At 39.5% G+C, this 71,841-nt stretch overlaps 4 protein-coding genes across 5 annotated transcripts; 3 read left to right on the forward strand and 1 right to left on the reverse strand.

Moving 5' to 3' along the window:
- Positions 1–1,317: 1,317 nt before the first annotated feature.
- On the reverse strand, positions 1,318–43,207 carry tnn (tenascin N). Of its 2 annotated transcripts, XM_033983131.2 has the most exons (19): positions 43,186–43,207; positions 32,861–33,049; positions 24,908–25,108; positions 24,642–24,836; positions 23,738–24,112; positions 19,589–19,722; positions 19,392–19,521; positions 18,388–18,570; positions 17,831–17,920; positions 10,302–10,565; positions 9,196–9,456; positions 8,122–8,385; positions 6,452–6,582; positions 5,985–6,123; positions 5,763–5,914; positions 4,900–4,996; positions 4,638–4,802; positions 3,999–4,162; positions 1,318–2,298 (listed from the first exon to the last, which is right to left on the reverse strand). In XM_033983131.2, exons 1-19 carry the CDS (start codon positions 43,190–43,192, stop codon positions 2,209–2,211), a joined length of 3,231 nt encoding a protein of 1,076 aa, XP_033839022.2. In that variant the 5' UTR covers positions 43,193–43,207; the 3' UTR covers positions 1,318–2,208. The 2 variants fall into 2 exon arrangements, with proteins under 2 accessions (XP_033839022.2, XP_055084550.1); XM_055228575.1 differs by lacking the exons at positions 8,122–8,385; positions 9,196–9,456; positions 10,302–10,565 and having other exon boundaries at positions 1,409–2,298.
- A 6,277-nt stretch (positions 43,208–49,484) lies between these two features.
- Positions 49,485–51,159, forward strand: mrps14 (mitochondrial ribosomal protein S14). The gene is made up of 3 exons (XM_033981833.2): positions 49,485–49,589; positions 50,190–50,354; positions 50,780–51,159. Exons 1-3 carry the CDS (start codon positions 49,521–49,523, stop codon positions 50,960–50,962), a joined length of 417 nt encoding a protein of 138 aa, XP_033837724.1. The 5' UTR covers positions 49,485–49,520; the 3' UTR covers positions 50,963–51,159.
- Positions 51,160–51,937: 778 nt separating this feature from the next.
- cacybp (calcyclin binding protein) lies at positions 51,938–55,179 on the forward strand. Its single transcript, XM_033981832.2, has 6 exons — positions 51,938–52,043; positions 53,310–53,520; positions 53,605–53,701; positions 54,070–54,169; positions 54,272–54,366; positions 54,452–55,179. The coding sequence occupies exons 1-6, from the start codon at positions 52,026–52,028 to the stop codon at positions 54,618–54,620; spliced, it is 690 nt and encodes a 229-aa protein (XP_033837723.1). The 5' UTR covers positions 51,938–52,025; the 3' UTR covers positions 54,621–55,179.
- Positions 55,180–56,114: 935 nt separating this feature from the next.
- On the forward strand, positions 56,115–62,491 carry plk3 (polo-like kinase 3 (Drosophila)). Its single transcript, XM_033981831.2, has 15 exons — positions 56,115–56,451; positions 57,316–57,423; positions 57,498–57,614; positions 57,804–57,933; positions 58,054–58,141; positions 58,430–58,525; positions 58,610–58,808; positions 58,936–59,062; positions 59,200–59,315; positions 59,738–59,858; positions 59,942–60,025; positions 60,122–60,284; positions 60,360–60,489; positions 60,571–60,681; positions 60,777–62,491. The coding sequence occupies exons 1-15, from the start codon at positions 56,236–56,238 to the stop codon at positions 60,972–60,974; spliced, it is 2,004 nt and encodes a 667-aa protein (XP_033837722.1). The 5' UTR covers positions 56,115–56,235; the 3' UTR covers positions 60,975–62,491.
- Positions 62,492–71,841: the final 9,350 nt, after the last annotated feature.

A 71,841-nucleotide genomic window follows, 5' to 3' on the forward strand; every position in this document is an offset into this window, starting at 1 on the left:
AGTTACCATATAACCGACGATAAGTTGCACTTTTCTCATATTTTTGCTGGATGCAATTTATAATTTATTTACGTGAAATATGTTTTTTTCTTCATTATTATGCATATTTTGGCTGGTGCGACTTATGCTCCAGAAAATACTGTAAATAACTCTACTAAATATTTTTCCACAAAACAAAGAGTGCCTACTTTGAGGATTTGAATATACAATACATAAAAAACAGTTATTTAATTGCTTTCTTTGCTACATAATTCCATATATCTTGCTTCATATATTTGGTTTCTTCCGTATGAATCTAGTAGATGTAGAAAGTAGTGAGCGAGTGTGTCCAAACTGTCTGGTAGAGTATGTCGAGGTGATTCCATGACAGCAACCACACGGCTGTTAACAAGGCTCAAAACTTGTCTAAATGTCTGTGAGAAAGTTATGAGATGGAGATAATAGGCTAATAAAAAACTGCCAGAAAAATGTGCTCCTCGTGCGTCAATTGTCCCTGTGTTTTGGATGGAAGCTCCAGCGTTAATGAAATGAGCAAAGGGATTCTGTTTTAGAACTCACTGCAACTTCCTGTAATTTTGCACTTCTTCTTGACTTTTTTCCCAACAAACTGCCTCTTGACTCATGTAAAAATGTGAGGTACTATCCCACCAAACCAAGGAATAATTAGAAAAACATGATTAGCTGTCATATGCAGTTAAAAAAAAATTAGGTTTGATGTGACCTGGTATTTTAAATGAACGCTACAGAATTATAGACGTTGTTTGAAATTAGACATTGGGCTGCTATATTTGTGATACACAGTGGTGGAAGAAATACTCAGTTATGTATCTTAAGTAAAAGTACAGATACTGGAGCAAAAAATAAATAAATAAGTAAAAGTAAAAGCATCACACTTAAAGTATTTAAGTGTAAAAAGTAAAAGTATTTTGTGCAAATGTGGAGGACTAATCAAGCTTCAAATGTGGTGATTTTGATAAAGATTTGTGCTGAATTTTGTTCAGCAAAAACAACTTTATCAAGTTTTTTTCTGTTTTTCTTTGTATATTTTTGTTTGCTCAAACTATGAACATGCTAAAAATAAACCCTCAGCCTTTTCAGTAACTCTCAAACAAAAATAAAAAAATACATTTACTTTTCAGTCCTAGTGAAAAATGTAGTTAAGTAGAAATATAGCTGCTTTCAAATGTCGTGAAGTAAAGTACAGATACCTAAAAGTACAGTACTTTACTACCTGTATTTCGTTATATTCCACCACTGGTTATACTATGTGCCATTGATAAACTGCATAAATAATCACACACACACATTTACACTTTTCACATTTCTGTAATAATGACAATACTATACAAAGAAGAGAAACTGACTACTTCATAAAACTACACAAATAATATACATTAGTGTGTTGATGACCAGGAACAAACAAAACCATATGAAAAGACAGTTTTGTTCTCAATGTTTAGCTGCTGGTTTAAACTGCACTGAAACAGGAGTAGATGATAATTATGGTAAATCTATGAGAAACCCAATTAGCTGTGCCAAGAGGGAAGATTGTTTTGCTGATTTTAGGAAATTGTAAAGAGCAGTGAGGGTGAATGTTTTCTGGCTTGGATCTAGAAAACTTTCCAGGGTGTAGCTGCAGCATCTTGGCAGAGCTCTGAGATTTACTTTTAGTTATGTGATGAGATCAAGTAACACAATCTGCAAAGCCCACCTGCAGAAGTACAAGGCTTATTTTTGTAAACATGTTAACCAGGGCTGACATAAAAGCAGTTTTTGGAGTTTTGTTCATTTAAGAAGGCAACAAAACAGACAACAAACGAGTGGTATAATTTTCAACTAAGCTAAATAATGAATAAAACATGAGGAGAGTAGAAATACTACACCGAATGTTTTGTTCTTGGTAAAAAATAATCTTGTACCGTTTAAAAACATGCAACATCTTTTTCAGTAACAAAATAGTGGCTCTTATTTTTATACAGTTAATAAGTTATAGTTGTTTGCATTTTGGTGTCTTTCAAAGAACTGTAAATATCCATCGCGTGTTGTGTGTGGCTGTGTAAGGTTATTCTGAACTCCTTCATTCTCACATCTGAATAAAAATAACTCTTGTTAATGCTTATGGGTGCAGACTGCTGGGTAGTTTGCAGAGGTGTTTGTTCTGAGCCTCCTCCGCAGTTGTGCTCCTGTTCTTCTTTAGTGACCTCCTCTTCAGCTGGCCAGGGCTCCCAAGGGTCGGATCTTCATCTCGGTGAAGTCCAGGGACTCCAGGTGGCCTTTCCACGGCTCCCAGTTCACTCCCTGTCAGAGGAAAGAGAAATTATATACAGTAATCAGGGCCATATGCATGTTGTCCTTGGGCTGTATAATCGATTGAATTTTAATCAAAATTGAGATTCAGTCATCTTTAATCGCCTGAGATATGCCTGGATCTTTTTAATCAAGACGTCCACAACCAATTCTGTCAGTAAAAGCATGTTGTGTGCAGCAGAGTTCAGAGGGGAAAAAAGACTAAAATAAATATGTAAATCCAATTCATTTTTATTTTGTTTTATTATAACAAATGCAAATGAAGAGGCAAAGGCAAAACATATACAAGTATGCTAATATTTTTTGCTATATCACATACCCGCATTCATTTTTTAGTCTTGCCTTTTATGCTAATCTGAACAGAACTGTAGCCCAAAAATAACTCTTACAATAAAATTTAATCTTGTCTTACAGCAACGGAGAAAAGGTTATGGAAACATATTCACTCCATATGCACTGACTATGGTTGTCTGTATGTTTTTGCTTTTTTTTCCTTTTATATGAAGCACTTTGTTGAGCTGAAGTTGTTTTTAAATGTGCTGTATAAATAAAATTGAGTGGTTGCAGATTTTTTTTAATGATATTTATGCATAACATTTCTGTCTTTCTGCATGACATGCTGGAGTATAATTGGCCACAAACCTATGTAAACAAAATCCTCTAAATAAGACCAAAATAAAGCCCAGCACAGAAAAGCATTACTCCTTTGAAATAACACAACTTTGCTCTGTGAGATAAAACATGCATGTTTTATAGCTGCAGTGAAAAATCTCTTCTATTATTTTCACTGATGGATTCAGACCATTTCCCCTTTATCCAAGAACACAAAACAAGCTCAGTGCCATCAGAGAGGAGTCCCTGAGAATGGAGACCTGGAACTAGCATATTTTATCAAAGTGAAGCCAGGTTTAATAGCTAGATTAAATGGTATGGATTCATGTTTATAAAAAGCATTAGTAAGTGATAAATCAAAGGTTTTTAAGGATAGTGGGTTTTTCTACTGCATCATGTGTCTATTGTGTCACATGTCGCTGATGGTTGTGACAGCAAAATAGATATTAATAATAACAATGCATAGGTTTTGTATTCGAGAGACAAAACTCTTTACATTGCACTATTAATTTACTCCTCAGTCACATGTGGTTATAAGTTACTTCTGTAGTCAGAGCTCCAGTGGGATTCGAACCTCACCATCATCCCTATCGCCACTATTTCGACTATTTGAAATGGCCAAAACCTTCTTGCCAAAGCCTGATCTCAAAAGCTAAGCAGGGCCAGGCCTGGTTAGTACTTGGATGTGATTACACTGGGAATTGTAGGTGCCACAGTGGGGCGCTAGTGGCAAAAATGGTCATCGTGTCCTTAGGCAAGACACTTCACCCACATTGCCTTGTATGAAAGTGGGGTGTGCGTAAGTGGTGGTAATGGTTGGAGGGACTGATGGCACAGATTGGCAGCCCCGCTTCCGTCAGTCTCAGGGCAGCTGTGGCCACAATAGTAGTTTACCACCACTGGATATGGAGTGAATGAATAATGCATGAAACTGTCTTAATAGCGCTTTTCCAGATGCTTTACAAAGACTATTATTATTATTATTATTATTACATATTAGAGATCAATGTGTGACTTCTTGCTCTTCTTACTGCAAATAAAAACGTCCATGATCCTTGTGTGTTTTGGGGTTTACTCACCGTGCTGTGCCTGTTGTCTCCCCACTTGCCGTTAAGGTTGGCCAGGTGACAGTTCTTGTACCACCAGGCGCCGCGGTGAGTCAGCGCGCAGTTGCCCAGGGCGATGTCATTGTCATTGTCCACGGTGGTCCAGGGCCGGCCTTGGTGGTAGGTCATTGCATCACCTGCGCATCATCCACAACAACATGCCATAATCATTACGACGGCAACATACCAATCTGACTCCTGTTCACCTGTTTCTTCATGCCTCCGCCTGCTCCTCCCTGATGGATGGAATTTATGAAACGTCTAAAAGTAGCTGCGTACATACTGTCTCAGCGCACTGTGGCACTGTATGGGTCTGACTTCAAAGGCACTTGTACAGATAGCATCCCTATATGCTCTGCCTGTAACTCAGGGAATATGGGTTTCTAATTCAAAAACTCTACCCAGTGAGACAGTATATTTGCTATCTCAGCAGCACCCCGTAATTGAACCCCCCCTATATCCCCGGCTTGTCTGTTATATTGCTGCCCTTGTCCTCTTTTCACTACTTCTATTCCACTAGCAGACAGAACACTGAGCAGAGTGGTGCGTGTTTGCCAGCTTCACAGTGGTGTTCTTCTTGTACCGTGAAAGATTCAAGGAGAAAAAACCCACCTGCTGTCCCTCTATATTTGCCGATGGTAAGTTTGAACTTCTGCTTGACTGGCGCAATCTTAAAGTTGTCGTAAACAGCATAGACCCTCTCTGAGCCGTAGCCTAAGTCGAACCTTATCTCGTACTGAGTGGGAGTGTTGGTGAGATCGTATATCTTCTCCAAACCTAGAGGGATGAAAAAAAGATGTTATATGACTAACCACATTTGCATGAATTCACTGTTTGCAGAAAAGAAATAACCCAACAACAAAAGCACGCTCACCGAGCCAGAACTCCTCGGTCATGTTGCCAAAGCCAGCTATGTACTGTTTCCAGCGCTTCATAAAGTCCAACTTGCCAATAGTACGCCTCTGCAGCACCTGAAAGCAGCCACAAGAGCGATGATTGACAGGTGCCGCACAGATACACTCATGTACAAGCTCGCTCAGGGATCAGGTCAGTTGTTAGTATTTCATTATATAAGATTCTAAAATAACTACACAAACAATGGTTACATAATATCTGTTGAAGACATTTACATAGATGATAAATATATTTAATTATTTATGATACTTGATACTATAATATAAATACTAAAATACATTAATGTTTGTTGCAAAAACACACTCATCACTATTATTTAATTCAGTACTGAAAAAAATCTATCTATTTATCTTATTCCCCATCAAATCTGCTTTTTAAACATCTCAGGTAATATATATACAGAAACTTTTGAGAACATCAGGGAAACCTAGTGCCTCATTTGTGAACAATGCTTTTATTTGTATAAGCGACAGTGGCTCAGTTGGTAGAGCGTTTGTCCGCTGCTCCGAAAGTTGGTGATTTTAATCCCACTAACAACATCATTAGTTGAGCGCTCAGATCCACTGACCCACACGTTGGCGGTGCGATTCCACCTCCCACAGATGAATGCTGTAGTTATGTCCTTGGGCAAGACACTTCACCCACCTCTCCCCTAGTGTGTGCGTAGACTGGTGTATGAATGTGTGTGTGACTGGGTGACTGGGTTCCTTTATGTAAAATGCTTTGAGTGACTTAAGGGTGGAAAAGCGCTGAATAAAAATGTGACCATGTATGCGCTGTATGTATGTATGATGTGTATTGTTTATATTGTAAAGTACGTACCAACCAGCCCCCTCCGTCAGTGTCCATGTCGCAGTACACCTCTATGGGTTTGGACTGGTCATTGTTGATGTAAATGGTGTAGATGCCACTCTTCAGGATCCCATTCTTCATGATCTGGGTGCAATCCATCGGGAACGGATACATGAGCCCAACTAGGAAGACAAAAATGAACATTAATAATTAAATTAAAGAAGCCACTTTATGTTTAACTTTTACACTGACCTGTTTTGAAGACAGTTTCCACTACTTTGCTTCTCTTGGTGCCTTTGTAAGCAATGATGGTCACAATGTATTTCTTGCCCATTTCCAGAGCAGACAAAGCAAGTTTTTTATGTCTGGCTCCGAGCTTCTTTTCAACAGTCTGAAAAAATGCAGAAAACACAAAATTATCCTCCATAGTGCAACAAAATGGATAATCAAGGGTACATTTTATATAGCTGAAGGTATATTTTTTTCATCCATTGTTAATTATTGTCAGAGCTTTGTACAATTTTTTTGTGTGTGTTTACATTTGCGTCCCAATGTTATGATCAGCCACAAGAGGTCAGCGTTTCACAGTGCATACATTGGAGAGACCTCAGCATGTTAAAAAGAAAAGTGCACACAGCATCCTGTAGGTCCTGTGGCCATGAGCGCTTAATCTATGTATGTATGTATGTATACTGTATTCATAAAATCCTTATTAGTACCTCCATCTTGCCCTCTTCGTCCCTGTACGTGAGGATGTAGCCCTGTATTTCAGCCAGAGGAGGGACCCAGGTCACTGTGGCCGTGTCCATCGTCACATCTACTGCCTTTAAGTCTTTGGGGGCATCAATATCTGTCACATAAATTTAGTATAACAATGTAATCAAAATAATGCAATATTTTGATAAGAAAGCACTTTGGGTAAAAAAACCCCAAACAAACATCCTTTTCTTCACTCACTTTCTAATTGCTTTCTGGATTTCTGGACCGATGCTTTTAACTGATCTTATAAAAGGCATCGTTTTATAGATAGTATCATTAGGATGACAGTGGCCTCACAAAGTCTAAGACATTTTCTCAAATTTATGTTCAGTTATTTTAATGGTGTCTTTTTTTTCTTTGCTAATGTCAAAAGATATGGGGAAATATATATTTTTAAAAATCCAACACAGCAGTACAACAGGCACTTTCATTGAAGACTGGCTCACCACATATTCACATTCACAGTGCTACAGTCTCTACTTTTTGAGGGGTTAAAACAAACAGTTGGTAAACCCTGTATAAACCACCCATGATCCAACACTGTTTTTGATGCATCAGTCTATCGAAGAAATGCTTCTGGACAATTGATTGCACCTTCAATCTTTACACCTTTTTGCACCCAGTAAATTAGACAGCTTTGTTAAAAGTACCAGTGAAGTTGCAGCACCACTGCACACGTTTATGGATCCCATATGAAAGACTTTAACACAGTGCCCAGTCACACCTTTGCACTGAGGGCTCATGAGTTACAACTGGACAAGTTTATCCTGCAGCACTGTGGCCATTAGCTGCTTTATGGACACACAACTATGTTCCAGATCACCAAGCTCACACAAAGACTCCACAGTTGTTTCTCAGGCGCCATGTTCTGCTCTGCTATTTTTACCCCTCCATGAGTTACAACCACCCCTGTAACCTGGATGTTTCCTGGGTCATATATACCGCTCCTGTTGGTCCTAAGTCTATACCATAGACTGTATAAAGAAGTGGACTAAGTCAGTGTGACGTCACTCATAGCATTCGGCTCCAATCAAATGAAATTCATTAAGTCTAGAGATGAATTTGGAGCCAAGTTCCATATTTGAAATTCTGATATGGAGTATCACAGCAACCAAAGAACTAATCCGGAACAAGGCTGTTGAAAGTAACGCCCCTTCCTGCCCGCACCACTGGTTTAGAAGCGAGTGAGTGCTTAGCAACGCTGTTGAACCTGTCACTAATGCTAGCAGGAGTAACAACAGCAGGAGTAACCTTGGAGAAAGAACAAAATGACGAGCCTGACAGCAGTAATTACAGAGGCGACAGTTTTCCAATGTAAAGTGAACTGGAACCGATGGAGTCGATGCAGCCGCAAGTTCGCCCATGCTCACTTCCTATTTGGATCACGGTGGCTAGCAGGTTATGTCCATTTATATATACAGTCTATGGTCTATATGCACTTTGCAGTAAAATGCACTCAAAATCAATTAAATCACAAAAAAGGCAGGCTTGGAGTAAGCCATAAAGAGTACTACATAAAATCAGCATACTTTTTAACCTTCTGATACCTCTTTTATTAACCTTTGGTCAGACTATTTTAAATATCCATGAATGTTTGTGTTTGAAGCTTGCAGTATAAAAAACTATTGACCTGTCTCGGCCTGTGTGGAGATCTTCCTGCTGGCTTTACTCCCCCTGACGGCCCACACGTGCACAGTGTACAGGACTCCAGGCCTCAGAGCACTCAGCTTGTGAGAGCTTTGGTCAGCCTTGAGAGGGATTTCCTCACTAGCACCCTCAGAGGAGCTGTGGGTTAGCATGTAGCCATCTATCTCTGCTTGGACCTGATCCCAAGACACGGTGAAGCTGGACTCAGTGATGTCTCGAGCTACAAGGTTAGCTGGAGCATCCAGGTCTAAATGAAGAGGTTAGTAGAGGTTAATCACTACAAACTACAGGTGTTTCAATCTGGAAAAGAAGAGAAAAATCAAACAGTGTGGCATGCTTTTAAAGAGCTGCACCCAGTACAAAAGATAGCTGTCAAAGCAACTATAGTCTCAAGTGTGTTCACATCTGCTGGTTAAAAGACCCAGAATCTTATCTTACATGATTTCTTTAAACAGATTATTATTATTATTATTATTATTATTATTATTATTATTATTATTATTATTATTATTATTATTATTATTATTATTATTATTATTATTATTATTATTATTATTATTATTATTATTGTAACACAAATGCTAGTTAGGTCCACTTTAGACAACTATGTGAATAAAGTATGAACAGAAGTTCTAATTCAGTTTGACCAAGTTTCACTATTTTAGTTGTCATTAAAGGGCATTAAGCACAGCAAGTGTGAACTCAACTCCTCTCTTAACGGCTCTTATGAAAACAGCAGTCAAACAGGGCTCTGTGTCTATGTTGTGGTTGGTCTATGTTACATTTGTCTTACCATGTATAATACATTTGCCATATGAAGTCAGATTACATTAACTTATACTTCAGACTATACTACTTCAAAAATTGGTTCTCTATGTTGCTGGGACAGCCCAGGATGTTAATTGGAAGAAATTATTGGACGCTGTTTCCAGAAAACATCATGGTACCACATTTGAATTATGCAGCAAAGGGCATTTATCCTGACACTGAAACGTTACACAGTCCTAGTGTTGTTTTAGGCATGTAATAATAATGAGAGAATTGCAGAGTTGTGCACCTGTCTCGGCCTGTGTGGAGGTCTTCCTGCTGGCTTTACTCCCCCTGACGGCCCACACGTGCACAGTGTACAGCACTCCAGGCCTCAGAGCACTCAGCTTGTGAGAGCTTTGGTCAGCCTTGAGAGGGATTTCCTCACTAGTGCCCTCAGAGGAGCTGTAGGTTAAAATGTAGCCATCGATTTCAGCCTGAGGCGGGACCCAACTAACGACAAAGCTGGACTCAGTGGTGTCTTGAATGGAGAGGTTGGGAGCATCTAGGTCTGCATAGGGTATTTGTTAATACAAACATAGCAAGCATCATACTTGGAGCTTACATTTAGAGTAATGTGCATGTGATGTATGAGGGCCCTATAGATTAAACCAGAGGTGAAGTGTTTTTTATGGTAGTATTCCTGTTAATCTAAAACGGAATATCACAACATCAAGGATAAAGATGTAATAATCTGCATTCCAAGACTTATCTGATAACTGCATCATTGTGCTCCTGCTGCTTGACGAATGAGTGGGCTCAGTGAACGTAACACGTCTGTTAGTCTCATCAAAACCTCTCAGGAGGAACATGTGTTAAAAGTAAATACTGGTGTTTCTTTCTATGGAAGTGAGTGATTTAAAAGCTCCTTAGTTAAACTCAGGTGAACAGAGGCTAGTCTGGTCTCACTACGGTTCACCTCAGTCCCTATAGAAGTGGACAGCTGCAGCTTCCAGCCTTCACAACACATTACCAGACAGAAGAAAAGGCCAAGAAAAACTCCACATTTTGTTGACTGGGCAAAATGTCTGTTTTCAGGCTTTTTAAAGACATTTAGCCTACAGCTACACTAAAGTGCCACTGAATGAGCAGACTAATTATCCTAAAACATGCACTTGAGAAAGGGTGTAACTTTGCTCCAGGGCATTTGAAAAAACATGCTTTGTTCTAAATGTCAAAATGTGTTTCAATCAAAAAAAAAAAAGACAAAAAGAGTATAGAGCCTAAGTACGAATTGCATGAAAAAAGAGATGCTTGAAAAAGTGAAGTTGAGCTGTGCAACTGTCAGATTAGTCCAGGTGCTCAGTAAAATGGTCCAATTATGAGCTGTGGCTGGCCAGCCTTTTACGAGTTTACCTGTCTCCATCTGTGTGGATGTCTTCTGGCTGACCTTATCCCCTCTGAAGGCCCAGATAGAGACGGTGTGCAGGACTCCAGGCTTCAGAGCGATCAGCCTGTATGAGGTGTCGTCACGGCCCAGGGCGTACTCCGGACTGGTGCCCTCGCTGGTTTCATAGCTCAAGATGTAGCCCTCCACCTCCGCTTTCACCCGCTCCCATGTGACTGTGGCCGAGTCCTCCGTCACCTCTGTGGTCACCAGGCCAACAGGGGCATCCAGGTCTGAGGGAGGGCCAGGAACAAAGAAATGTGGCAAAAAAGAGTTTCCTTTGTCTTAAAATAAACTGCCTCAACTGATGGAGCCAAAAAATAAATATGTAAAAAGTATAACATTTGGCTCAATGTAAAAGATAAATTAAAAAGAAAAAAGTAGAAACAGCAAATGAACTTTAGCCAAAATGTGCCAATATAATAAAGGTGCACTATGTGATTTTTCTGGTGGATGATGTGCCACCTGCTTGTCTCCATGGTTATTCTTCCTGTGTTATTGCTTTGCCTGGAACAGTATAGTATTAAACTGTAACCTTGCACGGCAAGATGAATTCTAGTGATATTTGAGTTCACAAAAATCCATTTTGAAAGACTCCGTCTGTAAGGTCAATCGTGTGGGCAGACCAATCACAGAGAAGCATTGAGGTCTGTACGAAAGCCAGAGGCCAAGTGCCCAAGAGAATCAAAACAAATATAACACAGACAGACGTACTTCAGCCTATTTTAGCATCAATACAGACTATTGTGTTTGTGAAAAATGTGCAGAAGGTAAGAGGCTTTGTGCATTTGTGGACACGAAAAATGTCTGTGCTTTTCTCTCAACTGGATGCAACAAAAACTAGATTTTTCAGCTTGTTCACGGACCAATCAGATTCAAATCAATGTCATGATGTTCCACGTTTTCCGATTGCTTTCAGTGAGAGCCATCCCAGATTGATAAATATGCAGAACAGAGTGACACACATGTCAATCTGGCAGGTTAATTAAACTGATGTATTTCCTTATAAAAAAGTAGGAGAAACTACTTGTCCAAGTTACGGGTCAGGTATGTGGAGACACAAGCTCACTCACAGCAGTGAGTAATAAAAACACCCATAACTGGATAACTGCAATATAAGTAAGGTTAATGTCATATTGTGAAACATTCAAAGCAAAAAAAATAATATATCCATTAGGATGAATAGTGGCAAACCCAGCACCAGAAAAGTTACATAGTGCACCTTTACTGTCTCTAGCACAAAAGCACTCCAAAAGGCAGAAGTTGACCCAAAAGCTGGTGATAATCCGACAGAAGCAAAGAGGAAGTGGAGACAACTGCAAAAGCAATCATCATTGTGAGCATCCCAGGAGGCAGGTCAGTCTCATGTCACTGTGCACACGGCATCGTGCACACGGCATCGTGCACACGGCATCGTGCACACTGATGGGAGCAGCCACGCAACTCCAAACCCTAAAACTTAATGTCTCTGTCCTTCAGCGTCTCCTTCCTGTTTGAGCCCCATCTTCAGTTCATAAGGAGCCCTAAATAACATTCTGAATTTATACTAGTACATTTCAGTGTATAAACAAATTCCAAAATATTTCAACACTGCATGTTGTAAATCACATGCAATAAATGATATTTTTATAATACCAGATGTTAGAAATATTACAATTCAAAGGTGCATTTTTGAGATACATTCCTTCCATCAAAATGGAAATATGATATTTTGATAATGTGAATTTGTAAAAAAAAAGTTTCAATACTGTTTAGGCCATTAATACTCATTTGAACATTTGACTGTTGAAGTTTGGATCATAGCTCGAAACTATAACAGAAAAGTCAAATATATTGTGACAATGCTGCAATGATTTGTTCTTATAGACATGTTATGGTCCTTCTTTCTTCACATTTTTGCCTTAAATTGACATGTACAGGAAGATTGAGTTCTCTCAGATAAACACCACCAGCACTGTAGCAACAGGCTAGAGGGCCGATGCAGTTGGAAAATAGCTTATCCATTACAGGTGGCATGTTCAGCCCTGGGTTTGACCACAAGGCTCATAGTGTGACAGGCCGTCTTTCATCATTCATACTCTCATGGCCTCAGTGCCTGGCTGAGCGACTAACCCAGGAGGAAGCCAATGAAAACTACAGTAGGTGTCAAAACAGGGGCATTCTGGTGGACTATTAGTCAGCTCTACAAGGTGTCATGGCCTCTGCATCTGGAGGTTGCAATTGGTGCCAAATTCGAGTTTTGAAGGACAGGAAATCATTTTTCATTCACTGGATGACAATAGATGACAAAATCATCAATATCAATTGTGTTAATCTAAAAGTTACACTGTTGAACCATCAGGAGTCTACAGAGATTAGCACACACTTGGCTCTCAAAAATGAGTTTGGGAATGTACTCTTTAAAACTGTGTTAGAAGTACTAAATGAAAATGAAAGTCATTTGTCTTGGTATGTTTATCTCCCTGTGGCTAACTGTCCATATTCAACGTCTCAAATAGACAACAAAAAAAATCCATACTCTTAAATCCAAAATGTATTTTTTATACAGATTGATATCAGTCTGGTTCCCTCATCCTCTGTTGCATCCATAACCCGGTCAAATGTGATCACGCAGTCACATTCATTTTTTTTCCCAGTGACACATGTGAAATGAAGGAGCTCAATCGTCACCTACGATTTACAAATAAAATGTATCTCACCTCAGATTAACAGAGTTTGGTGGTTTGCCCATTGATTCTGCAGAAATCCAGAATGTTTTTCAGCCTCCTGTGATATTTTTGTCCTCGATTTGTCCTCCTGTCAATCACGCCTATTTAAAAACCTGGGAGATTCACTGGTGATCAGACTCACATCTTCGTAAAGTATTGAAGAGGTGTGTATTCTGGATCCTAAGCAACCAGACACCCACAACTAATAAAAGACAAATAGCCTAGTATTAAGAAAGGAATGAAGGATAGAGAAAAACATAGTCATAGAATGTAGCACATATGAACTTCATTAGCATATTGACAAAACCTGTATAATCCATGTGTGTACCTCCAATGACACTGACACATCTGACACAGTTTGTATGTTTAAGTCGGGCCACTATAGATTCACGGTTACACATCACCTCTCACATTCCCATTCGTCACTGTTCTAGCATACACCCTTTAAAGCAGAGTGTGATGGACAGAGCTCAGAGCACAGTTCTGTCCCAGAGGACCAGGAGGTGCTACAGTATATCCTGAAAACATGATTCCTCCGACCTGCAGCCATGACATCTGCTACTGTTTAAAGACCTGTGGGCGACTGTGCTGAATGAAAAGCAACTGTCGAATGGGCTTTTATCACAGCCAGAATATTGAATGGCTAGACGTTGGAGATATTTCTTTTCTTTTGAAAAAAAAACATGTATAGACATTTATACACTCACCTAAAGGATTATTAGGAACACCTGTTCAATTTCTCCTTAATGCAATTATCTAATCAACCAATCACATGGCAGTTGCTTCAATGCATTTAGTGGTGTGGTCCTGGTGAAGACAATCTCCTGAACTCCAAACTGAATGTCAGAATGGGAAAGAAAGGTGATTTAAGCAATTTTGAGTGTGGCATGGTTGTTGGTGCCAGGCGGGCCAGTCTGAGTATTTCACAATCTGCTCAGTTACTGGGATTTTCACGCACAACCATTTCTAGGGTTTACAAAGAATGGTGTGAAAAGGGAAAAACATCCAGTATGCGGCAGTCCTGTGGGCGAAAATGCCTTGTTGATGCTAGAGGTCAGAGGAGAATGGGTCGAGTGATTCAAACTGATAGAAGAGCAACGTTGACTGAAATAACCACTCGTTACAACCGAGGAATGCAGCAAAGCATTTGTGAAGCCACAACACGCACAACCTTGAGGCGGATGGGCTACAACAGCAGAAGACCCCACCGGGTACCACTCATCTCCACTACAAATAGGAAAAAGAGGCTACAATTTGCACAAGCTCACCAAAATTGGACAGTTGAAGACTGGAAAAATGTTGCCTGGTCTGATGAGTCTCGATTTCTGTTGAGACATTCAAATGGTAGAGTCAGAATTTGGCGTAAACAGAATGAGAACATGGATCCATCATGCCTTGTTACCACTGTGCAGGCTGGTGGTGGTGGTGTAATGGTGTGGGGGATGTTTTCTTGGCACACTTTAGGTCCCTTAGTGCCAATTGGGCATCGTTTAAATGCCACAGGCTACCTGAACATTGTTTCTGATCATGTCCATCCCTTCATGACCACCATGTACCCATCCTCTGATGGCTACTTCCAGCAGGATAATGCACCATGTCATAAAGCTCGAATCATTTCAAATTGGTTTCTTGAACATGACAATGAGTTCACTGTACTACAATGGCCCCCACAGTCACCAGATCTCAACCCGATAGAGCATCTTTGGGATGTGGTGGAACGGGAGCTTCGTGCCCTGGATGTGCATCCCACAAATCTCCATCAACTGCAAGATGCTCCTATCAATATGGGCCAACATTTCTAAAGAATGCTTTCAGCACCTTTTTGAATCAATGCCACGTAGAATTAAGGCAGTTCTGAAGGCGAAAGGGGGTCAAACACCGTATTAGTATGGTGTTCCTAATAATCCTTCAGGTGAGTGTAGTTATCAGCTGGATTTTAGAATTATTCCAAAATGTTGATATTATTGCTTGCACACTTCAATAATACAGCACAAAGACTTAGCTATTACCTTGTTGGATCGTCACATGAACAAAACAATCCTGCGTGTATAGTGATTTTGCATATTTGTAAGGCACGCTACGAACAGTTTAAGCCAGATGCCCTTTCTGCTCATTCTTGAAATTAAACATATTTTGATAGATTTATTGTAATAGATTCTTTTTTCGGACCACGGTTTTATTTGTTTTCATATATGACCATTTTGACTGCTCACTGGTGGTCTTCTTCAGTGTATTGTTTAGATGTGTCTGGTCAGCTGATTTAAACAGGTTTTGGCACTGACTTTCTAATGGTGAAGGCAGGACAAAAGCGCCATCTGCAGTCCAACTTCTTCAGGACAGTATCCCAGATGTATGAGACTAAAAAGCCACCCTCATCCTGGCTTATAGTCTCTTTTACGCTCACACACCTAGAATACTGACAGCTGATTTAAAAAGGTTTTGGCGCTGTATTTCTACCAGTGAAGGCAGAACGACAGCGCCATTTGCAGTCCGACTTCTTCAGGACAGCATCCCAGGTGTGTGACAGCAAAAAAGCCCCCTTGTCCCGGTTTATAGTCCCTTTTTACTCTCACACACCTGGGATACTGTCCTGAAGATGCTGGGACTGCAGATAGTGCTGTCATCCTGCCTGCACCAAAACCAAATTTAAATCAACTGACCGGGCACATCACAACATCACGTAAGCGCTCTGAGGAAGTGAGGAAGCGAAACTGCCAGGTATGACAATAAACTAAACCTTAGTCTGAAAAAAGAATCTATTAAAATAAATTAACAGAAGGCCAGATAAACCTCAGTGGAATATTCTGATAAAGTTGAAATTACAAAGCAAATGACAAAAAAAAATTCATATGACAGTGTACTCTGTTAGTCCCAAATCCCCAAAAAGGAGAGAGTTAGAGTTGTATCAGATGTACAAAGCTCTGCCAAAACAATAGTCCACACTGCACCATGAGTCAGTTGATTAGTTATTAGGGAAACTGAGGAAAAATGAGAAGTAAGTGTGAAGCAAAAACCCAGCAACAAATACTAGTAAATTTATAAAAGCATCCTATAGCTCCCTTGGGTGGTCTAATCCCTGCCTGAGTATTACACAGCCGTCCTGAGGCGAGCAGCTTGTTCGTTGGAGATAATAGGTGAGTGCTCCTTTCTCTCGCGGTGGTGCCAGTCATCGTAAGAACAGCGCTGCCCTCGGTGTCAAACCAAGCTCACAAGTATCCTCTTCAATCACCTCTAAGCCGCCTCACACAACACCTAAAATGGAGGATTGTGGCCAGTGGAGTGGGGACAAGTCACTGTCTGTCTGGGCTAGATTAGCTGCCACACAGGAGAGATTAGCAATGACGTGAGCTTCAGAGGACCTGATTGACATTAAGAGATGAGAGGCAGGTGCGGCTTGAAAATACTTTGCTAGTACAGGTAAAGCATAAGTGATTGTCATTATATGTAGATTTAGAATAAGCTCCAGATATTTCTCACAGGACCATTTTGCCCAGAACTATAGAACTCCAGTATAAGATCCAGAGTTGGGTGTATTAGATATATAAATATTTCAATTTCTTTCATATAAGGAAATACTTTTTTTTTTTTTTTAATGAGGAACACATCTGCATTGCCATTTTCATATTTCATATACACTGCCTGGCCAAAAAAAGTCACCACCTGGATTTAACTAAGCAAATAGGTACGAGCCTCCTCCAGTTGGTCGAGGTTCAGCAACAGTCTGTGTTCAAAGAATGAGGTCAGCTGACACCTGAATATACTGAATGACCAGGTTATTCCATCAATGGATTTTTTCTTCCCTGATGGCACGGGCATATTCCAAGATGACAATGCCAGTATTCATCAAATTGTGACAGAGTGGTTCAGGAGCATGAGACATCATTTTCACACATGGATTGTCCACCACAGAGTAAAGACCTTAACCCCATTGAGAATCTTTGGGATGTGCTGGAGAAGGCTTTGTGCAGCGGTCAGACTCGACCATCATTAATGCAACATCTTGGTGGAAAATGAATGCAACACTGGATTGAAATAAATTTTGTGACATTGCAGAAGCGAAATCGAAACAATGCCACAGCGAAACTACAAGCTTTAGTAAATGCTCACACAAAAGACTATAGCCTATAAATTACTTCCAGTTGTTCAGAATCTCTTGCTAAATGCACAACAGAGCCTTAATTGGTTTCCAAAAAGTAAGCCCCAGCACATGACGACTTGTGGTGATCTGAAGAGGTCATTAGAAGAAAGAACAGAGCTGAACTGAGAAGAACAATCTTAAGGAACAAAAATCTGATCTGCCGTTGTACGCTATTTGTCAAACTAATGTTAAGAGCAGCTGTGAAAGTTATCAGCAAATACCTTCTGGCCTCCCAAAGCAGGGTAAGACCAAAAACCAACACCACCAGACAAGAATCCACCCCAGACCTCAGGCAAGTCATCAGGGAGCATCAGGTCGCCATTACACTATACATATTATGTTCCCACTTACCACAACCATCCACTCAGCAATATCGGGCTCTGAATTCCTATCTTCAATCATTCAACCATAATTGTATAGCGTTTATCGAGAAACTATGACGTGATCGACTGGGGAGAAGGTAAAACCAGGTACAGTTTGTGTTTTCCATATTAACCTGTGGCCTGAAGAATTATAGAGGGTTTAATAGAGGATAAAAGCATTACAGATTACTTATGCTATTTCTTGGATGACTTTTTAGATGCTTTTTATTCATTCAAAGCGTCATGCGATAAAGGTATATATGTATACAGTATATTCTGGGTATACTGACCTGTAACCCCAGTTGTTGTAGAGGCTTTTCCCTCATTGGCTTCTTTCACAGCGCTCACGGAAATAAAATACTCAGTTCCTGGATAAAGACCTGGAGAGTAAAATAAGTAGATAAATGATAGAAAATCATCATAAATCAGAAAATAGTCTGTACTGTTGTAGAATTGTAGTAACCTGAGAGCTAAAAAGAAGGCTGGGGGTCTAATGCAGAAGTTTATTTACACACAGTACAGGACCCAGCACCGGGAAACATTAATTGCAATAGTGTCCATTCCAGTATAGTCCTGTCCTGTCTGGTCTCAGTCTAGTCTCCATCTGGCTATACTTTATATATGTATATTATAGGATTACATATGAATTCAGTATAGATGAAGATGTAGCATAAATTCAAACAGTATTTCCTGACCTGTGCCTTCCTGTACCAAGCCATTATAGATCTCCCATTCATCATTCTGCAACTTTCCTCCTCCTCTGCAGGACCATCAGCCAACTCAGCCTCTCCATCTTCTCTTCTCACCTTCACCAGTGCCCTTGTTTGCCTCGTAGATTTTCACTCACCCACAATGGTGTGTTTGGTGCGGGCTTCCTGACTGCGCTGCACGTCCTGCTCCTCCTTCTTCCCTGACGGGTTTGTGTGCGTAACCCTGAAGGAATCCACTGGGGCCAAGGGGTTCTGCCAGTCCACTTCTATCGTGACATCGGTCTGACCAACAACTTGCAGGTCATCAATGGCGGAAACTTCTACAAGAAAGAAAGGAAAACAAGGAACAAATTTCCAAGTGTTAACATCAGTTTCTTTATCTAAAAGAAGCACTGAGCAGAGGTGAAGCGGCTCTTTGAAGGTTACAACTATGCAAGATGGGGCCCTCATGCTGTGTGTGCCAGATGACAGTTTCTTCTGGCGGTAAAAGAATGTTCCACTGAAACACCATTGCCTGTCTTCATGTATTTTGGTTGTTTGTGTTAGTATATCGTGCCCTGCATTTTAGAATCTTTTAATCTAGTTACCTAACATCTGCCTTTCACCACATCTAAGGCCAGGACTGCACTTAATTAACAACATTTTAAAGCCATTTCCTTGTAATTTAACCAGTATGCTATAAAACGTAATGATGTACTGAACTCAAGTTTGTTCTTTACATCTACTCCCACTTTACTTACATCACTGGAACTCTTTGTAACTATAGACTTTAACTTGTTCTACTATTCTATTCATTTAAGAGGGGGGAATAATTGTCAAATCTGAATGTAAATGTCAAGGAAAGATAGAGGTTTTGTGTTTTATCCACTGTGTATACCCCTCGGGAGAACCTTTCATGCATAAATCTCACTTAGACATCACAGCATAACCTTATTGTTATCTAAGAAACTGCTTTTCGAACGTGTTAAAGCTTGCTATATACATCCCACCCACTGAGTTCATGGTAACTGAACCAAAGTACTGCTATTCAGTTCTTAGTCATAAAGTATTGTTAAGTTTAAGTGCAAACTTAACTTGCTCCATTAACACCATATTTGGCCATATATTCCTTTAGGCATGAATATTACAACTCTATACAAACCAGTTGTGGCTGTTATCTTGTCTGGTTCACTCTGGATTTCTCTGATGACAGCATAGACCTGGACTATGTAGGTGACCCCAGGAGTTAGACCTGTGATGAGGTACGAGTTCTCAGTGTTGGGAACTTGAACCTACAAAAAGACACAGTGGGTTAGAAAAATAAAACTCTAGCTGAATTAAATACAAATATGAACTTGCCTTTTGGAGAGCCCCCTCGTCGTCTTTGGGGTGGTGTGTCAGGATGTAGTGTTCTGCTCCTTTAACGTGTTCCCATTCCACCAGCAGAGACACATCAGTCACCGTGACCAGACGTAAACCTTGTGGAGTCATCACTGACAAGACACAACACAAACAACAGGTTATGTAATAGTCATCTGAAACTGAATTCTCTAGTCCATATTTAAGAAATGTGTGAATTGAACTTAGTGTAACTCAACTCAGTTCATTCATTTTCATCCCACATCTAACACCTATTTTATATTATATTGAGGTAATGAGACTTTTTGGGTTCAGGAAATGTATATGAATAGCTTTCTTTTATATCTCTTTGTTATAATAAAATGGTAAAATGTGAGAAAGAATCAGAATGAATAGACAAAAGAAGCATTAACTCCTGAACTAATTTTGTGTTTCAAGTCGTCAAGTTCAAGTTTTATATATGTGTAATCCCCCAGTTGATCAGGTATGATCCATAGCAAAAAATTCTATTCTGTCAACTGGACTAAAGTTTAGTGTGAAGGAGGGTCTCTGCTCATCCAAGTGGCTTCTTCAGTTCTGGTCAGATTACTAGTCGACACTGGCTTATATCTACACTGAAACTAACACCGTTTCTGTTTGTTAGCTATATATATTGAGCTTTACTTAGTGTAAACTGTGCCTGAGTCATATTTTGCATAATAGTTCAGGCCCCTAGGTGTGAGAGCTCCCATTAGGGGACTGAACAATTATGCAAAATATGACTCAGACACAGTCCACCAGCAATCTGACCAGAACTGAAAAAGCCACTTGGATGAGCAGTAAAACATCTTCAAACATTTGTACAGCTGACCGAATAGAATTTTTCTTTTGCTGTACAGTTTTATACTATTTTTTATTTCTTTTTCATCTGCTTTTGACATAACCGGCACTTACTGTAAAAGAGAGACATTTACAGTTTGCCATTATAGTTTAAGTTTGATTCGATAAGTGACAGAAATTGCTGCTTGGATGGTAGTAAAAACAATTTGGTGTAAGAAAAACAGTGTATTAGACCGTGTAATATTCACTCCAGTAGCAATCTAAACAGAAAAAAGCTGTTCTGCGGTCACCTTTTCGACATTAACAGTAACAACTTCTAACTGAGAAGATGGAAAAACATAGCTAGGGTATATAGTCTAACTGGTGTAGAGTAACGCAACATCAGCCAGACCAGCTCACAAACAACCAGAGCACTTTGTGGCCATGATGAGATGCCGCTGCTAGATTTAAGGTTAAGCACGGGTTTCCAGGGAACACGAGTAACACACATTATAGAGGAGGACCTGGGAAGGTATTCACATCAGCTCTAAATGTTATATCCACAAGGTCCAACCAGGAAGCCCACTGTTTTTTTCTCTCTCGGAGCAACTCGGGCAGTTTTCCATCCACCAAACGCTAATATCCCCCTGATGCTACTGCAGACACGAGCATCAACAAGCTCTTCTCGTCAGGCGTCTCAGTGAGGAGTGGTGGTGAATAAATTAATACATAAAAAGGACTGAGTCTCTAAATGGAAATAACTGTTTGGGGAAGAAACGCTAAATAAATAGTTGTTAAGAGGAAATGAAAATTATAATAATTATTCCGGTAATGTGAATTTGAAATTAGAGGAGGAAAATCCAGTGAGGTAATCCTGAACGACAAGGTAAAAGATACATAAATAAATGTATTTTTTAATAAGAAAGTGTAAAGGTCCTATACTGTGCAAAATTGACTCTGGTGAACTTTAAGCCATGGTATAATGCCATGTTATAATGCAGTTAAATATGAAACTTAATCAAGCTATTTACATATTTTTAGTTTCATATATTTTTAACTGAACCCAGCCTAGCCTTAGGTTTAAACCAACTTAAAGGATATATTGTACTATATGAGTATTTAACATAAAAGGTCATGTGTGAGGCTAGAATAATACCCACAAATCCTCTACATCTGCCTCATGTTAATATTCCATGTCCAAAGCTACTGTGACCACTTTTAATGACCAACCTGTGTTTGATCAGCTTCTTTTTCAATATGAGCCACGTTTCCTTTATGACTTTGGTATTTTCAGTAGGGTTTCTTGGCCCACATGCCATCTGCCTTTAATGTCAGGACTTATTAAGTACGCTGGAATACCGAATATCAAAACACATACATTTTTTTCCTCGCATTGTCACCTGCGGAGAGGATTGACGTCTATCATAAAATAAATATGTCGGTGAATGTTTTGCTTCGCTACTCATCTCTACCAGCTGCTTATTACAGTTATTATTATTACAAGCTAAAATCAACACAATGTATGTTTTTTATATCCTCCTACCTTCTCTTGTCCTCCCCTTGACACGTTGCCTATATTGACATTGGCAAGAGTTCAGTAGCACCTACACACTGAGCAATTTGAAGCCACGAGTGGTTTCATAAGCAACCTACAAAGCTCCAAACCTACATAATATAACTTTTAATACAAAATCTTTTGGATGTCCTTGGTTGAATATGAACTTTGACCTTAGGAAAATGTTGAATGTTGAGCTAAAGTTGAGCATACACAACTGTCGCAATCTCTCAGTGAACTGAGCCAAATAAAGTGCAGTGCCTGGCAGCTGCTCCTCACCTTTCTGCTTGTCTGACCCCAAATTGCTGGAAAATGTGATTTTTGCAGCGCTCCCGGTGCAGGTACAGTTATAGATGCACAGTGAAAGCACTGTTTAAAAGCAATGGATGTGTCTTCGATGTGACATACAGAGGTCTTGGAGATGATTTGTCCAAAAGCCTGGTTATGTCTTAGTAAGGTATATAGGGTCGTAAGGCTATCTGCTCAAAGGGCAGTTACATCAAAGCTAAACCCAGTTACAGAAAAGATGAAGCACTCAAGCCATTATTTTGAAGGCTTGGACCTGTGTTTACCTTTCCTTACACGCTCACAGAAAACTTTTGACTTCATACAGACTTTTCAACAGATGACATTTATAACTTTGAGCACTTTTGGGTGCTTTTTCAAAGTTAATGTTTTCATGGATTTATAAGGGATAAATAATTTACAAAGAGATTATGTTGATCCCAAAAAAAAGTAGTATTGTAATGATCTGATATTTTGTGTTTAGTTCAGAGTTGACACCTTTTGTTGTTCTTGTATCTGCTTTTGTATGTGACACTATCCTATGCCGAAAGGTTGTATTCGTCTGTTACTGGTCTGTTTTGGAGACTGGCTCGAAACTGCTGTTGTTTTGTTCTTGTTTTGTCATAGGTTATGACCTAGAGTAGCCTTTGAGTTTTGAAAATAAACAACCAGAAGAAATATGGCGTGTTTCCTTACACCAGAACACTAAAATATTATTCTGGCATTAAAACATATAGACAAAGTTTATATTTTTGTTACACATTGAAAGGGAGTTCATTTGCAGTAACAACTGGTGACATAAAATCAAACTACTTCACTAAAAGCTAATTTAATAATAACTTCAGTAGCCAATATAAATGTCATCTTGGAACTACAAAGATGACAGTGTAAGTGGCCATTTTAGAGAGTGGTCGTCCTGACAATACCAAGCTGTTACAACCCCCGTGTGAGCTCTAAATGTTGGACTGCAAAAAGTGAACTGCAGGTCATCGGATACCAGAGGCATCAAGGTGACTGGGCCATCTGGGAAGGTACTGCATTTACAGGACCCAAAGCTTGTTTTAAAAGGACCGTTTTTAAGTAGAATTAAGTGAATAACTCTACTTAGTTGCTGTTCACAGAGGCAACTGTATTAAAAAGGCTTCAAGTCATAGCACTAAGTCCCGTGAGAAGAACAAAGCACAGTGCAAATAGGAGCAAGATTTGTTCAGGTAAAATTATATTGTTTTTCTTATAACAACAAACTGCCATATGCAATATACAATACAGCAGACTGTACCAAGGATTTTTCTGCCACCTTTTATTAAGTCCCTTGAATCATATCATCAATATAAGGCGTACTCTTTTGGGAACCCACTTTGTGTTTGGAATTGATAAAAGTTTAAACTCCTAACCTTTTGAATTATTTCTCAACAGTGATTCATACATACAAGATGTGGACAATACAATAAGATCAACACCTTTCAATCCAATTTTGTTATAATTTTATAATATGAACAACAACAACTTACCAAGAGAGCAGTCATCCCCAAAGAAGCCTTCATCACAGACGCACTTCCCATCCACACACTTGCCGTTGCCGATGCAGTCGTTGGGGCACCTCTGGACGCTGCAGTCTTCTCCAGTGAAGTGGGGGAAGCACACGCACTTGCCGTCCACACACTGGCCCTTATCGTTACAGTTGTCGGGGCAGGCGGCCTGGCTACAGTCATGGCCGGTGTAGCCCTGGAGACAAACGCACTTTCCATCCACGCAGCGCCCGTTGTCGTTACAGTCGTCAGGGCAGGTGGAGACGGAGCAGTCGGGCCCCTCCCAGCCTGGGTCACACTGGCAGCTGCAGGACTCGTGCTGGTATGTCCCGTGCCCGCTGCAGCTTGTGTCCACACCTTGAGGACCAGCGCAGTAAAGAAGAGATTATTGGTAAGGTGTAAGGTCAATGTTTAAAGGGTAGAGGGTGTACCTAAAAATTTAACTAAATTCTAAACTTCCATAACAGCTAAAATTAAATAGCCTGATTTTTATTCTTTTTCCTATTCAGTGGTTAGTAAAGTCCTAGCCAGCTGAATTATCATTTGGTACAATATCCTTAAGTCACCCTGTTTTACCAGTTAAGTCTACGAACTCTATCGCAGCAGCAAAAGCACCAGTCACTTCATTCTCTCCATTTCTCTTTTACCAGACCAGTGTCTAAGTCTTGCTGCCAGTGGGGGCGAGAGATTTTAATTGCACTTTACTCTTTTTTCATCTGTGTTAAGTCTCTCCTATAGTTTTTGGTTTTAGACATTTCAATTTTGTTTTTAAGAATCGCTTGTAATTGTTGAAGTTTTGAGGATAACATAGGATCGGTAACTTTGCTAAAGGGTCGTAATAACATCCAAAAAATAATAGTTTGAAAGCATTTATAAGCCACTGCACCTGTAGCTTTTCCACAGCAGCCCTGATCACACTGGGTCTTGAGATAGTTGACCTCCTCTTCCAGCCCGTTGACCCTGTACAGCAGTGATTTGAAGCTCTCAGACTCCTCGCAGTCGCACTTGGGTGTCTGCAGCTTGATGTTATGTCTAAAGATTATATCATTCTCTCCAGTTGTTGTTGTCCCTGATTGAAGATCTACAACACAATGCCAAGGTATTAGTGTAATGCTACTTTTCACAATGTGTCTTTATATGCCTCTTAATGACCTGTTTTATCGTCTGTGGAGAGGGGCTCGAGTTTACAAGAGGACCCTGTGGCTGGGATGTCAATTTTATAGACATGGCTGAAAGTGACTCCTTGCTCTGGAGCAGGGGCCCCTGAGTGCTCATCCCCAAAACCACATCCTGACAGGGTGCAGAGCAGGATCAACCAACACCGGGCCCTCCACAAGAGTCTGGTGGTCATGGCTAAAGGACACAACAAAGAGGTTATAATATAGACAATAAAAGACAATACACAGTTAACTTTATGAATGAAAACTGCTCAGTGTAACACAGTTTGACCTTGAGCACTACTCACATATAGTCAGTACAATTTAACACAAACTGCCTTACTCTTCTTAACTATCTGCCTTTCATGGCTAATGAAAAATGCTCTGTAGGAACAGGTGATCCCTTACAAGAGTCTAGATTTTTATCATCTCAGATTGGCACTATGGAGGTCAACAGTGACCACCCACCCCCAGTTCTGAAACTACATTTTTCATTCATTTTTCCCATAGACTTTCTGGAAAAAAATAAAAATAAATAAAGTTTGAAAGCTTGCTCAGATTTAATGAGCTGTGTGATATCCAATGGCCACAAGAACTATAATTTTATTTAAAATCTGTTTTTGAAACATCTGTTCATAAACCACTAGGTTATTAAACCATTTTGCTGAATCTTGGTTTTAAATTTGCTTTTTGGGCTTAAAGCGACCACAGTATAAATATTAGTTACCACGCAGCTGGTTAGACTCCGTAATGCCTTGACTCTTAAATGAACGGAAAATTTACTTCCGGAACCGGAGCAGGCGGTCACTACTGAGCCATAGAAAGAAATTTCTCGAACTGTAGCATAGTGTAGGAAAAAAACCCACACTACCAAGAGAGTTTCCACTGTAATGTTGTGTCCTTATGCAAGACTCGTGGTCAGTGTTGTGCAGATTGGGAGCCATGTGACTGTTGATCAGCCCCAAGGCAGCTGTGACCACAGCAGGACCTTACCACCACCAAGTGTGGAGAGATGATGAACAAGGGCCCTGTGAAGTTTGGCAAATACGAAGTGCATCCTTTGGGTTTAAAACAGGTTAAAGATTAAGTGCTATCCATATTGGTGGAGATGCTTATGTGGTAGAGACTGGTGCCAAAACATCACCAAGGTGTGGGCAGAAGTGAGTCATAGAACATCGTCTTAACATCGTGGCTTATAATTAGCACAGCAACCAGGGGATAATGATGTCATGTGAACTTTTACTTCAGCCACAGCTTTCCTTGAAACCAAATGACATACTCAAACCACACTGTTTCTAACTTCTAAGCACATTTCCTCTTAAATGCTGTCTTCTACCGTAAAAAGTTTAAACAGAAGCCAGCAGAACCAGCTTCTAGTGAGCAGCTCCTGTGTGGTCTATGGGAAGACAAAGGGTCTAACAGAGCGGAGTGTGGACGGCCTGCTGTGATGCTTGACAACTGGAAACTCCACAGCTATAAAACATATGTACAATAAATGCGCACGCAGCAAAACGTACAACAAAAGTGGACTAGAGCTGTAAGAGAAGACAGCTGAGAATGGCTCCACACAGGAATTTATTAGCATATAGTAAAGGCGTCCATGTGTGAATCTACATTACAACCTGCTGTTTCGGAACAAAGTATATTACAAGCAATGCTAATGATGTTTAAATTCTTGACTAAAAGATTCCATTCACTGATTTTGTTCATACAAAGATTTATATCAAAGCAAAAATCAGGCATCTTTTGATTCTGAATGAAATATCACTGCGTTTGTGGTGCATTACTCCCAACCATAAACTATATTAAGACGTGAACTAAGGGAGTGACATCACCCAGAGCATTCAGCTCCAGCCAGATGAAGTTAGCAGTTACAGAAGCAAATCTGGAGCCGAGTTTGATGTTTTGGAAGTATCATAGCAACCAAAGAGCCAATCAGAAGCGAGGCTGTTGAAGATAATGTGTTACTCCCAACACTGCTCAGCAAGTTCTGCCTTTTGGAAAAAAAATCACCAAACAGCTAGACCACTGCAGAATGAAGCAATTGTGTTGGAACTAAGCTAACAGCTAACAATGGTGACATTTAAATTGTGTAACTGTATACATTATTAATGTGAAATAATCTGAATGAGTCTGGTAAATATATATTTACTTTAAAAACATTGAGGAGCTTCACTTATTATCACATGATGAAGCAGGGAATTATATATAAGGAAACTAAGAGAAACTAAGCACAATGTACATATTTTTGCTGAGGGAAAACATTATAACATGGTTAAAAGCTAAAGATGAGCCAGTAAATCATAATATATGGTGCTTTCACAATCACCACATCAAAATGGGCACTAAACCAGGACTAAACCAAGACTAAACCAGGACTAAACCAGGACTAAATCAGGTCTAAACCAGGTCTAAACCAGGTCTAAACCAGGTCTAAACCAGGACAACAGCAGCCTCAAATCCAATGCACTCATGAGGACTCAAACCGTGTGAGTGAGCATGAATACACCCACAGAATACCTTTATTTGGGCCCTATCTTCAAGGTGATAGATTTAACTAACCCTGAAGTGACACTTTATGACAAAACAAAATAGCAAAAGAAAAATTCCATTCAGTCAACTGGACAAAAGAGACATTTTGCAGCTTCTTCTCTCTAAAACTTTTGTCCAGTTGACAGAATAGAATTTTTTTTGGCTATGGATTATACCTGGACGACTGAGGGATTACACAGACGACAAAACTAAATGAAATACAGGCATACTATTACTCCCCAAAGTGCATCAAAAAGTGAAGAAGATGGAGATCGCAGGACAACATGAAATACAAACCAGACACCAAAAACCCAACAGACGCAGAGCAGTAATCAGAACATTAACATATCAACAGGTAGCCTCTAAATCTGCCAATCCTTCAGGCACCATAACAATAATATTATCAAAATAACAGGGGTTGGAAAACTGCTTTTCTAGAATGTAGATGAAAGATTTGCTGCCAGTTGGGTGAATAACTTGTGTTTATAAATGATTGCGTCTGATGGTGTAAAATTACACGATTTAAATAGTTGAAACCCAGAAATGCATGACATTGCCTGCAGATGACTGGTCTTTGAGGTTAGCAAACCCTTAACAAGAAGTCCAAGCTCTGAGATCACTAGCAACAATTTAATTTAATGCAATGAGAGCTACTGTGCTTAATATATGGTTTTATGAGTGGCCAAAAGTTATGATTCAGAGATGACGTAAAACATAAAAAATGAACATACGTGTCTTGTTGGACTGAAGAAAGATGGAGTCTGGTATATGGGTGACAGATGACATGAATGCCCCATTAACAGTGGTGAATGGTGCCCACCACTAGCACACAGAGATGCTTAACAAGCATGTTTATAGCACTCTGTCAAGGATTTTATTCAACACTTGCTGTTTTGAGAAGCAATTCCGTATTTCTCTTGGAGGAGGTCGGCCATGAGTTTCCAGGCATATCGGGAATGCTGCTGCTACCGTCCCAGCATGGGATAGGCCAGACAGATGGTGGGATTAATGGACAGAGGAAATGGGCTATGGAGGGGAACGTGAAGTGCAGCACAGCGGGAAAATGTATGGATAATAACATGTGAGGAGACCAGGATGTATGGAAAGATGAATAGTGTACAAGTGAACAAGGGAGGAATAACTCTTTAAGCACTCTCACAAAGTTATTACATCTTTAGATTAATGTAGCAGATAGGCCCAAACTATTATATACTCTAATGTGTGAGTGTAGATAACAAAGTCAGCATCATGTTAGCCTCAGTGTCAAAATAAGACCCCTAATTTTCCCCTTTATATAAATGTGCAACACTGATTAAACAAAATGGAGTAATAATAGATTGTAAAATGATTATGGTACTTTATGTGATGTGTCTGCCTATACATTTACCTAATTTATATCATATTTAGGGGTTTCTTTTGATAGTTATTATGTTATTTAGTAGCCTTTATCATAGAGAGGGGGGATTTTAGTTCTGTGGGGTATTATCTGCTAGCACATAACATATTTAGATCACAACGTTAACTTTTATTGTTTTGAAAAATGCTATATTTCCCAAAAACAATGTATTGATATGTTTTATAAGTTTCATTTTCCCTTTGCTCCTCACGTTAAGTCACTCCCCCTTCACAGCGGCATCACAACCCAATCAGTGTGCACCCCGCTGATAAAAGTACCGCACATCACACCAGGATTGTCAAGTGGTTGTGTACAGTTTTGTGTCATGCTTTTGTATATTTATGGAGAAATGTTTTGTGGGAGAATGGGTGATGTAAGCTTGTGGGTAGAGCATTAGACAGAATTTTACAGCTAACCATGAGAAGGGTTTGAATAAGGCCCGGGAGAGATCACTAGATTACTCAAACATGCATGGATGACATCTAAAACCTCTTCGGACATGTTTTTGATGATGGAACACCATTAAAAAAAAGTACATTCACAATTCAAACCATTGTAAAACCGGACACTTATTCTTGTTGGCAGATAATTCACATTTATTTTGGAGTCTACTCTGAACTGACCAAGGTATAAAGCAGGAAAACCCATCACTTCAGGATCCCCACATCCAGATATTATTTCAACATCCTATGACACGTAAGTAGAATCCAGTATGTCTATAAACACAGTTAAAAATTCCTTCTCAACAATAAGTGCTGTGTGTCGGGGCCCAGCTACGTCAATGGGCCTGTGAAATGTTTGTAGACAACCTGTAATGACTGTATTATATGTTTTAAAGGGGCAGGGGACACATTGTACCCATGTGTCCCAGCATCGCCTTTAAGGAACACTTGCTTCTTGTTTATGGGAGGAATGTAGCCACAATTAATGGGAGTTATATAGTCAGACAGCTTTCACTAGACAGCTGTGGCGGATGCATATAACTCCTTATGAAGAAGTGAACAGAAATGGCTGTGTACATAGTTGAAAGTAGCACACATAGGCAGAAGAGTTTGTCAGACAGCGTGCATCTCTCCTCTTGTCTCCAGAGAGCTATTAGGCTTCAAACAAAAGGCCGGCTGTTTTCTGCAAGTTTCAACTCAAGGCAAATCTCCGTGGACCACAGCAACAAAGTGGAAGACAGGAAGGGAAGTCAGTAAAGAAAACAAAGATGAGATATAGGAAGGCGGGTTTATGCATGGACGCAGTAGTAAATTTGCATCTCACTTGACCCTTGTTTTGCTGATGGAGAGAGCAAAGTCAGCTAACGTGAGTGGTTTGCCATGTTTTACCAGATTTGAAGGCTGGATAATAGTTTAGACATGTTTTTCTGTTTTGTTCTTCTCAGCAATTCTTAAATATCAGATTTGCACCAATTAAGCAAAACAAGAATGTATAATAGTCTGCGCTGTCATTGTAATTAGAGTTAGTTTAAAACATTGACCTCACTGCACCTTTTCACACCAAGTACTACCTCTCAAAATACATGGCTTTTCAGGTAGTTAGTGAACCAAAATTTGTCTAAATCTGAGCAAACCCAGGTGTAAACTAAGGGATAAAGTAGTGATGAACCCAGAAAAATGTTTGACCAAATAAGGACAAAAGCAGGACCAGGCCAGATTATAAGATGAGAGCTAAGAAAACATGGATTCAGCTGCTTCTGTAAAACACAAAACTGAAACTAAGTTCAGGATTACACTGGAATGGAAGGGATTTTATTATTTTTATGTTATTATTTTATCTCTGGCCATCTCAATTAGTCCATTACTACCACAATACCCCACTACTGGTTTCCTGTGGCATCATTTGAAGAAACATTTTGGCCTAAAGAAAACTGAATGAAAGAATGCAAAAGAACATGAGTCTGAAACACATCCAAAAAGTTGAAATCTTAATAAATCAATAGGCTCTTGTCATAGCGTAAGATTATAAGGGGCCTAGAGTGCAAGATCAAGAGGGAGATAGTTCGAGATAAGGCAGTGTCCACCTGACCAGAACTGAAAAAGCATCTTCACTCCTACAACGATTTACAGATTTAAACTTCATCTTTTGCTATGGATCAGACCTGGACAACTGAGGGATTACACAGACACAGCATTAATATACATATTTATTTAGCATCTAACCTATACCCAAAACTTCTCTGCCAACTTTTCAAATCACTAAATTCAAGTCACATTTCAAAAAGATTTACAGTTTTTAGGTTGTTTTTTTTTTAAATATCAGGTTCGTAAGGTTTCCATCATCTTAGTAGTCACGTTATGCAACCACAGCCACCCACCCACTCTCTCTCTCTCTGTCCCTCTCTCTCTGTCCCTTTTTCTGTCTGTCTTTCCCTCTCTCTCTCTCACCCTTCCTGTGCATGTGTGTGTGCTGTTTGGCATGGCAGTGGGCCCACATCTGCAGCTCATTTCACCGGGGCTTCTGTGGAGTCCCCTGGCCAGTACAGTAGCATTAAAGGTAAATCTAGTGGATCAGCGCTATGTGTGAATACCTGTCACCCCACAAGGCTTTCTATCAATATTTATGCGCAAATATTACACGCTAGGGTCAAAACGGTATAAAAGTCTTTCTCGGGATGCATCAATCCTAGTAGGGCGTATCAGACAGAAAAAAAAATGCTGACTTGGATATCAATTCTAGGTAAAAAGATTATTTATTGAGCGATATTATGTCATTCCTAAGGATAAATAAACAGTTACATAACACATTTGGATCTATTTTCGGGTACGCTAATTGTGCTTTAAGAACAAAAATGCTACTATATCAGTCTCCACACTGATATTAGTTTATACTGGACAAAAACACATACTTAAAGCTGAGGTATTGGAATTAGAACTGAAAAAAAAACTGGCTTGCTCAAGTCATTACTGGCATGGCATCTCATCTTTGATTTGTGGCAATAAAAGAACTGCACTTTCGCTTTCTGTAAAATGACTATACAATATGCATTTAAAAAAAACTACTACTGCAACTAATATTACTACAGAAATATTAATTCAAAAAGTTACTATAGAAATTTAAACTGATTGTGCTTGTTCTGCTACTCAGAAGTTATATCTCCACCAAGTAATACTCAAAAGTAAAAGTTTCTAGTTACTTAGCTGGCAGACTTCACATTTCCAGTAATATTTTAACAGTGCACAATGAAAACACTTCACAAATGTTCTGCGGTTTTGTGACGGCAGAACAGCGTGTGATATTGAGCCTCTCTGTTCGGCACATCATTCACACTTGACAGCCATTTCCACATTTTCGTTTCCCCCATATCAGACCCTTTCAAATAATAATAAAATCTGCTATATTCATCGACTACAATCTGAACCCGGGACTCCCACTGTTTTTTTCATTTGCCGTATAATACAAACTTACAACGGCTGCAATGGCGTGACATTTGATAAAACCCAGGTGTCAAAACTGGGACTGAGGCAGAGGTGGTGAGAGATGGAGGTTAAGAGAAGAGAAATAGGCAGGGAAACATAATATACAGAATGGATTCGAAAATAAAAATAAAGAAATACATTACAACTTGGAGAGTAACTATACAATTCTTCAACTCAGCATTGTTCTATATGATAAAAAGTCTTTTCATTAAGTCAAATATGTCTCAGAAAAGCAAAGAAATATTACTGTAGATCTATAAACATGTAATTTCAGTGCATTTTGAGGCATAATGGATCCATCAAAACTCTTCACGATTTAAATAGACGCACCACCATGTAATTGTGGCTTATTACCTCAACTATAGCCTAACTACTTCTAAACTACCACCAGGAGAAGTACCACAACACAGACCATTTCAGTACGTTTTCAATATCACGACTTCACCCTAAAAAACATCTGCACTACTATTAAATTCAAAAAATACATCAAAACAATGTAGTTAATGCCCAGAATAATTAACCATTAACGCTACAGTTTCCTTTAAAACTGTTAAAAGTATCTAAATGAAAAAACTTTTGACAATAAAAGTAGTCGTACCCTTGAGCCTTGCTTGAACTGTTAAAGGACTGGACTCCACTGGACTCCACTGGACCACCTGTTGACCTCCTCCCTGGCTGCTCTCTGTCAGACTCTGATTGCCTATGTGAGCAGGGCCGTCCCGATGCCTATGGGCCGTGGGCAGGTCGTCTGGGAGGGTCCTGTCTCCTCCCCCTGCCCCTCTGCACTCTGCAATGAAAGGAGAGGTGAGCCTGTAATGACACTTCCTTTTAGTGGACTTAAGTACTAATGTGGATTATGTACGGAAGAAGTGAGAAGAGGATTTGAATGTACACAGTGGTTTCTTTTTGCTTGTTTTAGCCAAAATGTAGAAGAACACGACAGGACTTATTAAATATCTGTGAATTAATGATGTCCTTCAGTTCTGCTTTAAAACAAACCAGATCTAATAACCAAGTACACAGGCACAGTGGGCTGGATTTCATATAAACATACAGGTTTTAATTATAGTTCATGGGATATTCAATAACACTAGGGCTGAATAATTTGGGAACAATGTCTATTTACAATTTTTTGACAAGTTTGGAGAAACTGTGTCAGTTTGTTAGGCTAAATATGAACAACAATACAAGAACCCCATGCATTCCAGAGCATGTTTGCAAAGGTCTAAACTACAGTGTTTGCAGGTACTCTACATAGTTGAAACAGAATATTTTGTTGTTTGCAAAGCATAACATATTGCCTAATTTAGGGCACAACTCTCAGCTTGCAGCCCTTCACAAAACCCTTCGTAGCCACTTTCAAAATGCGCGTTTGGTATTTTTCCATTATCAAAAAAAGGCCAAATATGTATATTTATAGTCTGCGTGTGAGTACTAAAAGCATGGCTGCAATTCTGGTAAATATGACAAGAATAGAGTAAGTATTGTGCTTGTCATCATCCTAAAAAATAACACATTTCAGATATATATTTTTTGAGTGTTTTGGATGAGTGGCACTTAAAACTAAAAGTCTTGATTCAGTTTGCACTCGTCCTTCTGAAACGCTCTCACTTACTCCTGTCAAAACACACCACTTTGGAGACTCAGCAAAGCAAGTTGTTCCCACGTCGTTCAAACGGATAAACCTCAATAAATGCATGATATTTTACCAGTCTTGTTTTGGAAAATCACTGGCTTCTCTTCAGTGAACGTGTCTTCTGTTAACATACCGTAGCATCGTCCATCTCGAAGGGCTCGTGTCAGAATGTCCGAGGGGTCAAGGTTGGCAGATAGTTTACGGCTGCTTCTGTCTAAATATATAAGTATGGTGTCACTTTTCAGGGGGATGGCAGGAGGCAGGATTGTTTAGGTGAAAATCGAGATGACACAAAAGAAGCACCCCCGTTTGACCTTTTTGTTTTGTTTACTTCATAAAAAAAACTAACTACTAACTAACTACTAACTGAGCTAATAAGAACAAAAAGATAAATGCATGTTGGGTGAACGTGTCAACCGAATTATGATTTGAAATAACGATAGTAAAAAGCTTGCAAAGTCAATGTGCCCCATGTGTACATTATCTTAGCCTTAACGTTAGAATAAATATGCCAGTGGACTTGTATTAAAGATCCTATATTAAGCTAAATTGACTCGTGAGCTTTAAACTATTTTAGAAAGATGTTATCTCATAAAAGACATACCTGGAGTAGTGGTTTGTTTCATTCACACATGTTTAAGTAATCCTGGCTGTTTACATCTCCAAAGCTTAAAATTCTCTGTTCCACCTTGTCATGTCATGAAATGGTAGTTTTTATATAAACCCTTTACCCTTTTGTCATAAAGACTGATGGAGGGACCAAAGATACAGACTCGGGGGAACAGTTCAATAGAGTTTATTTGCAGATACATGAATGTAAATGAAGGTTGACAGAGCACAGTTAGGAGCGGTGTTGTATGCATTAGTCTTGGAGCAGGTCGTGGGTCACATGGTCAAAGGCTGAGGTGTTCATACCGGACATGGAGAGCTGGGTCGGAGACAGAGGTGCAGAGTGGCTCCAAGGAGCGGGATCACGGTGGATACACGGACGAATAAACTGGAACATGACATGAAGGATGGCTTGTGGAAATACCAAGAGATGACAAGACGATCTGGCCCTGAGTGTTGAGTCCTCAGTCCTTTTATCCTCACAGGTGCAGCTTGATTGATAATGAGTTGCAGGTGTGTGTGGGAGGAGCAATCTCCACTCAGCTTCAGGCTCAAACACAGAAGGGGGGGAGGAAACAGCACAAAACACACAAAAACCCAAATCCTGACACCTTTGTTTAGAAGAGAGTGGCGATTCCAGGGTTAAAATTATGAAAATGATAGTTGTGAAGATGAATGGAGTTTAAAAACACAGTGGAGCAGTTCTTGTATTACGACGTGACATCACAAGGTGTAACAAAGTGTTTTCTGTTTGAGAGCACAGCCTAAACATGCAGAGTTTGAGTGTTAAACATGTGTGAATGAAACAAAACAACTGGACAACATTGCAACATAGATCAGAAAATAGCATATTATGAGACCTTTAAATTAAAAACAAATATTTGTTTTAAGATCTTTCTCTTTTTCTCTTTCTTTGTCTCTCTCCCTACCTCTTTCTGTCTGATTCGGACTAGTCTGCACAGAGCTAATAATAAGCTTGATTTCAGTACAATTTGTGCCCACTTATTACCATTATCACAGACAACTGAATCTGGCGCACTTTCAATTACTCTAGGGCTTATACCTACAGAAAAGATAGATAAAGAAAGTTATTTTTAATAAGAGGTGATAAAAATGTATGAAATTGAAATGTCACTGGGTCAATGCAGAAAAAAACTTATAGAAGATATACTCCTTTGATGGTATTTATGATTTTAATATTTCCCTTACTGTCTGATGATAAAATGCCTGACAGTAGCTCAGTTGGTAGCTCAGTGTTTATCCACTGATACGAAAGGTTGACAGTGCAATTCCAGCTCCCACAAATGAATGCTGTTGTTGTGTCCTTGGGTAAGACACTTAACCCCCTTCACCCCCAGTGTCTGCAGAGTCAGTGTCTGGTTTACGAATGTGTGTGTGTGAATAGGTGAGTGGTTCCTTGATGTAAATCGCTTTGAGTGCCTTGAAGGTGGAAAACATCTCTCTGTCTCGTTTGAACCATGCCCGCCTCCACTGAAAGCTGTAAGTTTAAGTCTACGTATTGCAGACGTATTGATAAAGTGCCTGGGTGATGACATTTACAGCTCTTTACAGCGCGGTGAAAACAAGTCAACCATGTTACGAGACCCTGTGTATCCCATTGCTTCTTTGTTTGAACCTCGCTATAACTAGACCAACCTGGACAATTCACAGTGGGTAGAGTTTCATAATGTTTCTGTCATGTAAATAATATTCATGACATAGGACTTAGGGAACGTGATCAAAAATACAGCATATGCCACGGTTAAGCCTCCAGCGGGTAACAGATTTGGTCAGAACCCCAGTGGGATTATTGTCTTTTATAGATAACAGTTGGAGAATCATGGCGCGTGTGGTGTGAATTTTGTTCATTTTTAAAAAATGTGAAATAGACACAGGCCTCACGGGAACCATCTTACAGAATGAGCCAATATGGTAGACTAGTGTATCTGTTGCCTGATGGATGAATAATTTCCCAACATACTACAATCACATAACAACCATAGACTGTATATATAAATGGATGTAGCTACATGTCCACAACACCGGCTAGCTGCCATGTTCCAAATAGGAAGTGAGCCGGCTGCACTGATTCACTTTCTGTTGAAAAACCGTTGCCCCTGTCTCCACAACTGCTGCTGTCAGGCTTGTCATTTTGGTCTTAAAATGTTCATATTAATCTGCGCTACATGATTCTTGCATTTTTATTTGGCAATTTTGTCCGTAAATCAAGCTCTGAACATTAATAACAGGCCAAAGAGGCTCATTCTTTCCTCAAGGTCACTCTCGCTAGCGTTAGCAACAGGTTTAATTGAGCACTGACCCCTGCTAAACCAGAGGTGCGGGTTGTCAGAATTACAAATATCGAACTGGGCTCCATATTCGCCCGTATAACTGTGTCGATGAGCTTCATTTGGCTGGAGCCGGTGACGTCACATTCCCTTAGTTCTACTTCTTTTTACAGTCTATGATAACAACACACAAAAAACAACATTATGAGATACACCAAACGTAACAAATTTAACGACGGTATAAATAAACTCAAACAAACTGCCCTATTTCAGGTTTGCACTTCACACTGTACCCTGGAGTTGTACATATTTCTTCACAATTAGGAATCCTGCCAGCAACGGTAAAAGAGTGACTGACGCGTCCCTACGGTATAGTTAAAATTTCACTTCTACTTCACCCTAAAGCAAAAAACAAATTTATTGTAGTCTTTCTCACACGAGCTACAACTCTTTCTTATTATCTTGTTTTTACACGCAGCCAAGATAAATACTCTCTCTCCCAGGGCTCATATATTTCTAGTTAAAACAACCATGAAATGTCAGCAAAGTGTGCTACTCTCTTACATTTAAACACATGATGATAAGGCCTTAGCCAGAAGCATGCAACTTCTACTGCATGTGTTATTGTTAATTTGAGTAATGAGCGATTTCATAGAACTACCTTTACTTCCAGTATCACACTCTGCGATGCTAGTGCTATAGATACTACTTCTTGCTGTACTAATACTGCTGTCTGCTACTAAAATTACTTCTTGCCACAAAGTTGTAGTAGAAATGTTACAAGTTATTATACATTCATTCCTTTATACTCTCGCTATATGCAGGAGCTACATTATTAAGCTCAACTCTGAGCTGGAGCGTCTTGAAACATATGGTACATTTAATCTTTCTAAAGTAGCTCTGGGGGGCAGGCCAAACTTCACTTGCAGTTTGCTGTTTGCTTGTAAATCTGGGATCTGTTGATTTTAAAAGCTGATGATAAATAGTTACATTTTTATATAGCGCTTTTCCATCTTCAAGGCACTCAAAGTTCTTTACATCAAGGAACCTCTCACCCATTCACACGCACATTCATACAACAGTGTACACAGACACTGGGGGTGAAGTGGGTTAAATGTCTTGTCCAAGGACACAATGACAGCATTCAACTGTGAGAGCTGGAATCGCACCGCTAACCTGTGGGTCAGTGGGTCTGACCGCTCAACCAGTGATATTTATGTCGAGAGCGGGATTCGAACGACCATCTTTCGAATCAGTGGACAAACACTCCACAAACTGAGCTACTGGTAGAAATGTTACAAGTTATTATGCATTCATTCATTGCTTTAAACCCTCGCTATATGCAGGAACTATATTATGTCAATTAAGCTTAACTCTGTAGCTGGAGCGTGTTCAAACATATGGTGTATTTAATCTTTACAAAGTGGCTTTAGGTAGGAGGCCAAACTTCACTCACTGCAGTTTGCTTGTAAACCTGAGATCTGATGATTTTAAAAGCTGATGGTAAATGATCACATTTTTATATAGCGCTTTTCAAGGCACTCAAAGCCCTTTACATCAAGAAACCACTCATCCATGCAGTCATACACCAGTGTACGCAGACACAGGTGGCAAGGTGGGTGTAGGTCAGTGGATTTGTCGCCCCCAGTAGCTCAGTTTATACCCTCACTATACGCAGGAGTTACATTACGTCAATTAAGCTTAACTCTGAGCTGGAGTGTGTTGAAACATATGGTATATTTAATCTTTACAAAGCGGCTTTAGTGAGCAGGCCAAACTTCGCTGATTGCAGTTTCCTTGTAAATCTGGGAACTGTTGATTTTAAAAGCTGATGTGACGTGAACAGGATCTACACAGTCTGGTGCAGAATGAGAAGTGACAGGCCTATTCAGACAGCACCTGTGAATTTAGCCTCGGAAATCAGTTTAAGGCACGCGTTCTCTGTAGGTCATTAGCTAACATTAACTTGGCAAACTCAAGCCTGTCATTTTTACATCATTATACCTTCTATCTTAACTTGGCAGCCAAGTGTTTACAGAACTAGCCAAATCTGATTAGACGACGCTTGCTCCTGTGCTCCATTTTGCATCATGCTAAAAATGTCTGGAAGGTTGTTTTGTTTGGTGTGTGACTTTGCGAGATGCTGAATCAGATTAGAGGGACACACAGCAGATAAAGTCTAACTCGTTTAAGGAAAAATAAACTAATGCCATGTGGAAGCTTGATGTTGTAAGACACTTTCAAGGTCCTGTGTGCCTTTGATGCCTTTGCCACATTGTACACACAGCAGAACTCTTGTGGGTAATGCTGGTGGTGAGGAGTTGAGGCTGTCTCCCGTCTCTATACGGAAAAGATACTCAAAGGGCCCATATTAGGCTATTTTCTGATCTGTTATGTCGTTTCCTCATCACAAACATACCTAGAGTTGTCTTTTGTGTCATTTGTACATGTTTAACTCACAAACCCTGCATATTTAGGCTGAATTCTTCTCTCAAAAAGAAAAAAAGCATCACCTGTTCCACCTTGTGATGTCATGTGGTAATACAGGAAGTGCTCCTCTGTGTTTTTTTTTTGTTTTTTTTTTATTACATATACTTTCACTAGAATCATTTGAGTAATCATTTGCAGTAATGCTTTTTAGTCTGTCTACATCACCTTGAAATAGAGCATTCTGAGCTTTTGCAAATATAGACTAATAATAAACGGTCATTCAAACATAAACACAAACAGAAAACACTCTGTTCCTCCTTGTGATGTCATGTATATATGCTTTTTTCCCCTTTTTTCCCCTTTTTTAGCTGTATAGGAAGCGTAAACAAAGCATTGAATTCATGTCTTAAATGAAGATAGGGGTGGGATTTAATAAGTTTTGTTCTTCCCACTCCTTTTTGAGCTCATATAAGGATTAATTTGTGAAATGTGCTTTAAGTGTACCCGATACATGTGCTCAAAATAAATAAATAAATAATCCATACACCTTCACTACAATCATTTGGATAATTTCAGCTTGAGAATAGCCAGTCTCTACAGAACTAAAGATAAATGTTAGCTGTAACTTGAAAACTACCGCTTCATGACATCACAAGGTGGAACAGAGCATTCTGAGCTTTGGAGATGTAGACAGACTAAAAAAGCATTAATGCAAATGATTACTTAAACATGTGTGAATGAAATAAACACAACTCCAGATATGTTTTTGAGGAGGAAACAGCATTCTAGCATGGCCAAAAACTCACAAGAGCCCATTTTGTGTAATTTAAAACCTTTAAAGCAAACTGACCTTGTAAATTTAACCAGGTAGTTGTTTGTGTCACTAAGCCAGCTGCAGCTTCCTTCGTGCAATGTTTACTGTCCTTGCTCACAGTGGAAAGGCCTCAAAGTTCAAGAATATATCTGTTTAGTAGATAATATTCCATCTTAAATTTGACTATATAAACAAAAACAATCCAAGTAGTACATTGCGTTATTTGGAAAAGTGTGTGTAAAGCAGTCGTGTTTCAGATGAGCAGCTGGTCCTGAGCTCCCAGTCTGATGCAGATACCAGTCCTGAAGTCATGTGACCTCACCACTAAAGGTCATGACCTCCAGTGCACAGTGTCTGATATCACCTGCTACAGCTGGTACTGCGTTTTCATATTAAGCACAAACTAGGAGCTGCTGGAGAGACTTACTCTGTGTTCCTTTCATTAGATCAATTCAAATATAAAAGTACTATAACAATACCAAATCATCAAAGCTCAATGGATGTAGTACTTCACCAGCGGATTTCTAATTGTCAAATTCTAGGCAAGATACTCTCCAATAATCCATGTGAGACAGGGAACAGTGCCTATAACTGCAGATGTGGTGCTTGTGGACTAATGACGTATCATGTAGCTGTCAGTTTTCCATGAGTAACAGCAGGAGCAGAGTGGCGGTGTGAGTTAACACATAGTAAATCAGTGGTTTTGAGGGACACGATTGGGTCTTTGTAAAGCAGCACCCTGAGTTACCCACCGACAGATTCTCCAGGGCCACATGGGTTTGTTTTCAAAGTGTGTGCTGTGTTTCCTAATACCTTGGTGGTCTACTCACTGAGTATAATCCCAGATGTGTCTGTTCCCCTCTTTATCTGTATCATTTTTAGTTTATTTCCATTTACACCACTGTTGATCCAGCCTCCCCAAAGACATGTATATAACAGTATGTATATTTTTTATTTGTAGGAGTTTTACTGAGAGCCAGTGTGAATCAATGTATCAGATTAGAATACAGACTTAAATATTTGTGAGTATTTTGAAAGGAGCAACAACATAAACTTGAATACAGGCATAACAGTCCAGATTGAATTAGAAGTAACAGAAAGTAAACATGGCAACACGGATGATGATATCATCATCCATGTTGTATTGTGTCTGTCAATGAACTTGGACTGTCCCAGTCGAATAAATAGATAAACACAAATGAGATTATAATAAATGTATACTGATGGAAATTTTATCTATTTATATAAACAGTAAAAGCTGACATATGGACTTTATGTAACCGCGTTATCCTCACTTTAAAGGCCCTATATTACACAAAATGGCCTCATGTTATAACGCTGTTACCTCCTCAAAAACACAGCACAAAATGCTCTGTTCTACCTTGTGATGTCATGCAGTGGTAGTTTTCAAGTTAACACCTACCTTTTACATTTAGTTCAGTAGAAATTGGAGATTCCAGGGCTGAAATAATCCAAATGATTCTAGTGAAGGTGTATGGAGTTTAAAAACATAGTGTAGCACTTCCTGTATTATCACATGATGACATCACAAGGTGGGACAGAGTGTTTCAGCTTGAGTGAAGAACTTAGCCTAAATATACAGGTTTTGTGTGTTAAACATGTGCGAATGAAACAAAATACAACTCCAGGTCTGTTTGTGATGAAAAAACAGGATTATATCTGTCTCACTCAAATAATAAATACAAATGAGATTATAATAAATGTATACTTCATCCTGCATAGATACAAACAGTTAAGGCTGACATATGGACTTAATGAAGTACTCTATCCTCACCTTAAAACTGATCATATTCTCACCTTTTTCTATGGGAAATACTGCACATTCCTGAAACCTTGAAAGCTGGCTGTCCCTCTCTCATCGTTATAAGATCAGGACCTCTTACTAAATGGGGTGTATCAGGGTCAAATGTACAACGATGACTTTGAGATGAGGGATTTCCTGCACTGATCTGGAACATGCTGATTCACCACGACATTATGGAAGACAGTATAGTTGGGTGGTGAGATCGTTTGCATTTTAAAATTAGACACACACTTGGAATCAGGAAGAAAAAGGTGGTCAAATTGTTATCCTCTCTGAACAAATGAACCTCTTATTCACAACTTAGTGTGAATAAGAGGTGGAGAAAATGTAATGGCAGTCGCTCAGGTGGAGGTGCAATTCCAGCTGCTACGGATGTATGATGAATGCTGCCATTGTGTCCTTGGGCAAGACACTTAATCCACCTTTCTCCTAGTGTCTCATACTGAGTTGAATGGCTGAGTGGATCCAATATGTAAAGAGTTTTTAGTGCCTTGAAGGATCGCTGGTCTTAGTCTTAGCCCAAGATCTCAACATTCTGTGATGCCAGTTGTGGTGGTCGTACCTACTGTTTGTGGTACTGCTAGACACTACTACAGAGTACTTATTTGGAGTACTAGCAGTGGTAGTATTGGTAGCTGTAGCAGTAGTACCTTGTATCAGGTATGTATGTACTTCTGGAACAATTATTCATACAGTGGTAATAGTGTTGGTACTACTTTCATTCTTACAAGTTTATTAAAATGTGGCTTTTTAAACTTTTATATGGGATGGCTTATATATTTATTGATTTACTTTTTTTCCTATTAAGCTAAAGGTTCCTCAAATGTTCCACAGTCAAACCTTGGCATGGTTGGCTGTGAACGGTTGAATGGCTGGCTTCGTATATGATTTATGACATGGCATTTACTGTTACATATGTGACTATATCTTTCATATTTCTGCTAATGCCATGTCCAAACTCCAGTGACTCCTTCTTTTGAGCTTTACAGCGTGTACAGCGAATTATTTATTTTAGTCTATGACTGAGTCCAGGAAGCGTCTCATGGTTACGTTATACCTGTATGCATTTCATTGCGGTTTCACAGTAGGAGCTGGGATTTTAAAGACACATATAATTACTTTACCACATTCACTACAATATTGTGTAGTGTCTGAAAAAATATGTCAGTACAGGCTGCCATTGTAGTCGCCAACAGAGAGGAACATGTAGTTAAAGTATATGTGGTAAAGTGTTTTGTGTGTTTGTGTATCCATGTTTGTGCATCCATCTGATGTATATTGTATGTATATCTATTAATCTAGATTAGAGGCTGTGTATTACCTTGCATAAATTCTCTTCACTTTCTTCCCATTATGTGGTCTTAACCTGGAGAGTAGGAAAGAAAACAGATAATAATAAATGTCTGTAATCCCTCAGCCGTCCAGGTAGTAGCCATCACAAAAGAAAATTAAATTCTGTCAACTGGACAAAAGCTTTTTAGATACAGAACTGGATATCTAAAAACAGAAAAAGCCATTTTGGTGAGCAGCTAAACAAAAACAAAAACTTTTGTCCAGTTGATAGAATTTCATTTTCTTTTGCTGCAGCGTATAAATGCATTAAATTAACTTGTTGATTACATTTGGTGGAGAAAGAATGAGAAATTCTGATCTATGTTTGTGCTTCTTTAATTGGAAAATGCTGGAGCCATTTCAGTTCTGTATTTTATGTCTTTTCCTCCTCCTCCTGCCACTGCGTGGCGCCACCTGTATGATGTCACGCAATGACCTGCTCTATCCTCCTGAGACCTGGCGTCCTCATATGTGGACAACACATTTTGGGTTGTCTAGGCCACAGTGCAAATTATTAGATGAAGAATAACAGCAACAAGAACAGCAACAATGTAAATATATATTCATTTTTTAACAGTTTAGAATGTTTAGAATATTTTAATTTTTTTTGTTTTTCTTCCTGTTCCTGTCATCAGCTCTTCACACGAGACACATTGTTCCAAGAGGCACAATTGTTGTTTCTCATTTTGTTTTTACATTCAGGACAAATGTTGCTGTGTTCAGGGTCTTAATAAATAGTTTTTGCAAATCATTATTCAAATGTTTTATCAAAATGAGTATAATGTCCACATATGAGGACATTTGATTTACATAATTTTTTCTCAAAAACTACATAATGTAAAAAGATAATTCTTTGTATTTAGACTCATCAGGTCCCAGCCAACCCAAATAAGAAAGAAAAATTAATAAAGCATCTCATGCAAGAGCTCGGGTCTCAGGAGGTTAAATCAAGAGGCAGAAAGGAGCACTCAGGTGCTGCAGTGTGGGGGTAAACTGTCTTTTGACGTCATCTATCGGGTGCTGAGAGCTATGTATTATTTGTTTATGGCTAAAAGATATGCAAATAACCATTTAAAACACAGTATTTCTGGACTCTTTTTTGAGGAAGACACATGTCCAAGATGCCACAAACACTGCAGCCATAGCCAGGGCTGGCCCTAGCTTTTAGGGGGCCCTAAGCTGAATTTGCCCTCGGGGGCCCTCTCCACTTCATCACAACTACTGATAAAAATACTGCAAATTCTAGTGGCTCACAACAGCAATAACCACAAATCTAAAAGTATAAAAACATGTAAGGGAGGGGGTCTTCCCCTTTTTTCTTGGTTTCTGGTGCATTTTAATCTGTTCCAGTTGACTAAATTGGGCTTACATTATCAGTTCATTATGTCATAAAATGCAGGGTTGGAGAGAGTAACCAAACGATGTACTTAAGCAAAGGGTACACTTTCAAAACCATATCACTCAAGAAGTATAAAGTATTGATACAAGTTAAGAGTTGCATAAGAGAAACAGCCTGGACATAACATCAGATTTATAATCATCAGATCATCTGGAAGAACTGAACATTAAATAAGAGGATTTTAGGATCACGTCATTTTTAAGTTTATTGTCAGACTTTGGATACTGTGATTTCACATAAATGCACATATTAATGAGTAGGACGCACAGATGCCGATACCAGTATCAGGTGCCAGTACTCGTGCTCATCAATGGGCTGTCGATACCAAGAGCCGATACCACTGTATCTGTGCTGCCTCTTGTTTGACTCACAGCTCATCTCTCCACAGAGCCGCTCTGGACATTAAGCTGCACATTCACTGTTCTGCACATTAAGCTCAGCTGTGACACATGTGACTGTCACATGAAATATACAAATATTTAGGACTAAAGGTGTTTATAGTTCACAGATCAGCCCAGTGCTTGTGTTTATGATAGTAGCATGCTAACGCTGCTAAGTGGCGCTGGGGATTATTTGTGCTGCAGTGAAACTTATTATAATTGACAAAAACTATTTAGAGACTGAACAGAGCGAGTTCAGAGCTTTAAAAAGACGAACAGCATCAACAAATGTGTGAAAGAGAGACCACGGGAAAAGGAACAACAGTAACTCTTATGATAACAGTGGTGTGTTAGCAGTTAGCTCGTTAGCAGTTAGCTCGTTAGCATGTTAGCTCGTTAGCATGTTAGCTCGGAGCGCTGTCTGCAGAGAGGAAGTGTTAAATATTTAAGTCTGATACTAATCTAAATAAATGACCACAAAAGGACGAGCCACAACCACAAACAGACAGTGTAATAAACAGACTCACCTGCTGTCCTCTGTCCCTCTGAGGTGTGTCCTGTCTGTCCTCTGTCCCTCTGAGGTGTGTCCTGTTTGTCCTCTGTCCCTCTGAGGTGTGTCCTGTCTGCAGAATTACACACGTCCATCTTCACTGTTTTATCTGCAGATCCACTGATGTAAAATGGGACATATTTCAAGTCTCTGAAAAGTCCCTCTTTCTTCCTCTGGGCTCTTCAGGCCTTGTCCTGTACTTTAGATAAACTTAACTTCAATAACTTTTAGTCTTTTAGTTTGTAAAAGACCCCCTGCTGCCTCAGTGCTCCCAGAGTGCACCTGGAGGGGCGGGGTCCTTCACACCGGTGTAAACACATACCTGTCCACACCACTGTCTGACTCAAAAAATGTAGGCGGCACATGTCTAGTTATTGGAAATAAAACATATATAATCGTTTAGGAGGGATATTTAGACTAGTATATATAAACACCGGAGTGTCATTTTCAGAAAAAAACCCAACAACTTTCTAATCAATATTTTCAATATAAATGTATAGGCTCTTGGGGGCCCTCTGGTGGCCTCGGGGCCCCAAGCAGGTGCTTATTCTGCTTTTGGTCTGGGCCAGCCCTGGCCATAGTGGACCTCACTACAGAAACTATTCACAGGTTTACTTGTTCATGTTTTTTTTTTGTTTGTATGTTTTATTGCTAGTCCCCGTTATTAAAAATAAAACTGGAAAAGTTGGCAGCTCTGACAATTAAAGACCTCTAGCTCGGACCAGCATAGTGTCAAAAATGATTGAATTAATCCTCCTGGACAGGATCTCACAATTTATTAAATCCACAGAAAAACTGTTTTTGCTTAAAGCTCTGCTGGGCACAGACGTGTGTGTATGTTCTAAAAGAGATTATTGACAAATACAAGAGGCAGAATTGATCAGTTTCCATGTGTTTTTAGATGCATCCAAAGCATTTGGCAGGGTGAATTACTGGAAATGATTTATGAAGTTGATTCAGAGGGATGTACCTAAATATATTGTGTGTATTTTAGTTAATTGGGATGCACAACAGACAATGCAGATTAAGTGGGGAAACAGTGTGTCTGCCCCATTTAGAGTCAGAAATGAGGTTAGACAGGGGGAATTTTGTCCCCAGTTTTATTTACTGTTTCTCGCTGCACGAGTGAACACTTTGCAAGCTATACTCAAAACTTTAAAGTAGAGTTTTATTTGCACCCTGAATAGGTCAGAAAATGAAATAATAATGTCACTCACAAATATAAGATTCAGTGCAATACTCTTCAATCTAAGATGTGGAGACACTGGTGTGATTGTCTTTTAAAACATAAATGTTGTTGTTTTAAAAATGGACCATGAGTCCAGAATAACGATGAACTGAATTGAATATTAGCCCACACTGAGTTCAGTAGAGGGAGCCCGCTAACAAGGTTTGTGGCTCTTGTGACAAGTATTTGATTTACATAAACTGTTACTAGGGCTGGGTATCATTGCCGATACGATACACACCTCGATACATAGGCCACGATGTGTCTCAATACAGTGCACTATCGATTCAGTACAATTCAAAACAATAAATTTCAATTCGATCTGATATGGTTCAGTAAAAAATGTAAGGCTTTTGGGCTCTTACTTCATGATCAACCCCATTTTCATTAAAAAAAAAAAAACAGATAAATGGTGCATTTATATTCCATTTATTGAAGATTATAAAATTATAAACATAAAGTGCATTTTGTTTAATAATTAGTTAGTTACTAACTAGAACAATACATAAGTCTGTTGCATTGGTCATTGTTTATTCATCCACAGCTTATACAAGCTCCAGATGTACTATTACATAGAGATATATGTAATTTAACTGCTCTAAAGGCTCAAACATAACTACTAAATCACAACTGTGGTACTAAAAGTCTATGTTAAACCGTTAGCTGTGCAAAGGTAATAGAAAGTACACCTATTTTAATCATCAAAACAGTAACTATGTCAAATGTACTGCATTTGGCAAAATATACCAAAAAAATACCCTTAGCAATATATCAATACAGCAGCCCACAATATTGATACTGTATAATCAAATTGAACAATGCAATGTCAATATTTTGATATTTTTGCACACCGCTAACAATAACCCCCAAGGCTATACAGAAATCACTGTAAGTATTAAAATAACTGCTCCATTCGTAAAAAAGCTATGATCTAAGTTTTTTTCATGTCTCCCACTTTGATGCATGGTGGCTATTAAATCTACAACAAGATCATTGCCTTATTTGGCATTTAATGATATGGCAACTTAAATAAAACGTCTGCTCCGTATCCATGGAGAATGCCACAGTATATGACTCACATCTTTTATAAGTACATGTGTCTGAATATGATTTAAGCCCCCATAACAGAGACCTACCCTCTCATAAATTTTAACCCATTATAAAATATGTTATATGTTTAAAGAGTACCAGGTTATAGACAATTCAACATTATGATATAGAAAAATGGAACGATTCTGTTTTGGCAGCTGGAAATGAAAACACAGGAAGAATGCTGTTACATATTTGAGCGACCAAAGGAATACTTCTGTGTGATTATATCCTTCATGTGAACTGGGAGAGTCCCCATAGAAATACATTTAGCTTGAGGTGCCGAGGCCAAGCGGTTAAATTTTATTAACTTATATTTCACCGCAGTTAACACCGCAGGCAGAACAGTCTCATATCTACTCACATGGCCGCGAGGAATTCAAAGACGGAGTATGTGGATCTCCGTTCCATCAAAGAGAAAGCATCAGCCATCTTCTTCACATCAGGGCCTGCAGGAGATATGGTGGTGAATGTTTTACACACTTGTAAAGAATTCTTTTGATTACTTTGTTTCAGATGTATGTGGTATGTCAGTAATAAATTATGCTGACAAATGCTGGTAAAGGGTCCAAAAATAGTATAACCTCTTTGGCCAATATTAAAAAGCCTATAAAGCTTGATTTCAACCAGGTCTCGCAATTAATTTTAGTTTTGGTTGGCCAGATTTTTGGTTTGATGATTACAGCCGCACTTTGTAACTTTCTGGTAGAGGCTCCGCTACCTCCCTGTTTCCATGGAGTTGTTCTTGCTTTGTCTGAAAAGTTCCATAGTGTGGCATTCACCATAAGATCTGCAGGTCAGATCTGTGGAGAGCACAGGAAGAATGCAGGTTTTTAAAGGCATTTTATTGGTCAGACTTTGAGTAGATTAATAAACTGAAGTTGCAGCCTCAATTCATTTAATACCAAAAATCCCTCTGAACTTGAACCACTGGATCACCTACCTTTTCACTGGATCCACCAAAAATAATTATTCAATTAATTTAATTATTCATTTAACTGCAGACTTCATAAGCGACCACAGCTGGTTGATTAGGGACAATCAACCAAACACTCATGCTGCATACAAATCTTCAATAAAACAATGCAATGTCCTGTTCTCATTTGAAATAAACCTAATAGTGCTTTTGGCTTGAAAGACCATGTCCAATTTCTCCATATTTTTGGCCAAAAAAAGCTGTTCACCCATTCTGTGGTGGATTACTGCCCTCTACAGGATATTTAAAGTACTGCAGATGGTCTGGTATTATGCTAAACTGCTAAACTGATATTCCTTCTATGTAGACTATGCTTTAAAACCTTAAGCTCATTCGCACAAACCTCTAACAGCATGAGCCACGTACCATCAGCTGCGTTAAATAAACCGTGGACTTTTAAATAGTCTCAAAAATATCCAAAAGGAAAATCTATAAATATATACATGTTGAACTGATCATATATATTAGTGACTAGGCTCTTGAACTGCTGCAAAAAACATAATAAGCCATTCCCCGCACCTGCATAGCCTGATGTAATCGCAAATCCGTGTTACGAAGCCTGAAAAAACTAGAAAATAGCAAGAAATGCCCGTAGTGTTACAGCCAAGTAAAAAAGTTGTTGTACTGTATTTGGACAGCTGGGGGCGCGCCGCACACCCCACATCTGTAAATCAGTAAAACGAAGAAGAGGCTGGAGCAAACATGGCTGCCCGCAGTTTAACATGTTTAGGGAGAAATGCCCTTTATTCTACCCTATTTGCTCCAAAGCAAGTATGTAAACATTGTCTGTTTTCTTTGTCCATTATTTGAAGTATTATTAATATGATTAACAGACCATTGTGATCGCGCAGTTGCCAAAAAGTCCTGTTTACATTTTGTCGCTGTTTGCCCCGTAGCATCTTAGCTAACATCAGCAGGAGGACATGTTTGAGGACTTCTGATCAGCATAATGCGAATATATTGGCTAAATGCTGGGTTTCTGGCACCTTCACTGTATTGTATTGACCAGTATTATTAACACAAGTTTAAATTAATATTGTTAAAATGCTAGGTTTTGTTTAATACTTTGTCAGTAATATGGTAAAATACTATGCTGTCAGTAGGAAAAAGTGAGTCTTACCCTCCATTTGGAAATGTGACCTAATGGTAAAGCGCTTTATATCACTCATTCACACACATTCATACACACTGGGGGGGATTAAGTGTCCTACCGAAGGACACCAGAACAGCATTCGTCTGTAGGAGCATGATATCCATGTCGTATCAGTAGACAAACACTACCAAATGAGCTACTGTTGCCCCCACAAACATTCAAAAATCTCGCAATCACCAATAAACGATATGGAAAATTTGCCAAACTCTTTTGTGCAGGTCCTGAGGAGCTGTTGGGCGGCTGTGGAGCAGGTGAGAGACTATTACGTCGACTGGAGGATGCTTCGAGATGTGAAGAGGAGACAAATGGCCTTTGATTATGCTGATGAGAGACTGCGGATCAATGCCATCAGAAAAAACACCATCCTGCCTAAGACACTTCAGGTACAAGACCATGACTGTATTGCGCATTGCATACAAATAAAATTCCAGTCTAAAAAATATAAAATTAAAATTAATTCACTATGTTTCCTTGCTGATTTAGGTGCATTATAATTTTTTTGGTACAAGGTATAATTTTGCTTGGTTGAGAGTGCTTTGAATGCTAAACAGTATGGAATTAAACTTATCATGCTTTTTAATTACTGGAGTTTTTATTGCCAAAAACATTTGGAAAAACATCAATTGTTACCATGGTGGGTCATCTCTCCACAGATTTTGACCTGTAACTTGGACATTGAGTGTAATGATGAGTCTATTGCTGTGGAACAAAGCAATACCATTTCCTTAAAGACAAACATGTCGTAGTCCTCCTCCAGAAAAGTTACATAGGGCGTCTTTAACATGTTTGGATTTTTTCTGTTTTGCAGGAGGTGGCAGATAAGGAAATTGCTGCATTACCCAGGGACAGCTGCCCTGTGCGGATACGCAATAGGTGTATAATGACTTCAAGACCAAGAGGAGTGAAACGGAGGTGGAGACTTAGCCGAATTGTCTTCCGTCACTTAGCTGACCACAACCAGATGTCTGGTATTCTCAGAGCAAGATGGTGATACTACAAATGTTAAAACAGAGACTCGTTTCTCTCCAACTCATCTTGGTTTATTCACATGTGGACAGTCAGTGTGATGGATGTTTTCTTCATAGATGTGTCACAACTATTATGACCAGAGATAAAATGATAGATGCTACACATACTGTCCTCTTTGTAAATATTGTTTTCATTGCTAATAAATGTTTATTGAATTTAAATGTAATAATAGTCTGAAAGTTAAACTTTATTGTCCCTGGGAAATTTGTCCTCTGCATTTCACCCATCATTCACTGCCACTGGAGCGAACTATTCACGCAAAGCATGAAAGAAGTTGCATGGAATTACCTTCAGTCCATTTCAAGTCATGAATCATTATTGATCCTAATGAAAGTCAGAAAATTTTCCTATTCTCAAATCACTGCACTGGCTCCCTGTTTCATCCTGGATTTAATACAAAATCCTTCTGTTGACCTATTAATACATCACTGGTCAGACACCACTTTATCTGCAAGACACTTTGCAATCTTCCAACCAAACCCTCAGATCTTCAGGTAGCATGCTCCTTTAGGTCCCCCCCACTAGGCTCCTTGCAATGGGGGACCGAGCTGCACCACAACTCTGGAATTGCCTTCCTGCTGAGTTGAGAGCCACACAGAGCCTGGACTTTTTTTTTAACTAATCTAACCGTTTCATTCAGAAAAGCTTACAGTTGATGTTTTGTTTTGTTTTTTCGCATTTAGCAATTAGTAGTGGTTTAAAGTTCTTGTTTTATTGTAGAACTCTGAGATTCTATAGAATGAAGAGTGCATTATAAATAGAATGTAGTATTATTATTATGATGATGGGAATTAACTAATTTTGATAGACTTTGCATTTTATAACATTACTATGTCTGATACAAATGAATAAGACAAAATGCTTTAACTATTCTTTTGGGTGCAATACCTAAAACTCCACTAGGGGGCAGTCTATGGCTGAGTTCCTGTTACCAAATGAAAATGAAAGCAGAAGGAGAACGAGCGGCGCGTGCGTTGTGTTGAAAACAGGACGTTCTATTGCTCGTACTAAAATAAACCAGGACAATGGATCTAACGGAGCAGGTAAAGCGGATTGTGCTTTAATCTACTGTGTTTTTGATGATACAAATGGTAGTATTCATGTCCTTTGATCAGAATGCATCGATGATTAATACTGTCTAATGATCCGGTGGGAGCTAGCTTCAAGCCTCATTCAACTCGAGGTTTTTGGTGTAATTCTCTTTCATTTAACAGTCAATAGTGAATGGTAAAGGGGCAGATTTAAGGTTAATGGTATGTGGGATAAAGTGGCCGTTCCAGTGTCTTTATTAGTTTCACTTTCAGAATTAGCGGGTTGTTGATGTCATAGTCCGGCTCGAGGCGAATGGAATATTCTAGCAACAGAAACAGCACAAATCAATGAGGTTATGTGAGAATTAACTAACAATGTGAGAAATGACAAACAAGATCTACGTAAATGTGGATTTTATTAAACCTATATATCAGCACTAATGTTAATCTGCTGTGTTTTGGTGGAGAAAGGGCTTTTGTGTTAGTGTTTATCTACACACTCTCATATGTGCCCATGTGTTTTAATAGATGAATACAGTGATGTTAAAGCTGTTTTAGTGTTTATCTACACACTCCCCTATGTGCCCTTGTGTTTTAATAGATGAATACAGTGCTGTGTTAGACGAAAGAAATGTTTACAATACAAGATGATTTCCACGTGTTATATAATTATCTCATAGATTGCGTTTTTAGGTGTGAACTACTCTATTAGAAAGCCATAGAGTGACATTTACATATAAGGGACTACGTGATAAACTGCCTGAATACCTCACTGTTGAACTTTGATTCTTGTTCTTGAAGATAACGTGATTGTCCAAAAACTGGCTGCACTAGAACTGAAATGGGAAAAACACTTTTGCTTATTTTGCTTCCCAAAGATGCAACATATTTCAAGAACATGTAAAACTGGATACACTGGTGCCACAAATGCACTTTAATAATCTGGTGATAAACATTTATAATCACACCTGCGCCTGTTTTTAATGTTTTAAATTTACTTAAATGTAGTTATTTGTTTTGTTTATATTTTTCTCTATTTTAACAGGGACTCCCATGAAAAAGAGTCGAATACTCATATTGTATAAATGAAAATGAAAAATTAACAGTGTAGCACTATGAGAAAGATATGCAATAAAGCATTACTGTTATTATGAAATAAAGGCTGGCTATGTTATTTTAAAATACTGGTGAAAACTTTATATTCCTAACATTTTCCACACCAATCCTAAATATCTAATGCACTTTTCTAAATGTTCCTTTATACATCTCCTCCTGCAGATCAATCAGTTGGAGGCAGACTTGACAGAACTTGGGTCCCTTTTGGAGAAAGCAGAGCGAAAGAGAGTTAAAGATGTTTTGACACAAGAAGTAAAGAAAGTGGAGAAAGAGCTCTCTGTCAAAAAACAACAGAAGGAGCAACTTGCCAGAAAAGATGTGAATCCCCCAACAGCCTCTAAAGCGGCATACACAGTCAAAATCACGAACTATGGTACAGTATAATGCCCTTAGTTGCATTTTAGAACAGGTTTGGCATGTGGTTAAAAATTACAATAAGAATGTCTCTTGCCTGCAGCATGGGACCAGTCTGATAAATTTGTGAAAATCTACCTCACACTGAAGGATGTGCACAAGATTCCATCAGAAAATGTTGAAGTCACTTTTACAGAAAGGTAAACATTTTCAATAATTAATAATAATGCTTCTTTTGTCAGTCTTTGAATAACTGTAACTGGTAAGAGCAACTGAACTGTATTATACATATCTCTTAAACTCAACTGCAGTGTTTGTTTTCTTTTCACAAAAATCTGAGCTACATCAAATTAGTGTGTGGACATTCTGCTGTATTAATATGATGCCAGCAGGTGGCAGCCTTGTCCCAACATCTACTCTAGATCTACCAGATTTACGCATAGTTAATACATGTATTATATATATGTATATATATAAAGTTGCCGTAGCTTTTGTTATGAGATTCCAAAGATATCTGTAAAGACAATGTATTGCATTCTGTGTTCAATGATTTTTGTTATTTTTTCAGTTCACTTTCTGTGCTGGTAAAGGAACTTGATGGAAAGAACCATCAGATGAACATTCTAAGTCTATTACACCCTATCAATGAGAAGGACAGTTATAAAAAGGTAGTATAAGTCGTCCTTTAAGATAAATGAGTTACAGTGACAGTTAATTCAGAGTAAATTAACAATTAGGCTACCAAATAACACCTGTTTTTCTCTTTTAAGGTAAAAACAGACATGCTTCTGATAATGTGTAAGAAACAGTCCACACAAAAGTGGGACTACCTAACAAAAGTGGAAAAGCAGTCCAAAGACAAAGAGTAAGTGAGAATCCTTGGCATCATAACATACTACTTCAAAAGACATGCCCTAACAGGACTTAATGTTCTTGTCGTTTTTCAATAGCAAACCAAAAATGGAGGACAATTCAGATCCCAGCGACGGCCTGATGAACATGCTCAAAAAGATTTATGATGAAGGAGACGATGAGATGAAGAGAACGATCAACAAAGCATGGTCAGAATCCCAGGAGAAGAAAATAAGAGGAGGAGCTGCAGACATGATGGACTTTTGAGCTTGAATCACCTCTTCCATCACTGGACCACCAAGTGAGACATAGGGTTGAACATGTTAGATTAAACCCACTACACCCAAGAGTTTATATCAACTTTACCACGCAGATCTATCATTACTTCTATTGTACTTATATGTTATTATTACATATAAAGCTCTAATACAAACAGGAAAGCATCTTACCTAAAATATATGAGACTGAGTGTTATGCATTTGTCTGTAGTTGCACTCAAAAGACGCCATTTGTGTGTACTTTCATTTTCTGTCATTCCTTAAATAGATGAAGGTATTCCTAAAAAATGGCTGCGCAAGTGTCATTCCAAAAATATCCAAATATATTAATGTGTGCTGTCTCCATAGAAGTAATAGATTTTGCCATAAAATGTCAACCCACATGGCTGTTTAATATATTCCATAATAATGTCAATGTAAACTTTAATGTTATGTAAAGTTAATGCCTGACAAGACCTGTTTATGTCTAAACTCATTTGTGTTGTTTCTTTTAAAAAAGCAACTAAGACACATCAAAACTCAGAACTAATAAAAATGGACTGTATTTACATAAGTGTTCCTTCTTCCTCCAAAAGTAAAGCGCAATCCTTCATTTTTTGTTAAAGAAGATGGCAGCAGGTGGCAGTCTTGTTCCAACATCTATTTATTCAGATTTACCCAGATACAGGCAGAACACGAGGGGAAAACATGTTTTACACGTTGCCCGGTGGGTTTTCTACTGAACGAAAGACCATGGCCAAATGTTTACTGGCAATCCCTGACAGCAGCAGTGCTATTTATAGAACATCTCATCAAATGATAGCGATGCAGTGCTGGAATGAATGGTGGGCATTTTGAACCCCATCTGAACTTACACACCAGAGTGTGAAGGGGGCAGCAAAAATCAAAGTAGACATTTGATATTCTGAGTCATTAGTCTGGTCCTTCCACAGTCAGCTCTATCAATCTGAAGATAACACAGGACCCTCTAATAATATTTTACACCGCATATGCAATAATATGTAATGTTTTCTCCTTAAATGTACATGCTAAAACCATTTCCATTAATGTGGGCTTAATAGTAATATGAAGAAATATAAACATCCCCCCAGAGGTTCCCAGATCTCACTTACGCTTACAGTAATAGAGGTTGGTCGTTATTTTTTTTCTGCTGTGCTTAAGAGGGCAATTAATCATTGTGTGATGATCAAGAGACTCACTGGGAATCAAGATGACCCATTGTTCGCCTCTTGGCTGATTACTTTTAGTTCCCAGACTACTGCAGTCCTTAAGTCTATCACTTTGGTTAATCAGGGCCCAAAGTTTGTTTTTGTTTTCTTTCTATCACAAGAATACGCATTTCTACTGTCACTTTGTCTTCAGTTTAATGTTTTATGACGGTGATGCGAACATGTCTGGACTTTCTCCAGTGCGCAATCTGAGCCCGCCTCCTCCCCGTGACGTCGGAGCTATAAAGCCATTGACTGTCGGTCCCAGACGCACCAGAGAGATACAGTTGGTTGAGGTGGTCCAGGCAGTGTGAACCTAACCAACTAGTGACTATTGAAGCCAAAGGGACAAATACGGACCACATTCAGTGACTGACAGTGCCACTGCTGCGCTCCATGGATACCGGGTGTTTTTCGGCAGCGCAGCGTATTTCTTGCCACAACATGAATGCGGATTTATTGAAGCCTGTTCCGGAGCGCGGACCCACACAGTCCTCTGCCCCGACGAAAACGAGCAGAAATAAAGGCGAACAGAACAAACCTGAGGTCGCTCAAGTGATCACGGACCCTAAATCTGGAAGATGCTACAGCAAAGGCAAGCTCCTGGGAAAGGTACGACACATACTCTTTTTACGCACGTATCGCTTGGTCCATGTTGAAATATAGAGTGCACCTGCTTTTCTGCTTTTTGTGTGATTCAAATGTACTGACAGTCGTCATCCAGGTGTGTAGTTAATGCGGGAAAAGGCAGTGACCTCGTGGTGGATGAAGCTCATGTCTCCACGCTGTGTGCGCGTCACTGCTGAATGAATCAGACGCAAGGTGTGCCCATGATTGGCACCACCTCACACCACCAAACGATTCATATTTTTATCAATGAGCTTGTTGCGTGTCCTTCATGTTAGACGTATCTTTGTCTGTAAACCATTACATCCAGCGACACACTTTAATTATTAAATGGAAGGTTTGGTTTGGCGTTTTCACGAATGAATGAAGTAACATCAACATGTTGCATTTACATCGGACATACTGCATCGGGCACGCAGCCAAGATTGTTCTATGCTCCCTGCCGCAGAGCTGGGAATGTCCCCGTCAATTTCACGGTTAATGAATGCAGCAGCCCTGTCTGCTTCATCCCGTGTCCACAGGCGTGTGCGTGTGGATGGCAGCTCGAGCTGTGCGACATGCAAAAGAGAATAATGTAAACCATAGACATCATGTGCCATACTGACATTTTGGAAGGTGCAGATGCAGCCCAAGGTTACAAGAGCCTGCATACTTTCTGTTCATGCAGATAGATTCAACAATTTTCGACCATTTTGGTCTTTAGTGTGGTGCCGTTTGACATGGTGCTTCCAGACTTTTCTGTGTGGACCTTGCATAAGCATTTGGATTCAGAGCTTTTTTTCAATGGAGGGTTAATGCAGGTTTTCTACCTGCTGCATGTGATGTTGACCAGTTGTTTTTCTTCTAAAGGGCGGCTTTGCAAGATGCTACGAAATGACAGACCTCTCCAACAACAAAATGTACGCAGTTAAGGTGATTCCACAGAGCAGGGTGTCCAAGCCACATCAGAGGGACAAGGTACACAAATGTGCATTTTGAATGAATGAACTGTATTTAAATGGAAGCAGGCTAACACATGCTGTTTTCAACAGATCACAAATGAAATCGACTTGCACAGATCCCTCTCACACAAGCATATAGTTAAATTCTCCCATTATTTTGAAGATCAAGACAATATTTACATCTTTCTGGAACTATGCAGCCGAAAGGTGAGTCACTGTAAGACCCCACAGTGGACAGTGTCTGCCTTATGTAGACATAAACATGCCTAATCTTACTCAAACGAACATGTATAGGCACCATGATAAAACCAAAGTGCTTGGCTTGTACAGAGCATTGTTCAGTCCCATTCATAGTAGTAGATGTGACAGTTTCCCCTTTGCCTTGTTCCTCCGCAGTCACTGGCTCACATCTGGAAGGCGAGACACACACTAACCGAACCCGAAGTGCGGTATTACCTCAAACAAATCATATCTGGCCTCAAATACCTCCACAGCAGAGGAATTCTGCATAGAGATCTGAAACTAGGTGAGTATGGAGCGCCTGGCATCACAGTCAATGCGTTAACACATGAAAGCATCCCTGGAATCCACTGTGACTTATGGCCAATATGTGGAATGCTGACAGGACGAATGTTCTCTTTTTCAGGCAACTTCTTTGTTAACGAGAACATGGAGCTGCGATTAGGCGACTTTGGACTCGCAGCAAAACTAGAAACTGTGGAGCAGCGAAAAAAGTAAGTATTTTTTAAAGAAAAGATTAATTTACTAGTCAACGGGTATCAGTTTCTTTGGTTTGCATAAAACAAACTGCAGAATACTGGTCACATGCTTGGTCCTACCTGCCCTTTCCGATAAACACCTGACTCAACTGGTTTTAAAGTGGCGGTTGACGGTTGCACTTGGGAATTTGTTTCAGTACCTGTATGACGGATGATTAATGCTGAAGGACTGCTAGAGTCATACAGGCAATGTCATGAGCGATTAGGCAAAAATAATGAAATATGCCTTTTCTTTTTCAATAGAACAATCTGTGGTACTCCTAATTATTTGGCCCCGGAGGTTCTCAACAGACAGGGACACGGCACAGAGTCTGATGTCTGGTCACTTGGGTGTGTCATGTAAGTTGGCATTTTGAATAAACAAAAAAAACATTTCACTTTTTTTTTTTTTCTCAGTTAATATTCTCATGTTGTCTTTTATAGGTATACTCTCATGTGTGGTAACCCTCCATTTGAGACGCTTGATCTAAAGGAAACCTACAAATGCATTAAAGAAGTGCGCTATAATCTCCCCTCCACGCTGTCCCCCTCTGCTCAGAAGCTCATCTCTAGCATCCTACAGAAGAATCCTAGTGACAGACTTACCCTTGATCAAATCCTCAACCATGAATTCTTCACCAAAGTAAATACTCATTTTGTATGGATAAGTTGCATATTTCACTTCTGATTGGTTTTTCCAAATGCTTTCTGGCTCTTCCTTGGGTCTCACATTCAAGGTTTTTTTTTTTTCTTCTCCTTTTTCCCTTCAGGGCTACACTCCTGATAAACTCCCTCCCAGCAGCTGTGTGATGGTGCCAGAGCTCCACCCGCCAAGTCCTGCCAAGAAATTCCTTACAAAAATGGCCAAGAGTCTCTTTGGCAAGAAGAAGGCAAAAGGTAAGCTGAAGCGATGACCACTATCTCAAGTCTAACAATGTCCATGTGTCAGTTTCTCTGGCTGTTGTCTCCATGAACGATTGCTTTTTAAGTGATAGTTACTGTGTCTAAGCTGAATCCATTTTGTTGTGCTGCAGTGGAAAAGATGCCGTGTGAAGACAAAGATGACAAGGACATTTCAAAGCTGGTGTCTGGCATTGTTAAATGTTCCATCAATCGGCAGATCAGCTACAAAACAGTGGGACCAAATGAGGTATGTGTTTTTCTTTTTTTTTTTTGTAATGGTATCACAAACAAGATGTGTAAAAATAGACACCAAAATGTCATAATTTAAGTAGTCACTCAGTGGGCGTTTGTTGCTATTTTTAGAATGAGAGCCTGATTGTTGTGAAGAGGGAAGTAAAAAGATGGGAATTTGAATGTGGACAATATGGTAATCAAAAGTACATCATCCAGTATCTGTGGCTGAGGTTAGACTTTTGACTAAGCGTTCCATTACACAGGAACACGGGGCAGAGGAAGTATGATTACACACAAGCAACTGTACAAAGTTGAAAACTTATTTGCATTTCTTTGCCCTTATGCTTTGTTTGGCTTAATCCTGAAGAGCAGATGTTTCATGGTTGAATGGTTGGTTTGTGCTATTGGTGGGCTAAATGTTGACTTGCTCTCCAGGTTCCCTCCCCCGCTGGTCAGCTGGTCAGCTCAGTGCCTCTGGAGCAAACCCCTGCTGAGGAAGAATCCAGGAAGTCCATCTCCCGCTCCTTTAAAGGCACCATGGCCAGCAGCTCTGAACGTAAGCTCAAATCCCTCTTGAAAAGCATACAATTGTAGCGTTTCCTCATGCTAACAGGGTCACATGTTTCTTTGTCTCTCCAGCATGTGAGGATGTGCTGAGTCCCGCAGCTGTTGCTGAAGCGGCTATGAAAGTTCTGAACAGCTGCTTGGCAAACATGCCAGCAGGTAAGAAACCCATGAAGTGCAGCCTAACCTGTTTCGTGTGAACTAAAAAAATATTTGCACAGTATAGATTTCTAATATGTTGTGTCTATTCTACAGCTACCAGAAACCCACTCTGCCTGTCCAGGCCACAGTCCTTTTTGTGGGTGACCAAATGGGTTGACTACTCTAACAAATATGGCTTTGGGTATCAACTGTCCAACCAAAACATCGGTGTGCTGTTCAATGAAGGAACACACCTCAGCCTCTGTGAGCAACGCAAGTATGTGTCTTTAACATCCTGTACATTCCTCATCATGCTTATCCTTTATTGACCGCTGCTCTTTTCCTCAAACAGGACGGTGCATTACTGCTTGACCAACAACAAACACTTTACCTTTGCTGCAAACTCCTTACCAGAGCAGCTCCGCAGCCAGAAGCAAATTGTAGAACTTATGGCCAACTACATGGAGCAGAACCTCATGGAGGTAGGTTTTGTTTAGTGAAGTGTTGTCATTTAATGAAATCGCTGTATGGTTCTGTAATCTGACACCACTGTAAATGTTTAGGGTGGTGATCTACACTGTGAGGAACATGTCTCTGGTCCACCTCCACTACTGCTCCAGTGGGTCAAGACTGACCATGCACTTGTGATGCTCTTCAACAATGGCACTCTACAGGTAAGAATCACATTTATATTTTCTCTATATCAATGTGTTCAATTACTTTCATAATTAATAATGATGATAATTAATAACTTATTTGTTTTTTATAGGTAAACTTCTACACAGACCACACCAAAATAATCCTGTGCAAGTCGTCGGATGACTCGTACCTGCTTACCTACATCAGTCGGGAGCGGGTGTCATACACGTACCGTTTGAGTATGCTGAGTGAGCTGGGCTGCTCCTCAGAGCTCCGGCACAGACTGAGGTATGTGGTGCAGCTGCTGCAGCATCACATGGATGCCTGAGGCCGTCCTCTGTTCTGAGGTGTCCCTCAAGGACAGGACTTTGTACTCGGGCAGTCGGACAGTGAGCAATATCTTCACCTGGACTGATGCTTAGGCAGCTCATTATTGCATTGACATGTGAAGGGTCAAAACACACTGCAGACCTCACTTTGGGGATGTTTCCTGAGAGGGTTGTGCCTGGCCAGCTTTTGCCTCTGGTCTTGATGCCTGAACTGGCCTAAAATGGATCCCTCACTGACGGATGTCTGATCAACTTCTCTCACTCCATACCACTGGCTTCTTGGATGGATGCATCAAAAGCAACCAACCAGTCATGTAGCTCCCAGCCTTTCCCAATACCTTTAAGCATGGTTTTCCTAAGGCATCAAACACTAAGACTCTCCCATCGCTTGCATCAGATGTGGGATATCCTTCAGCAGGACAGCCTTTCCCCACAATGATAAAATTCCAGCGTGGATCTGGAAGAGTTGTCTTAGCGAGCAGATGCTTTGGAAAAGGGCTGTGGTGTGAGAGAAGAGGCCCTCCTACCCTCAGATGGAAACAAGCCTGTTGGACTTTTGATGCACACATTCTCGTTATTTATTTTAAAAGCCAACCATTGACTCACACTACAATCTCTCACATGCACCATAGCATTCCTAGCCTTTAGTAATAAACGTCTTACTCGGCGCCATCACTTTTTTTAATCGAGGAATAGCTGGTAGTCAAAATAATAGTTTCACAAAAGCGGTACACAGCAAATGGGCAAAAATGGGATCAACACAATTTTGCACTCTTTACGTTTTTCATCCAGACGGAAAGCCATTTTTACTACCACTCATTTGAATAATTTTAGCCCGATAAGCATCTTAAGTTTTAAAAGCTTCAGTTTTAAACTCACAGTGCGTTCCAAATGTGTGTGTGTGTGCCACGTGTGCTCTTGGTCGGGAATGACAGAGGAGGGAGGGGGTGAGATATAAAGTGCCTTTCGGAGGGATGTCTGTATAGTGCAATAACAACTATCTGTGAATGTCAAGCTGGATACAAGTGACAAAGTGGATGGGATTTACAAGCAGGGCCCACTTCTTGTACTGTAAAGAAGTTCTCCCCATAGCACTACACTCATACCCGGTATAAGCTTTTTAGATCGACTGGTATCCTAAATGTATATCCCAGTAATGTCTCTATATCAGAAAAAAGAGAACCTTGTACTCCGTTGTACTGTACTGTAATCCTAATCGGTTTACATTGCTTTTCTTGACCCAGAGTTGTATCCTAAAAACTGTGACCTGGAATGCAAAGTATTACGTACAAGTATTGTGTTTTTTCAAAAAGCCATCTGCCAATATCAGAAGAGTCTTTATTTTTGGCACATTTTGTCGTGTTATTTATTTTTTATTTATACATGTTTTTTATTTATTGTGCAAATGTTTAAAGCGGTCTTGACACAAAGAAATGTTCAATTCCGATCACCTTTTGTATGTAATGTATTCGGGGAAGATGGGATTAAATAAACGTTTATTGAAAGCCAAAGAGAACGTGTTGTTTTGGTGTTTTTGCGTGACACAGTGGCTCCGACGGCAGCATGAGTAACTTATGGAAATCAAACATGACACGAAAATTAATGTAAAGTACAGATTGTGTGAAATATAAGGATGAGTCAAATATCACTGCAGTATTTCTAAAAATGACATGTGTTTAGTTCAATTCAAGTTTATTTATAGGGCACAACGTTAAAAACAACTCCAGCTGCCAAAAGTGCTTCATATAAAAGAATAAAAAACAAATATACAGAGATAACGATACACAGGAAAAGAAAAATAAAGATGGTTAGTATTAAATGCCAGGAAGAACATATGAGAAGTACACAAACCTGTTCAACAACTTTCGTCTTTTACCATTTATGGTCTTACATTGCGAGTGAATGTGTAAGTGTATGTAGAGCTCAGGTGGAATTTAAATACCTGACATTGTTAACAAATTGTTACCTGCTAAACAAGTTCAAATCCATGCGCAACAAGGAGACGCTCGTCATTCTTAAACGATTACTCACAGTTGACATGGCGTTTCGAGTGGAAGTTCAGGAATGTAACGAGTGAACAGGTGAGAAAATTTCAAGTGGATGTTTGAAAGAATTTTGTCATTAGTACCTCTTTATTGTTCATTGGTGTAAAACTATGAATATAGAAACAAAGACATGTATTTAATCACAATGGCATTTTCACATTTTACCTCTAGTGAAATCCAGTTTTTAAGGTAAACTATTCATGTACGTGCTCCCAAAGTATAACCATTAACATTTGTATCACTATGTAAAACTAATTTTTAAATGTTTGAATGGACTGGCTGCTGAACCACACTGTAAATTTGTAAATAGACATAGTACACAAGGTCCACACGAGCCACAGCAAAGGTAGACTCTATATTTACCTTCTCTAAGACGTCTTTTGCTCAGACTGTCTTCTCGGTGAAAGGAGCTAAACTTCATAACTCTTTACCTGCTCACAAAAAGACTATCACCAAATCGTACATCTTTTAAAAAACAGACTTAAGTCCTATGCTTCTGCAAGTGTGTAATATTTTGATGTTTGATTCTCTGGACAAATTCACTGTATCCATTGATTTTTCTACACATAATCCCACTGCTTTTTAGAGGAATTTGAACCGGTTTAAAAGCCCTTCTGGGGATTGGTGTTGCGAACTAGCCTAGACTTTAAACACTGTAATACTTGCATCACATTACTGTTTCTATGTTTCTATGTTTGTTGTATCTGTACCTATTCAAATAAGCAAAATTAAAAACTAGAAACATCTCCTCTGAAAATACGCATGCTGAATTTGACATTGTTTGGGTAAAGCTTGCAAAGATGATGACAGGTCCCGGTCCACAGGGGTGCAAAAGGATGTATTTCAACCTCATTTAAAAGGTAAAATAATGTCACTTAAAAAGAGTACTGTATTTCCACCCATTTGAAACTTGGACGCGCCCTCAGTCAATTTGTTCTGGACCCTGGCCTGATGCCTGGTAATGAGTCACTGAGCAAATATGAACCAGGAAGGAACTGACATTGAATATAAATGCAACATCAGTAGCCGCATAAGCTACTCTCATCATTGGGCCCTGTGTGAGCCTATTCAGACCAGCCTCCGTAGACACAGACATAGACTGACAGTGACAAGGCTGAGTTGGCAGTCCCAATGTGACCCCCGCGATGAGCAGGGGAGGAGGGGGGAGAGATGTCCTCAAACTCGCCCTCCTCCCGGTTCTTCATTTTAAAACAGAGCAGAGCAGAGACTCATCGTGTAGGTTTGCTTTGCTGGAAAACCCAAAAACGCTGATGCTTCAAGTTTAATTGCAACGTTCACTTGACTGCATCTCGGAGCCAGATTTTTACCTCCCAGGTGTAAATGGTATGAACGTGAGATAGCATTTTGTCGAGTTTTTCAGCAACTGCACAGTGATAATAAATGCTGAGAGATAAAGGCGGTTTGAAAAGACAAGTACGGAACAGTAAATGTAGCCTAGCATGCCATGGAAAAAACTATTTCAGTAGTTGAATTAAAAAATAAATATATACACTAAAAGTCAAATGTTTGGATAACCCTCTCATTCATTAATTTTTTTTTTTTTATTTTTATTTTTTTTTACATTTTATATACACACAGAAGAAAATAATGAGTAAGATTTATGGGATTATGTAGCAAAGAAAAAAACAATAATAATAATAATAATAATAATAATAATACAAATAATAATAATAATAATAATAATAATAATAATAATAATAATAACACTTATTTTTTTATATATTATATTGAAATCCTCAGAGTAGCCACCCTTTGTTTGTAAAAATATATATATATATATTTAGTAGAGTTATTTAACTTATATCTGATGTCTTGTGTATGTATCTAAAATGTAGAAAATAGTAAACATAAAGAAAAAAGAAAACAGTGACTTTTAACTGGTAGTGTAGACTTTACATGCACAGAGTGGAATATGTTTTTGGTTTAATTATGTTTTTATTTTTACACCAATAAAATAGTTAAAGATTAAACAATGAGGAAACTACCTTGGTGCTTTAATTCTGACCTCAGCATGTTTATAGGTTTGACCCGGCTCAAAATAATAAATATATCTAATTGAACTTTTGCTTTTGGCTGCCTGTTACATAAATCCAGTTTATGTAACACTTTAGGGGCAGCATCTGTTTGGGATTTTTGCGAAGAAGACTTAAGAATTAAAATAGTTCCACGACAGGAATGTTATTAAGAGCAGTTGAGAGCAAACCTGGGACATTGTTCACGATGCCACTGAAATATGCTGCATTGGTTCAGTAGAGCAGAAAATCAGTAGGTGTTTGGGAGCAGCATCATATCCAGGGCTGTGTACCTCGTGGCCACATGCCAGCTTCACTCAGCAGTTAGCCGGTGATTGCTTTTTCAGCTGCCGTTAGCACAGTCATCATCTTCTTAACACTCAGTCTTTCATTCAGTCTTTCTCTTTACCATTTCAATTCATATCAGGTCCGAGTGCTTCACCACAGCTTGATGAACTTGTAATGATGAAAGATGTGGCCCATCCATCACCAGACGGAGGGTGTATCATTTTACTGCCAGACTTGCTTCAACATGTCCCCACCAGCTTTGGAGTACTACTACTACTACTACTACTATAACTATTACTACTACAGCTACTACTAGAGACTTTTTTAAGATGGCACAGTCTCACAATATTAATGAGCAAACAGACCTGGAGTTGCGTGTTGTCTCATTCACACATGTTTAACACACAAACCCTGCGTATTTAGGCTGAGTTAACTCAAACTGAAACACTCTGTTCCACCTTGTGATGTCATCATGTGGTAATACAGGAAGTGCTCCAGTGTGTTTTTAAACTGCACGCACCTTCACTTGAATAATTTGGATAATTTCAATCCCACAATTGCCAATCTCCACTGAACGAAAGGTAAAAGGAGCTGTTAAGGAGCTTGAAAACTACCACTTGATGACATCGCAAGGTGGAACAGAGCGTGTGTGGATGAAACAAAACACAACTCCGGGTTTGTTTTTGAGGTAACAACATTCTAACATGACTTAAAGCTTAATTTTGCGTAATATAGGACCTTTAAGGCACGAAAGACTATTTTTGTAATATGGAGTTTATGGGCCTAAGTTACAAATTAAATAAGTAGCTAAAATATTTGTGTTTTACTGCCTGAGTAAACATGTTATTTATATTCATTTGTGAGCCAATCTAACAAGATAACAGTAACGTGCTTTGTATAATAATCATCCCGTTAAATTCACTACTTTCTATTCATCTTCTTTTAAATGACCTAATCATATTGTGCATGTTGGCGCTTAAATTTACGGAGCTGTGTGGATTTATAGTTTCTGTAGTAAGATTTAATTGGATGGGGCATAGACAGAGTGGATTTATGAGCACAACTGCAGCGTGATGTCATGTAACCACAGTCAGCATGCTCACGGTTTCCTGTGGGAGGACACATCTGTGCTTTAGGGACACTCCGGGCTTTCAGCTGTACTGTTTTTCATTATAGTTTGGTTACATATTTGGTTATATATTTGATTTTCACTTGATGTGTTTTATTACTCAAACGGGAAATTTCATAATATACTGAGCGTGGTATAAAATCTGGTTGTTATCTGGCCTGTCAACTCCATTCTCTTTCCTCACAAAACAAAAAAAAAGAAAAAAAAGACTGTTCTCTCCCCAGACAAGTCTAATGACCAATAATAACTGAGGAAAATGTGGTATTTGTATAGCACAATTTGTACAGAAATTGAAAGTGCTCTACAGAACAAGAAACAATAAAATCACAATACAAACAAATCAAAACATGAATAACCACCATAAAATGAATGTTAAAAGAGAATAGTGCAGAATAAAACCCTTTCAGTCATATGCATTTAACTGCATAAAACTGAAACACTGATTCGCCATGTTTAGTCCTGGTTTAGTCCTGGTTTAGTCCTGGTTTAGTCCTGGTTTAGTCCTGGTTTAGTCCTGGTTTAGTCCTGGTTTTAGTCCATGTTTAGTCTATGTTTAGTCCATGTTTAGTCCTGGTTTAGTCCTGGTTTTAGTCCATGTTCAGTCCATGTTTAGTCCTGGTTTAGTCCTGGTTTAGTCCTGGTTTAGTACTGGTTTAGTCCTGGTTTAGTCCTGGTTTAGTCCTGGTTTAGTATTGGTTTAGTCCTGGTTTTAGTCCATGTTTAGTCCTGGTTTAGTCCTGGTTTAGTCCTGGTTTAGTCCTGGTTTAGTCCTGGCTTAATCCTGTTTAGTCCTGGTTTTAGCCCATATTTAGTCCTGGTTTAGTCCTGGTTTAATCCTGGCTTAGTCCTGGTTTAGTCCTGGTTTAGTCCTGGCTTAGTCCTGGCTTAGTCCTGGTTTAGTCCTGGTTTTAGTCCATGTTTCGTCCTGACTCTGGACACCAGCAGGAGGCCGGTCCCTGAAGTCCTCAGAGTGTGAGTTGGTTCATGTGGCTCTAACATGTGGGAGATGTTCTTTGGTGCTGGTCCATGGAGAGATTTTCAGACTAGCAGAGCTGATTTAACGTCTATTCTCTCAGCCTGACATTCGGTTTGTGATTAAAGATCATAAACCAAATGTTATTGTCCAACGTTGCCATCTTTGTAGTAAGTCGGCAAAATGTTTAGAGCGATACACTCACCAAAACAATGTGAAAAATAAACAAAGAACCTACTGCAGGCTAACTACTACTAGAAAATACACATAGTCACAATACATTTTTGAAATCACGAACTTCAGTACAAACATCTTCAAATCTGTTGGTTTAACATTTCACTACAAGTTATTTGAAGAGTAACAAAACAATATTCTAGAAAACTAAACCCATTTCTTCAGCCCATTCAGTTTCCAGGCACAAAACAGTCCATTTTGTTTTCTAAAATAAAACTAAATTACTGTTTTTGTCGTCTGTGTGTCATAACCAGATAATAACCTCAGAAGAGCACAGTAACAGTGATGACTCTTATATCACCAGTGAATGCAGAAGTGACGCAGACAGAGAAGGGAGGGATGCGGGTAACCCAGTCGGCCTGAGCGTTTTGTGACTACTCTCCCTGTGTTTGTCTGTGCGCTCGTCTTGGCTCTGATTTATCCTGGATGCGGGATTCGGAGCTGATGTCACCGAGCTCTTGCCTGAGAGAGAATCCACGCTGCTACTTACGTCAGCCAGCACTCCACTCCACTCTGGTCCAACAGGAAGTGTGTGTGTGCGTTTCCCCGTTAAGGCCTGACCTCTGTAGCCCATTAGGAGCACAAAGGAGATCCTCATTCACCAGCAGCTCTTCGATCGGCCCTGACTGATTGACTGCTGCTGTGAACTGTGGGGGAAAGAAATAGCTTGTTGTTAGTTTAAGTGGCCTGTTAAAATGGGGTAGTGCATGGGAGCTGAAAACAAAACGTGACAAAAGTAACCAACATTTGTACTTTCTGGAATGACACAAGTTATGCATGTACATCTACACTACTACACTAACCACCGCTGAAGAGTTAAAACCAGTACTTCTCTTATTTCATCGCCATCACCCCAGGGTATTAGTTCTACAAATACAAAAATACGACTACTTCCTTAACAACTGACAAGACAAACTGACAACTAGTGATGGAGAAGTACTACATTTTTTAAAAAGTACTGATACCGGAGGAAACAAATACGCAAATAAAAGAAATCGACTTAAGTAAAAGCATTAAAGTGCTCGTTGAAAGATGTACTTAGAGAGTAAAAAGTATTTCGTGCATTAAAAAAGTACTCAAGTTAAGTATCGATATCTAAAATTTGTACTTTACTACTTGTATTTTGTTATGTTCCACCACTGCTGACACTTGGTAGTTAATATACATGACTACTACTGGTACTACCTGGTACTTTTACTGCTATTATTTGTACGTCAGATGCAAATAATCCTATAGTATAAACTGGTTTAATCATTGCAGATTATGACACATGTGGTAACTTGTATTTTGGGATCTAACTTTCACATCTTTCTTGAACATTGACCAACAGGATGTATTAGTAATTGTTCCCAGGATGTATTTAAGTTCCACTATCTTGGTCAGACATCCTATTATTAATATTATTATTATTATTATGAATATTCTGTACGCTAACATATAATTAGAAAGTGAATGTGTGTACTACTACAGACCGACAACTTAATAGTAATAGCCAATCATCAGTCTAAACATTTAATTACAGTGTTGGCAGTTTTCAGTCTATATTCTCTTTTCCAGACTGCTCCAAGTTAAAACATGCTCGTTCTCTGTTCATTAAGTTCTTTTATGTTGTTTGATCCTCCCTCCCGCGTTTTGGTGAGTGTTACTGTCGTTATTCATCGACGCTAATGATCAACCGCAGTATCTCCCGCTGTGACACAAACCAACATGAAACACCAACATCACTGCACCCGGAAGTCTGACATCTGGAGGGACACACACGAGGATGGAGAGAGGAGGGAGGGAGGAATGGAGAGATAGAGGAAGAGGGGGGGGTGGTGGGAGGGGAGAGGGAAGGGGGGACATCGAGGGAGAGATAGGGAGAAGTGAGAGAAAGCGTGAGAAGGAGGGAGGGGGAGAGGGAGGGAGAAAAGGGAAGAAATGGACAGAGGAAGAGGGGGAGAGAGGTGAGAGAAAAGGAGAGAGGGAGAGAGCGAGAAGGAGGGAGGGGGTGGTGGACAGAGAGAGAAAAGAGGGACAAGATGGAGAGAAAGGGAGAGAAAGGGGTAGAGAGGGAAAAACAGGGTGAGAGAAGGAGAGAGAGTGAAAGAGAAAGGGAGAGAAGGGGGAAGAGATAGAGAGACAGAGGAAGAGGGGGAGAGATGGGAGAGAGAGGGAGGAGCGAGGGAAAGTGCGAGAAGGAGGGAGGGGTGGTCGAGAGAGAGAGAAAAGGGGGATAAGATGGAGAGAAAGAGAGAGAGAAAGGGGAGAGAGGAAAAGAAAGGGTGAGTGAAGGCGAGAGAAGGGGGAGAGAGAAAGGGAGAGAGAAGGGGAGAAGGAAAGAGAGCGGGGGGAAGGGAGAGAGAGAGAGCAAGAGAAGGGGGGAAGAGACAGAGAGACAGAGGAAAAGAGAGAGCAACAGGGAGAGAGAGTGCAGAGAGGGAAAGAGCGAAAGAAGGAAGGAGGGAGAGAGGAGGGGTTGAGAGAGGCAGAGAGAGAGAGAGAGAATGGAGAAGAGATGGAGAGACACATGATGAGAGAGAGAGGCTGGAAGAGAGAAAAAAGAAACAGGAGCGAGAGAGAGGAATTCAGGCAGACATCTTAAACTGCTGTCACACTATTTCACTTAATTAGTAACTGGTGTTCTCTCCAGAGCGCTCAGACTCCCAGCCCCCTCATGTTCATGTAGAGAAGCCATTGTGCTGTAATTCCCCATTTGAATTCTAGCCAAGCCTGTAAATAGGAGTTGACTCGGCTGCATTTTCTCACAGGAAGTCATGTTAAATGGTCAGATGCTAAATGGTCACACTTTTATATAATACTTCCACCACTTACGCATTCACACATTCATACACGAAAGTACGCAGACACTGTGGGCAAGGAGGGTTACGTGTTTTGTCCAAGGAAACCGCTCAACCTATGATTTTGTCGTTGAAAGCGGGATTTGAACCTTCAACCTTCAAATCAGACGATGAACTCTCCACCAACTGAGCTACTGTCGCCCAAAAATGATAATAGTTGATCATTACTGCACAATTACAAGTATATTAAAAGTATACTCACAGGAGAACTACATAACTTTGGTGGAGGGTCTATGAAAACAAGCATTTAACACCCACCACCATGCCAAGTTACAGGTCAGATCTGTGGTGAGGCGACCCCGCTCACAGTAAAAATCCTAGTTTTCGTTAACAATAAAAACTGTAAAGTAATAAATGCAAAAGAAGTTTAATACTGTGGGGCAATAACATCAGGCCGTAGATAAGTGCGTGGCCGACACTTTACCAGAAAAGTTACGTAGTGCAACTTTAGTTAACAGTCCCCTTTGCCTTTTAGCTTTATTCAGGTAATTTTCATTGGCTAGTTTCACCATTTTACCTCAGTATAAGGGTGTATTTCACAACCTATACATCATTTACTGCTCTGTCTGTATTTTCTTAGTGGGATTGTGTTTGTGAGTCATCAGAATTGGCACAGGCCTTTTCCTTTCCCATGACATGTAGCCACAGCGCCCATCCCAGTGCATTGTTCAGGGCGGCACATTCATTTCCTGCATCTGGACATTTTGCCATTTCCTTCCAGCTTCTTGAAACCCTGAAGATGAGTCCCTCAGGAGATATCTTTCAGACACACAAACACAACCAAGTCACTGATCTGTAAAGACCTTCTTCCAACTGTTTCCTGTAACTTTGAATAGACGAGATAGAAGATAAGAACATGCTATTATTAGGTAACATAGTGAAGGCTAACTTTATTGTCCACAAATGAAACCACAAACGCATGGAAAAAATTATGCGTACTGGGATGAAGGTGCAAAACCAAACCTCTGATAAGAATGAAGGAGTGCACGATTACTTCACTGTCCTCCTGTCCCAACCCTGTGACTATCTGGTGACTGGTCATTGCATGCATTCCTTTACAGCTAGGAGAGTCCCTGAATAAATCTTAACATATAACTATAGTCCTACATAAATGTGGCAGCGCTCAGACTATGGAACAGCCTCCCTCAGATCCTCGTAGTCGTGTACCACAGTTTAAGACTAGACTAAAAACCCACCTCTTCCTTGGCATTTGATTCGCGCTAGGGAGGATATCTTGTTTGTTTCTTGCTCTTTACCTATGCGTCATATTCTATGTATATCTGTCTGTGTTGACTTGGGTGTGAAGCTTAAGTTGTATTTGAAA

The sequence above is a fragment of the Periophthalmus magnuspinnatus genome, chromosome 17 (assembly GCF_009829125.3).
Source record: "Periophthalmus magnuspinnatus isolate fPerMag1 chromosome 17, fPerMag1.2.pri, whole genome shotgun sequence".
NCBI classification, from domain to species: domain Eukaryota; kingdom Metazoa; phylum Chordata; class Actinopteri; order Gobiiformes; family Gobiidae; genus Periophthalmus; species Periophthalmus magnuspinnatus.

What these genes read in the sequence shown, in the direction of transcription:
- tnn (XM_033983131.2), bottom strand. An exon ending in CTCCACACAGGCCGAGACAG is followed by an intron (nt 6,583 to 8,121) that starts GTCAATAGTTTT and finishes TTTATGTGACAG; the next exon opens with ATATTGATGCCCCCAAAGAC. An exon ending in CAAATATAGAGGGACAGCAG is followed by an intron (nt 4,163 to 4,637) that starts GTGGGTTTTTTC and finishes GATGATGCGCAG; the next exon opens with GTGATGCAATGACCTACCAC.
- mrps14 (XM_033981833.2), top strand. Translation starts at nt 49,521, where the DNA reads ATGGCTGCCCGCAGTTTAACATGTTTAGGGAGAAATGCCCTTTATTCT. An exon ending in CCCTATTTGCTCCAAAGCAA is followed by an intron (nt 49,590 to 50,189) that starts GTATGTAAACAT and finishes TCTTTTGTGCAG; the next exon opens with GTCCTGAGGAGCTGTTGGGC. An exon ending in TCCTGCCTAAGACACTTCAG is followed by an intron (nt 50,355 to 50,779) that starts GTACAAGACCAT and finishes TCTGTTTTGCAG; the next exon opens with GAGGTGGCAGATAAGGAAAT.
- cacybp (XM_033981832.2), top strand. An exon ending in AGTCAAAATCACGAACTATG is followed by an intron (nt 53,521 to 53,604) that starts GTACAGTATAAT and finishes TCTTGCCTGCAG; the next exon opens with CATGGGACCAGTCTGATAAA. An exon ending in AAGCAGTCCAAAGACAAAGA is followed by an intron (nt 54,367 to 54,451) that starts GTAAGTGAGAAT and finishes GTTTTTCAATAG; the next exon opens with CAAACCAAAAATGGAGGACA.
- plk3 (XM_033981831.2), top strand. Translation starts at nt 56,236, where the DNA reads ATGGATACCGGGTGTTTTTCGGCAGCGCAGCGTATTTCTTGCCACAAC. An exon ending in AGCCACATCAGAGGGACAAG is followed by an intron (nt 57,424 to 57,497) that starts GTACACAAATGT and finishes TGTTTTCAACAG; the next exon opens with ATCACAAATGAAATCGACTT. An exon ending in TGGAACTATGCAGCCGAAAG is followed by an intron (nt 57,615 to 57,803) that starts GTGAGTCACTGT and finishes GTTCCTCCGCAG; the next exon opens with TCACTGGCTCACATCTGGAA.